The sequence below is a fragment of the Atractosteus spatula genome, chromosome 10, assembly GCF_055471065.1.
Source record: "Atractosteus spatula isolate fAtrSpa1 chromosome 10, fAtrSpa1.hap1, whole genome shotgun sequence".
NCBI lineage: Eukaryota > Metazoa > Chordata > Actinopteri > Semionotiformes > Lepisosteidae > Atractosteus > Atractosteus spatula.
In genome coordinates, this window is record NC_142715.1 from 7349073 (window position 1) to 7411776 (window position 62704).

The window sequence follows — 62704 nt, forward strand, 5'->3', positions numbered from 1 at the left end:
ATCTATAGTTGAAATCTGAGCCTACTTTAAAAATAAAGGAAAAGCATTTTCAGAGAGCAATCACGCTGTGTTTATGTAGAAAAAGCGATTAGGTTTATGAGCAATCTAATTACCTATTCGCTTAAAACGCTATATAAAATAAAGTTTATTTAGAGATGAATGATCAGTGTCGCAGTTTAAATAATGGGAGTCAGGAAACTAACACACAATTAAATTTGCCTGTGGAGTGTATCTTATTAAGCTATAAATTGTATTTTGAGCGCGTTTTTTGACTTTTTTTTTAATTGCATTTTCGGCGCGGACAGCACATACAAGGGTTAATGAACTGCGCTAAGAAATTTAAAATAGTATTCTTTAGGTGTGAGGGTAGGAGTGGACCGCAGCAGGCATAATCAGCAAACCAGGAAAACAAAGAACAGGACAGGTGAGATGTGCATCCAGAAAGCGAGTGAATAGGAAAAGGAAATGGAAAACGCAGAAAAAGGAAACGCTTTACAGGATTAAAACAATAACAACAGTAGTGGCTGGGCAAATGATTTTTTTTAATCGAAATACAAATTGAGATACTGTACTGTATAATGATGTGCATGAACAAAGGTATACTGCAATTTTCCTTAGATACGCGATTAATGCTTCGTAGGAGGAGGCGGTCTTTTCCTCTTGTCTAACAGTCTGTCCACAAACAAAACATTCCTGTTAGACAAGAGGAATTGAAAAAAAACAATTTTGTCAATGAAAACCGGTGTGTGTGTCTCTCCCTGCTGGATGTCCCTCTCACAAACTGCTGAATGAATAAAATAATTTTATTGAAAACGCGTTTGCGATTGTCTGGTATTTAATTTGGTCCCTTTTAACTGTTTTTCGATCTACTGTATTGCTTTGAGATGCCACTTTTAAAGGCGATATGTAAAATAAAGTTTTTTATTATTGTTATAGAGAAACATGATCAGATTTTCCCTGGTTCAGAAAAAAGTTCTAAAGTGCTACACATAACTTTCTTAATTCGATGTATTTAAAGCAGTGAACTACTGTAGGTGTCACATAACATTCAGAAATACAATCACGTATTTGACAAATAAAAACGATTATAATCTAATCCTTCCACATTTGATCCCAAAATCCCAAGAAATATAAATCTTGACGGGTAGAAAGCTATGCTAAAAGTTTATTAAGATACTTAGAAGACAAAGATACTGTATCAATTTATGTTGCATTAGCCTGATTATGATTAAAAAACACATATAATTAAACACGCGTTTGCGATTTAAATCAGAACACGATTTAAATCAATATAAATGTTTATATTGTAACGCATACTGTCCAGCCTCCATTTCTCTATAAAAATTTACTCTGTTGCACACACACACACAATAGAAGCAGGAACCACTGTCAGAAGGGAAGATATGTTCAAAATATCGCAAATATCGATCATGTTGCGATATTTTGAAATATAAAAGTCAATTGATTGTCCATAATATCGCTATTCTATTTTTTCGAAGAAATGTTTGTTAAAAGAAAAGTCTAGCACCAGCTGGATTCGAACACACAACCTGCCCGCTGGTAGTCATGCACCTAGACCAGTCGGCTACAAGACAGCTCGCATGAACAGGCAGGCGAAACAGCCTTACACAGCCCTGTCGCAGCACACGAATACCGTTATTAAATTCTTTAGATACGCGATTCCATATTATATTAGCAGAAAAGCTTAAAACTACCACTTCTTCACACGCTATTTCACATGCTAGTTAAATACTTCGATGCTTAAAATCGTTAGGGAGAAATGGAATACTGGTGTGTATTTTTTTCTTTAAAGTACCAAGACCAGCTATATACTGTATGTTTATGTTCCAAAATTAATATCGTTTATGGCCTTCACACGCGTTACAGTATGCTCCTATTGTTTTTATGCTCAGCTACTAAGATTTCCCTTCAGTGGTAAAATTCAATATCTACAACGGGCACAGCAAAGACGTTTACTGTACTGTAAGTCTTTCTACGACAGACCAACGGACCACGAGTACCCCTGTTGGTCAACCAATCACGTACTGCGGTGCCACGCGTCATCTTGCGTCACACTGAGCGACGCCACCTGCGGTACGTGTCTGTAACGCGCACTTTGAATGGCTGCATCTGTAACTGCATGAGTACGGCTCATGCCGTAAGTGATAAGCCTATCACTTTTCCCTGCCTTCATTATTTTAGTTCTCCTCTTCCCCCTGTTCCTCGCTCACTATTGTGGTAGTCTCTCTGAGCTCCTGTAGTGCGTGTACTTCTCCAACTCCTTTCTTTTTTGGATTATTACTGACATTTACCTGTTTCCTGGTTTCTCACTCTCGCGTCTCATCTTTGGATTTGTTTCCCTCGTTCTACTGCCCTCTATCGTGTTTTGGACTTATTGCTTGTTTATTTGATTAAGAATTTTTGCATAGCGTTTTTGGACTTTACTACTTCCCTTTTAGACCTGTACAGGGTCTTTTTACTCTTCCATTTCTGATACCAGACTTGTCAAGTACTGAAAGCCTGAACTTCAGAGGAGTGAAACACAGGGGAGAACCCACCTCTCCAGTCCCAAAGGCCTTTCGCTATGTGTGCCCTGTGCAGAAGATAAAAAGCACAAGAAATAGAGAGCAGACCAGCTCCAGTGTGGTAAGCTCAGTGTCACGGACGTCCAAAGGGACTAACCATGGGGAGCAGGAGAGCGGAAAAAGACCCATATGCGTAGCGGCGAGACGGGAAAAAGGCCCGGACTCATTAGTGCAAAGAGTTCAGGAATGCCGTATAGAAACCTATGCCCTCAGGGAGCGGACGTGGGGCGCCCTGGTGCTAGGCGGGTCTCAGGACATCCGAACGTCAATGCTGAGCGAGGACAGAGTGCAAGACCCGGAAATATATAGCCCAAGGGAAAGAGAGGGACAGGAAGGACAGCAGACCGGACACTAGGGACAGGACAGAGAAGGAGCGCCCTCTGGCTGCAGAGGGCGTGACACTCAGCACCTCAGTCTCAACATCCAATGGTCTCATGAATAAGATGCTGGCCTCTTATGCTAGAGTGCCATTTGGAGTGTTTTCTTTCTAGTACTCTGTTCTGAGTGTTCATCTTCACCACCTTCCTTTAGGGGTTGCTGTGTGTCTCCTCATGAACCAGCAAAGTAGTGTTAATATACTGTAGGGTCCAGTCATTGTGTCTGTATTAACTCCCCTCTCTCTCTCCAGAGGGAAGAAGAAGGATGGACTCTGTTTGGGTTTGAGAGTGACACAGAGGAGTCCCAGCCTGCTCAAGTATTGACTTGCTTCTCACTCTGTGTTCATCTCTGAAGTGCTCCCGTACCGCTGTGTCTGACTGCCTGCTCATCTCTGAACCTGGCTATGTTGTACTCCTGTTTGAACAGGAGGTTCCCTAGAGCTTGTTCTCCCTCAGAAACTGTCCACTGACTGAGAGTAGAGGACAGACAGACTAGATGGGCTAAACTTGCTTCTCTTATCTATCTTTTCGGCAGCTACCTGATCCAGCAATCTGCTGTGAGCTGAATTAGCTATTGGATATTATAATGAGACTCACACTGGCACTGACAGAGCAGTCTGCAGCTCTCCAGACTGGACTGTTATCTTTAGAACATGTGGTCATACTGGTCATAATGTATTGGTGGACTAATCAGAGATATGTATGTGATATAATTCAGGAAGAATTTTCATTCCATAGCCAGCTCTGGGGGCTCTAATCCTCCAGACTTCTCATTTGAGAAGCTTACGTGGCACCATGGTGTGAAAATTTCCCCTGTGGAGTTCTGTCCACTGGAGAGGTAAGTATGTACAGTTGGGGAGGTCGTGGGCTGCAACATCAAGTCCGCTTCCTGCATGAGTGGAGGGATAGTTATTTTCCTACAGTCTACTGATCTGGCAAACACCCTGGTGTAGAAGGGGGTTGTCTTGGACGGCATCTTCTCCCTGGTGCTGTCCTCTCCACCGTGCCTCCGTTTATATGGAATGAGCTGCTGGAGAGGAAGCTGTCCCGGTACAGACAGGTGGTCTCTCTGATCAGGAGGGTCCCTCTGGGCTGCAGGGCACCACAGCTAAAGCAAATCGTCTCTTTCTGAAGACAAGTGTACGTGATCTTTGGGGAAAAAAACCCTGGAAGAGATCAATGTGGCGCTTAAATTTCGAACAACTGTGATTATGTGGTATTCGTTACTTCGGAATCGATGAAGTGCTTCAGGTGCGGGAGTGAGGGGAACATGGTGACGAACTGCCATGGAGGATGAAACGAGCAGGTAGCCTCAGTCCCAGGGCGCACTGGAGGTCAGGCAGGCAGAGGGGAGCGGAGCAGTGCAGGGAGGCAGCGAGGAGACAGCCCACAGGCGGTTTGAGGAGAAGAGATTGCTGGAGGTGTCCCACACAGGAGAACATGTAGGAGAGATTGGACTGCCACAGCCCACTGAAGAACAGGGAACCCCCCACCCCACACCGGGGAGTAAAACACGAGTGCTAGCGGAGCAGGGGAGCTGCAGAGCCCCGCTGCTCAGGAGAGTCAGGGTGAGAGGGATCAGGCAGTGACATCAACTGAGGAAAACTCATCTCATGTGCCAGTGAAAACCCAGTCAACGCAGTGTGGGGAGGAACAGAGTTAACATCTGAAAAAATAGACTATGGTTTCAAGACACCACAGAGAAAGAGTTAACAGAGGTTAATTTATGACAGTCGGTGCTTGAGGAAAGCTCTAAGCATCATCAAAGACCCCACACACTCCAGCTACAGACTGTATGATCCTCTACCATTTGGAAAACGGTACTGGAGCATTCGGGCCCGGACTACCAGACTCGGAGGGTTTTTACCCCCGCACTATTAAACTATTCAACTCCCAGCCTCTCTCACTCTCACCTCACCTCTCACCTATTATCTAAACCTCACAGTGCCTTCTTTCTTACCAAAAACTCAAGCTCACATTGAAATCTACCTTACATGTCAAAAAGCTAACTCCCCATAATTTCTATCCTTTAATTTCATTCTGTTGATGCATGTTTTTGCACATCTGATGTTGTTTTTGCACACTGCCTGTTGTCTCTGTCTATTATACAATTGTATTGTTTTTATGATCTGAGAGCTAGCTAAATAGCATTTCGTTATACCATATACCTGTATATGAGTATAATGACATTAAACTTGAAAGCACACGAAAACATCTGTCCCGAGTGCAGAGCAGAAAAAACAGGATGGAGGGCTTGCTGGAGAGCGGCTCTGTCGAGTGACTCTGACACTGAGAGAGTGTGGATGCCCGGAAGTGATGACAAGGAAGGCTTCACAGACTCCTCTCTCGCCTCGGGATCCACAGCCCAGCAGAGCTACAGAGGAGGCTGCAGTTTCCAAAGCATCACACAGTTTTTAGAGAAGATTAAGAGAGGAACTGTGGTCGAGAACTTTTTTGTCGACACCAAGCTCTTTGTTCTCTCCGTGACACACCACCTAAGAAAGGCTCGGGTGCAAATTACTTCAGCGATCAAGAGAGATGGCATCTGAAGAGCTTAATGGGTAAGAGCATGGCAGGACCGTGGAATGCACCTCAATATTAGTGAGTACTGTCTCTCATCCGTCTGCGTACTGTGTGTCTGTTCATGTTTTATTTTGTTCTTTTTTTCTTTTCTACAAACATGGGCGACATTAAAGTAGATAGTTTGAACATTAATGGATGCCAAAGGGTTTGAAGCAAGCGGCGGTGTTGGAGGTCATTAAAGAAAAGAGCCTGCAGGTGACGTTCCTCCAAGAGACCCACACTGACAGCTCCAACATCATTGCCTGGCAGCGGGAGTGGCAGGGGGACATCGTGTACAGTCACGGGTCCCCTGTGAGCGCATGGGTCGCGGTGCTGTTCTCTGTGGGGTTCAAGCCCCTCTCTATTGCTGTCCGTGAGGTGGTGAAAGGTCGCCTGTTACTAATGCAAGTAGTTTACGGCAGTGGTTCTCAAACTTTTTGGACCAAGTACCACCCCTAATCCAACCAAAGCATCCAAGTACCACCTACAAGTCATCATCTCATAGGAACCCCAGAAATTCTGACCAACATGAGCGCGCGTGCACACACACTCACACATACATATAATAAATATTATAATAATAAACTTTATTTGATATAGCGCCTTTAAAGGTGTGTAGCGGCAATGCTTGTTAATAAGACAGAATTAAGCAAAGGAGGCCCCATCTCACCCTCCATCTCTGTGGTGCAGCCACAGAGAAAGAATTCATGCAGGCTGATTTAAGATGTTTTCTTTTGATAAGAAACAAGCTCCCAGACGGGGATGCAATTAGCTAAGCCTGGCTATCATGATCAATGGTCATCCATTGGCGCCTATCAGTCTAGGGAGTGCCGAATGGACATCTGGACTGCATTCCTAAGTGTCAAGAGTAAGTGACTTATATCTCACCTTGACCAACCAATCAGGGACTGGCAGGGCGTGGTAATACCACGTGGGTCTCCAATGCCCGCCAAACTCTCAACCAATCAGCACACATCTGGGTCTTGATCAAAAAGGGAGCGCAAGCTCAGTTCTGAGCTCTCCTTGGCCATTTTCACGCATCCTCAGAGACAATCACGTGACAACTGCTGTTGTCTGCAAAAGGACTTGGACTTTGTTCTAAGCGCGAGGCCGAGGATCCCGTATGTACTCAGAATTCTACCAACGTGAATGCTCCGCTTGATCAACGGCAGCCTACAGTTGGACCCTCGTCGACAACCTGAATAGCTTATTCAGAAGCAGCGCTGGACCGGGAACGAACCAGTTTCTTCCCAGGCAAAAGAGTGACTTGTGAGGACTCGCGGTCACACTCTGTGCATAGAGACTTTCTACTAGCCAGCCGGACTGCTGGTAGATCCCCTCGGAGCAACGACTGCCCTGCGCGCCGCTGTTAGATTCCTCCGCCCGTCCTACTCCGAGCTGCACCTCGACTGGTTGGCCGGTAGCCAGAGGACACCGGGACAGCGCTCATTGGACAACTGCTGGAACAGAGGCTGCAACAGAGCCTGTCAGCTGGTTTGGTGTTCGTGCCGGGAAATTCCAAATCCAAACACAGTGGATAAATAAACCCCATGTTCTACATTGCGTCTCAAGAATTCAATTGTACCTCAACACAAGTTGTTATCAATTTAATTCATGAGTAATGTATTTACTTCCGAGTTTAGAGTAACAGTGGGTAATAACACTGATTAGCGATTTGGTAACCGAACGATATATATTGACATATATTCTCTGTTGTGTATCTCTTTGTGTTTGCATCTCTTCGAGATTATATACCTTGTATATTGATAACCCTCACAGTAAGGTCTGCCGCTCGTATCCAGGCAGACTAGTATATGTTTGGTGCACAGTTTATATTAATAAATGTATCTCGTGTATTGAACCCGTGTGTGTGCGTTGTTAGTTGTTCTGACGATTGATTTTCTAAAAGCCCCAACGAACAACCTCGTGATTACTGCTACAATTAATAATTGTCTCAGTAACCCATCAAACCACTACATTTAATGGCGTCCCTGGGTGGGCGAGTTTAGAATGAAATGAGAATCAATCGCACAGAATAACTGATATTGCTGTGAGTTCAAGTTCAGCACAGCACCGCGGCTTCTATACGCGAAAACCGGGTGTGCTGATAACTGCGTAAAGAAATCCCCCTGTTTTCTAGCGTTTAGTGTAACGCGTGCTGATTGGAAATCCATCTGCTCGGGTGTTTAGATTCCATACTGTATTTTGGTAAAAGGAAAAAAAAGTAATACTCTTAAAGTTTCTCTGACGTAATGACAATGGCTGCTAAAATGTCTGAAGTGGAGTCGCTTATAAGTACTATTTCGAGCGACGACAATCCTGGTTACTGGAGCCGTATCGAAAAGTTGAACTTTGATGACATTGAGAAGCTGCAAGTAGATTTAGTAGCTAAGGTAGCGAACCAGCTTAACACAGGAGGGTCCGTGAACGCAGTTCAGGTCCTATCTAGTTTCGCCTTAAATCTAGCTAAACAGCTGGAACTGTCTTTGTCCGAGCTGACAAAGTTTCAAAAGCTTCAGGGAAAGCTAGAAAGATATAAGGCGGAGCGAGTTGAGTTGTTGGATATAATCAGAGAAAAGAGAGTGAAAAATGAGGAAAGTGAAGACAGGCTCAGGGAAGTTATGGGTAAATTAGATGACCTGTCTGCTAGAGAAACTGCGGCTGAGGTAGCTAGGAGAGACCTGGAAGCGAGCTTGAAAGAAAAAGAAAAGGAAATTGAGAGTTTAAATGAGCTCAGCCAGAAAAGGCAAAAGGAGTTAGATGCTGCCGTACTGGAAGCAAAACAGGCTAGATTCCACTTGCAGGCCAGCCCACCTAGCAGCCCGGAGCGCTCACCCAGCGCGCCGGGAGGAGGTTTCTCCCAGCCAGGGTCTGTGGTCGGATCGGCATGGGGGAGATCGCCGAGTCCTGCGCGAGACGCAAGGGCAATGCAATTCAGGCATAGACCCCTTGCTCCTGATCACGGCCGTCCCCCTGCCCGCGGAGGAACCGTAAAAATTAACCTCCACTCCCTGAGGCAGTTAGCCAAAGATGTAGAAAGGTTTGACCCGTCAGTGTCAGGGAATAATGTGGAAACCTACATCGATGAGCTGAGATATACTTTGCAGTTTATGCCCAGAGCGTCCGAACAGGAAAAAGCTATGTTAGTAAGGAAAACTACCAGAAGAGTGGTCCACGAGTGGATGTCTAGACAAGGACCGGAGGTCTGTAATAGCTTTGAGGAGCTGTGTCAGGCAATGATCGGAGAATTTTCAGCTTTTATCGATCCCATAGCTGCCGTGGCCGCTGCGCACCATATTAAGCACAAAAAAGCTGAAGCCCCTCGCGACTATTATGAGAGGCTTAGGCGCACTTATTTTGCAGGGCGGAATGAAGAGGGTTGCGAACAGAACGTGAATTTCAAAGGTTTATTCATTGCTAATCTGCATCCCTCAGTCAGGAAAATGATTGTGATGCACACTGATGCAAAAGCGATGAAAATGGCTGACATTAGAAGGTTGGCTCAAAAAGCCTGGGGAGCTGAAGTCTCTGCTTCCTCAGAGCGAAAACCTGCTAAAACGGCCGTGTTCGCCACTAAAGCCAGCAGGGTTGACGACTCGCCTCAGCTCGAGGGAGCTGAGGTTCCTGAGCCCGCTAAGCCCCGGCGCAAAATAGGCAGGCAGGACCGCACTAAGCGTCAGAGCCGCCGTGAGCGCTACGGGGAAGGCAAGGGCACAGGCAGAGCCTATCATAAGGCTGGACGAAGGGAGTCAACTGCAACCCGCCTGGCCAGGCTTGAACATGCCCTGCTTGAGAGATCAGGACAGGGTAAACCTTCCGCACCGACTGCCGGAAGCGTGAATGAGCTGAGGGGGACCACGCCCCTCCTCACAGGAGGAGGCGGGGATCTGCCCCAAGCCCCTCCCTCAGTCTATCTGATTGGGTGGGAGGGTTCCTGCCTGGAAGAAGGCTGTGACTCTGAGTTGGGCGCTGACCCCGCCCCTGAAGTCAAAGAAAAGGCAGGCTTCCAACAATTCTTAGGGAATCTCAGCCAGAAAGGCAAAGCAAGGCGTATTTATATCAAGGTTTCTCTTGAAAGCGTCTTAGATAGAGAAGCACTGATTGACACTGGGGCTGAAATTAGTTTGATATCAGCCGATCTACTCAGCGAGCTCAAACGAGTAGCGAAAGGAAAAGGCATCAGACTTAAGGTAGAACCGTGTAAGATAGATATTTCCAGCTATACCCAGGATCATGCCAGGATCACACACCGAGTGTGGGTGGCACTTAGGTTCGGGCCAATGAACGTGGTGCATCCTGTTTACATCTCTAGGTTTAAAACAGAGCCACTACTCATTGGCCAAGACCTGCTTGACAGGCTGGAGCCTCTGGTGGACTGCCAGCGTGGAAAATTGTGGGCTCAGGTCAAAAACCCTAAGCCTGTCGCACAGCAAAAAGGGGGGTTCAGTGGTTATGCTGTGATCACACAGTGCCCACTGAACACTATAGCTGAGTTGGAGGTTCCTCCTGGTTCCTCTGGATGAGAAATAAATGTCTCTTCTTGCTTTCCAAAACTACAGGGAAGTCCTGCCCAGGCCAGCACTCCCACGGTCTCCCAACTACAGGAGCAGTCTTCCGAGCAGCTGCTTGACCCGCCAGGTAAAGCACACCCCTTTTTCATCCCTGAAGAAGAGTGGATCTCCCTGTCCGGTAATGAATGGGAGTCCTTTCTGTGCGCCCTGGTACCTCAGGGGGACCAGGACTACCACCCCATGGTGGTGGGAGGGGTCCAGGTGGCAGAAGTGCAGGTTGATGATGTAATTCTCAGCCTCAGCTCTGAGAAGTCCATAATCAGTGAAGGTCTGTTCAAGGACCTGTCGCGAAGCCGTCAGGTGACCCTGGTGACGCAGTCACAGGTTCTGTGGTGGGCACTCCCACCTCATAGGTCCATTTGGAGCAAAGGAAGCTTTGTAGCTTCCATCTCCATCGGAAAAAGGAAGTTTGCTCACTACTTCCAGGTAGCACCTCAGCTGACCCACTCGGTCTGTATTGGTGCAGACCTGTTGGTTCGACTGGGTGCCCAGCTGGACACAGTAAACAGTGTGCTGTGGACACGGGTGAACCCAGATGCCCACTCTCTAAGCGGCGACGCCGAGAACATTAGGTCAGGTCAGACGATTCCTCAGGCCTGCCAGGTAGTAAACGAATCGGAACTGATCGTTCCTGCGTCAACAGCAGGGTTTCTGGTACGCCTTGTCCTAAAGAAGGGACAGAGAATGGACGCTGAGATGGTTTTCTTCCAACCATCAGCTCAGTTTATCAGACTGAACCTAGCAGTCTGTGGTACCCCCAGACTGGAACGGAATGGCCGAGCTACCTGCCTGTTGGTGCAGAACATAGCAAAACAAGATGTCAAAATCCCTGCTCGCACTGACATGGGACTGGTAATTGACAATGGTTTCTATGATTTCGAACTGGCCATCCCAGTACTGGGGCAGCTCCCTGGTCCCTTGGCCAGGGAGGGGGGAACCAAGCAGGTATACTACACCTACCCCCGGCGGATGATTGCAATTATGCCAATAGAGGGATTCTGCAACCAGGAGGTGTGCAGGGTGGACCTTAGCGATAAGGATGAGATGGTTGTGTACACAGTACACGCAGGTGTTCCGACGGACCACTCAGCCGAGAGTGCGACCCGGGATACCGCCATGCCGTCAAAAGCGGGGTTCCTAGAGCAGGTACAGGAACAGGTTGGTAAGGCAGATGCCCTGGAAACGGAAAGCCAGCGTCAGCAGCTGCGTCAGATCTTCCAGGATTTCCAGGAAGTGTTTGCACGGGATGCCTATGACTGCAGGGTGACGGATTTGCACACAGTGCGCATTCCTACGGCCCAACCTATGTCAGGCAGTATCGCATTCCCCTCACGGCATATGAGTCCATAAAGCAGACGTTGGATGCTCTACTAGAGCGTCAGATCATAAGGGAGTGTAACTCCACTTATAACTCCCCACTGTGGCCGGTGCTGAAACCCAATGGTAAGTGGCGTCTGACCATTGACTACCGGCAGCTGAATAAACAGGTTCCTTTGTCACGATGGCCAATGATCTACCTAGATCAGGAGTTAGCCAAGGTGACAACAGCGAAATATTTCACCACAGTGGATGTGGCCAATGGGTTCTGGACCCTTAAGGTAGAACCGACAGACCAGTACAAACTGGCCTTTTCCTTTGGAAATAGGCAGTTCACCTGGAATCGATGCCCCTTTGGGTATTCCAACTCCCCAGCGGAGTTCAACATATTTCTGCACAAAGCCATGAGTGATGCAGCCGCCAGGGGCAACCTGGTCTATGTGGACGATATTCTGATGCGGAGTCAGACCTGGGTAGAACACATGGCCGAGATCAGGCATGTGTTGACCCAGCTCTCCAGTGCAGGGGCCAAACTGTCCCTGGCTAAGGGACAGTGGTGTAGGACCCAAGTGGAGTACGTGGGACTGTTGGGTGGAGCCCAAGGCATACAGCCACAGTCCAGCTGAGTCCAAGCTATCCAGAATATGAAGTCGCCCACTAACCTGTCTGAACTGTGCAGCTTTCTGTGAGCATGTAATTATTCCTGGCAGTTCATTGAGGATTACGCTGAAATAGCAAGGCCCCTCCACAAGCTGTTGCAGAAAGACGTGCCCTTTGAGTGGGGGCCTTCCCCAGAACAGGCTGTGATGGAGCTGAAGCGCAAACTCGGTAGTGCGCCGTGCTTGGCCTACCCTGACAAAAATAAGGTCTTCTACCTTGAAGCAGGGTTCTCAGAGCACTGCTCTGAGTCAGGAATATGACCAAGAGCGAAGGGTGGTGGCGTATGCCAGTCGAGCCCTGCGAGAAGGCCCTATTGTCTACGGTCTGGTCGGTAGAACACTTCCGTAGTTATGTTGGGGGACAAAAGATCATCATCGAAACCTGCCACCAACCTGTGACATTCCTGCATAGCCAGAGACTGAAAGCGGGCAGGGTGTCAAATAGCAGGATTGTGGCATGGATGATGGCCCTACAAGGCTATGAGATAGAGGTACGTTATGCACAGAGCAAGAAAATGTACCTGGGACAGGGCCTGGCTTTGGGCCAAGTGTGTCACGGCTGTGACACTGACATGGAAGCTCCAGAAATGATTCCCGCTGCTGAGCTACCGAACAATCATCGCTACTACGATGAGAACGTGGGCCAGGGCTTACCCATGGCCTATGTTGACGGTTGCTCTTTTCGCCACGAACAGCAGGTGCTAGCAGGGGTAGGAGTAGTCTGGCAAGACAATACTCCCTGTGGGCCGACCCGCTATAAGCTAGGACCAAAGACTAGTCAGTATGCGGAAGTAGCTGGGGTGCTGATCACCCTCCAGCAGGCCCTGACAAATGGCCTTAAACAATTTGTCATCTGTAGTGACTCGAACTACGCCCGACATAGCTTCGTGTCCCATCTTCCGTATTGGAAGGGTAACGGCATGAAAAATGCCCGGGGCAAGGAAGTAAAGAACAAAGAGTTGTTCCTGGCCAGTGACAAGCTCACGACCGAGGCTGGAATGATGGTTTACTGGAGGAAGGTGAAGGGACACTCCCAGGTGAAGGGACCCGACAAAGACGGGAATGATGAGGCCGACCGGCTGGCCAAATCTGGCGCCTTAGAGGGTGAACCCTGGCAGTTCCAGCAGGAATGGCTACCCCCAGAAACCGTGGCTGAGGTCAAGGCGGTCAACCGAAGCAGGGCTAGACAGGATGTCGGAGCTGACCCTCAATCTGTAGTGCTTGGGTCACAGGGTTTTAACACCGATCTTGCGGAAATGCAGAAACAGGACCCAGCAATTGGGCAAATGTATCAGCATATCGCTGACCCAGTGCGTCAACCTCTTTCGGAGCAGGTGCTGAGCCAGTCTTCGGAGCTGAAGGAGCTGGTAGAGGTGAAAGACAACCTAAAAATTATAAAGGGGTTGTTGGTTTGTGTACCAGTTGCACAAGGTGTCCCAAAGTGGGTAGTTCCCCGCTGTCATCGGGGGGTCATGAACCAACACGCTCATGACGAACCCTGTGGGGGTCACCGGGGAATCAAGGCCACGTATGACACTATCCAGCAGGTGGCATTCTAGCCTCACATGGGCCAAGACATCGCCGCGTATGTAAAGGGGTGTCTGACGTGTAGCCAGTTCCAACCATCACGGCCCTTGCACCGTGCACCACTCCAGAAAAAGGGCATGACATTCCCCTGATCCGATCTACAAATGGATTGGGTGGGGCCGCTGGTGAGGTCATCCAGAGGGAACAAATATTTCCTCACTGTTACGTGTGCATTCACAAAATGGATTGAGTGCCTCCCAGCACCCAACGACACGGCAGAGACAACTGCAGTGCTGTTGGTGAACCATGTGTTCAGTCGATGGGGACTCCCCCTGACTGTGGACTCGGATCGGGGAACCCATTTCACAGCTACAGTAATGGCAACCCTGTGGAATATGCTTGGGGTCAAGGCCCAGTTGCATATCTCCTACCACCCTCAATCCTCGGGCCAGGCAGAAAGGGCAAACCGAACGGTGGTTAGTATGCTCAAAAAGTTTGTCTCCACCAGCAGTAGGGACTGGGACATTAAGCTGCCCCTGGTTCTGATGGCCATCCGAGCAACGCCCCATTGCTCTACGGGGGTCCCACCTTTTGAGATGATGACAGGTCGGAAGATGACTCTTCCCCTACACTGTCTTTATGGGGTAGAGGACCTGAGCACGACGGGGGCTGCTACGGCCCATCAGTATGTGTCAGACCTGCGAGCACATCTGCAGGCAACCTTTGCTTTTGCCCAGAACAATCTGGGAAGGAGTGCAGAGGGTAGGAAAGCATACTATGACCGAAAGGCAGTTAACCAGGAACTCCAAGTAGGAGACAAGGTCCTGTACTTCCAATTTGCCAAACCCACAGGGGTGGCCCGGAAGTTCTTACCCAGTTGGACAGGACCCCACGAGATTGTCGATAAGGTATCACCGGTAGCTTATCGAATTCGGATTGAAAAGGGAAGGCAATCTCTGGTCTACAAGTGGGTGCATCGCAACCACCTCCGGTTGTATCGCCCACCTCAAATGGTGCCGGAAGACACAGAATAGGGTTAAGAGTCCAAACCCGATCAAAGAGGGGGGTGCCCCTTTGTAGCTGCAGGTAGTTAGGTACTGTAGTGTAGGTCCTGCTAGGAAAATATATTCAAAATTATAGTGGAACTGTACCATGTGCCTCATCTGTGTTCCAGAATGGGAATCCTAAAACTGCCACGGCTGGTCCTGACAGTACTGTGGATCGCCTCGACACAGCCCCTTGAAGTTGTGGAACCCGGTCCTCCTACCGGCATAGTCCTGCAGGACGCTCCCGGATTGTTGTTAACAAATTGCAGAACATATACTCAGCGAGTGTATGCACGGCTGGACCCATATGATGTGTTTCGGAAGCACATCAACATGAACAGTAGGGTGTCCTATCATGGTAGGCAGTGGGCTGGGGATACTATATGGCATGCCCAGCTAGACACTATACACATGCTCCGCCAGCTGAGGAAGGCAACAGTCACCCAGGAGGAGATGACAGGCCTCAGCCGCCCCGAAAGGTTCTTGGGGGGTCTGATTGCTGTGGCCTCCGCCGTAGGTACGCTATATTCAGCTGGTCTGTTGGCTGCTAACACTGTCACCCTGACCACCCTGAGAAGGCAGGTGTCTGGGTTACGTAAGGAAATGCCAGAAATGTATGACAGGCTGTATCAACAGCAGCAGCGGCTGGAAAGCCTAGGGAAAACCTTACAGGGCACAATTTTAGATAGATAGATAGATAGATAGATAGATAGATAGATACTTTATTAATCCCGTGAGGGAAATTGCAGTGCAACAGCAGCTTAACACACACAACACAGCCACAGTGTAACGAATTATATAATAATAGTACAATACATACAATACAATACAAGAGTTACTCACAGTCCGGACGCACAAGAACAAACTAGAACAGAACAGTACACAGAAAATCGTATCACACTCATATCACACATATGAATATAAATATAGATGTAACTATAGATATAAATATAAATGTATTGCACATGTCCCTGGCATATATTGCACAAAAAGTGGTTGTAAACGAGAAAAAGAAAAAGAAAGAGAACAGATGTAGCAGTAGATGTGTAGATGCGTTTAGTCCAGAAACAGGTCACTGTCGATGTTGCCTCTGCCAAGACGCAAGGTGGATGCGTTGTACAGTCTTATGGCAGACGGCAAGAATGACCTCCTGTAGCGCTCCCTGTCGCACCGTGGATGAATCAGTCTATTGCTGAACGTGCTCTTCATTCCTGCCAGCCTGTCAAAGAGGGGATGGGAGAAGTTGTCCATGATGGCCTCTAGTTTGGACCTCATTCTCCTCTCAGCCACTACCTCCAAGGAGTCCAGGTCAAACCCAATGACAGAGCTTGCTCTCCTGATGAGCTTGTTCAGCCTTTTGGAATCTAGGGTAAGGTTTGCAGGAATCTGCATGAAGGTTTAGCAGTAAACCTTCATGCAGCAGTGTTAAATAACACCCTCCACACCGTGGGCAGGATTGTCGACGTGTTACAGTGGGACTATGCTTATGTGCAACAGGTCAGAATGCTGATGCAGGATCTGCTTAGGGAGCTTAGTGCCACGGTAACTAGCCTAGCCATGGGACAGATTCCAACCTACTTGGTTCCACTGTCCTTAGTAGAAGAAGTACTGAGGACAACCACTTCCGAGATGGTCCAGCCATTGCAAGTACATCTTGCATACAGTCTAGGCAGTGCCATTCCCATACATGTCAACCCCGAAGCCAAGGAAATAGGTTTCCTGTTGAACCTTCCCATCGTGAGTAGCAAGGATATCTATAGACTCAAGTCTATATCGAACGTTGGCTTCTGGAGGGGGGACATACATGTGAAGTTGACCACCCCACCGCTCGTAGCTTACCAGGAGGATGATCCGAATTTGTACCTTGTTCCAAACCTGGAACTGTGTATATCAACCAAGGATATCCACTGGGTATGCCCAAGTAAGCCATTCCTTACTCAGAGGTTGTGTGGTATCAGAAAGGGGGCTGCCACTGAAAAGTGTAAAGCCACAGTGACGAGCAAAAGTGAGGTTAACGAACCCCAGGTTGAGCAGGTGGGAAAGAAATGGCTGGTCAGCACACCACAGTTAACTGTTACAATAACCTATGACAGACATGATACAGCTACCGAAGTGCAGCTACCCAACCAAACAGTTTTTCTACACGTTCCTGAAGGAGCTATAGTGCATCTCAACGATTTAGCACTATATCACCTGGAGTCAGAACTGTATGAAACGGAACTCGAGATTGTGGACGCTTTCAGAGGACACAGCGTTGACTTGGATGAGAGAATCCAAGGGACAGTAAGTCTTGAGGGTGTACAGGTAGTCGAATTTGTTCTCAACGACACAAACTTAAAAACTACACTGGTAGGTCCCAAGCACAGTCGTTGTGGATCCTCTGGGGCGCTAGGAACAGTAAACGTGGTCATCTTGACACTGCTGCTGGGTAGCTGGATCATGGCTGGGGTAATGTGTTGGATGCTGTTCTCTTGTATCAAAGCCTTGCGGGGTAGTTTGAATGAGACAAAGGGAGCAATGGTGTATCACCGAAATCAGGTAACCACTCCCAAACGTCTGCCTGCTGCAGAGCTATCCGATACTGATAGTGAACTGCCGGAAGTTTAAGGTCTAGGGCTAATGATGATGCCTGATGCCTCATTTCTATGTACCTTATAACTGAGAGCAGGTATACGCAATGTTCTTTCCAACACTATTTCCTGTACAAATTCTCAAGAGGTAATGTGAATATTGAGTGGTAGAATCCACCGTGGTACAACAGACATCACTTAACTCTGTTTTTGTTTTGAAGACAACAACTCCTCAGGACCTCGTGACCTTCAAAAAGGGGGGATATGTAGCGGCAATGCTTGTTAATAAGACAGAATTAAGCGTTGGAATGCTTTCCTAAATGAGGCCCCATCTCACCCTCCATCTCTGTGGTGCAGCCACAGAGAAAGTATTCATGCAGGCTGATTTAAGATGTTTTCTTTTGATAAGGGACAGCTCCCAGACGGGGATGCACTTAGCTAAGCCTGGCTATCATGATCAATGGTCATCCATTGGCGCCTATCAGTCTAGGGAGTGCCGAATGGACATCTGGACTGCATTCCTAAGTGTCAAGAGTAAGTGACTTATATCTCACCTTGACCAACCAATCAGGGACTGGCAGGGCGTGGTAATACCACGTGGGTCTCCAATGCCCACCAAACTCTCAACCAATCAGCACACATCTGTGTCTTGGTCAAAAAGGGAGCGCAAGCTCAGATCGGGGCTCTCCTTGGCCATTTTCGCGCATCCTCAGAGACAATCACGTGACAACTGCTGTTGTCTGCAAAGGGACTTGGACTTTGTTCTAAGTGCGAGGACGAGGATCCCGTACGTACTCAGAATTCTACCAACGTGAACGCTCCGCTTGATCAATGGCAGCCTACAGTTGGACCATCGTCGACAACCTGAATAGCTTATTCAGAAGCAGCGCTGGACTGGGAACGAACCAGTTTCTTCCCAGGCAAAAGAGTGACTTGTGAGGACTCGCGGTCACACTCTGTGCATAGAGACTTTCTACTAGCCAGCCGGACTGCTGGTAGATCCCCTCGGAGCAACGACTGCCCTGCGCGCCGCAATCAGATTCCTCCACCCGTCCAACTCCGAGCTGAACCTCGACTGGTTGGCCAGTAGCGAGGACGCAGGGACAATGCCCATTGGACAACCGCTGGAACAGAGGCTGCAACAGAGCCTGTCAGCTGGTTTGGTGTTCGTGCCGGGAAATTCCAAATCCATACACAGTGGATAAGAAAACCCCATGTTTTACATTGCGTCTCGAGAATTCAATTGTACCTCAACACAAGTTGTTATCAATTTAATTCATGAGTAATGTATTTACTTCCGAGTTTAGAGTAACAGTGGGTAATAACACTGATTAGCGATTTGGTAACCGAACGATATATATTGACATATATTCTCTGTTGTGTATCTCTTTGTGTTGGCATCTCTTCGAGATTATATACCTTGTATATTGATAACCCTCACAGTAAGGTCTGCCGCTCGTATCCAGGCAGACTAGTATATGTTTGGTGCACAATTTATATTAATAAATGTATCTCGTGTATTGAACCCGTGTGTGTGCGTTGTTAGTTGTTCTGACGATTGATTTTCTAAAAGCCCCAACGAACAACCTCGTGATTACTGCTACAATTAATAATTGTCTCAGTAAACCCATCAAACCACTACAATTCACAGAGATTTAGCCTGGAATGTTGTCCACCAGTGCTTACCGGTACGAACTTTCTTGTACCGTAGGGGCCTCACCCCCAGCCCTCGCTGCATTAGGGTGAGCTGCGGCGAGGAGGAGACTGTGACCCATCTCCTGTGGTCCTGCTTTTTTGCTAAGGCCTTCTGGGCACAGTTTGAAGATTGGTTGCAAGCTCTCTCGCCCCAATTTACCCTGACCGCTGCTTTCGTCATATACGGCATCTCTCCTGTCAAACTTCCTCCTGACGTGTTTGACAGGATCTGGGCCGTGGTGAACAGTGGGAAAGACGCCCTGTGGAGAGTGAGGAACATGGGGCTGTTCAAAGGCATCGAGGTCCCAGTCAAGGCACCTGAGAGAACTATTACCTCAGAGATCTGTGGAGAGAAGGGAGGGAGGAAGCAGAAAATCTGAGGGAAATAGAGAGCATAGGTCAATATCTCAAGAAACTGTGAAAAACATTATCATGTTTAAGTAAAGAATGTGATTTGCACCAGAAAAAAAGAAATTGTTGCTATGTAACTGGTACCTTGTCAAAATGTAATGAAATGTGATCATATATAATGTTTTAAGTATGTATATTAATGTAAAGCTTTCTAATTTGTGATGTCCTGTATTTTTTTGTGAAAAGAAAATAAAGTTCTTAAAAAATCGGTTCACCCAGGGCGAGGCTCGGCCATTGCACTCCGGCTGTGCTGACCCCTGCGAATTCCCCAAATGTGGGAATCTCGACTGCATAATTTCTGGTAGTGGGGGACTGCATTCGCGCTTTCCCCTGATGTGCTTGGTCCAATATCAGATACAGAAGAGTTACGACACCACGAGCTGCGATAGGATCCCAGTTCGAAAGGAGTCGATGCCACTGCTGGTTCCCGGTTTCTTTTAGTTAGAGGTCCGGAGAAGCATTTCAAGCTGGTTACACTACTCCTTCCGGACATTCATTCCCTTTTCAAAGTCAGTCGTTTTGCTGTTGTAATGTTGCCATAGCCAAAATGTAATGTAGTGTGCTCTCTGAAAGCACCAGTTCTGTAGGGTTTGGGCATTTACTGGGACAATTATTAATTGTAGCAGTAAATCACAAAATTGATTCTTTTGATGGCTTTAGAATCCAACCATGCGATATAACTCAAACAATGCACACACACAGGTACTAATACACGAGGATACATTTATTAATACATACAATATGCATATAAACCTAACAGATCTTATCGCGAGGGTTATCAGAATACAAAATATATATTCAGTCAATTACAAAGAGTTACATATATCAAGAGGACATACGTTCAGTATATCATTCATTAAGACCGTTTCGTAAATGAACTTGGTTATAACTTCTACATTAGATACTCAAAACAAGTACATAACTCTTAGGAATTAAATTGATATCAACTGGTTGGGATAACAATTGAATTCTCGAGCTGTAATGCATTGAAGTTGAATACTCATCCAATCTCTGGGGATTCAGATCTCCTGCGGGGACAAAGAAACAGTTGCAGGCTGTTGCTGTCCAATCCGCGCTCTCTGGCTCGGTGCCAGGCTGTGCTGTGCGGCTTGCGACGGTGCGCTGCTGATGTTCACTGACCAGATAGTTAGTGTTGGCTTTAACTAGCAAAGTTTGTGCACAGGAGAAAAGATGACTGTGGGTCCCAGCAAGTCAGGAAGAGGACCGGTTCGTTCCTGATGAAGAGCTAGTTCTGAATAGTGATTAAGCTGTCCACAGTTCCGACCTGTTCACGAGGCCTGCTGCTGGTGCTAACCTCGGGTGGATCCTCTGGTTATTCTCTGGCAACCTCCGCTCTAGACTCTAAGAACAAAGGAAAGTTCCGTGGTTGTCCGGGCTGAGTCTCAGGATGGTCAGGAGGCGCGCTGCGAGAATGTCCTACCCTTGGGAGCCTTCTGCTCCTGGGCCGTCCTGCCCTGGAATTCTCCTTTGAATTCCCTTTAGAAAAGTCCACAGAATTCTCCTGAATCCCTTCTGAATCTCACAGGCTCTCTGTGTTGCCTGTTTTTACCTGGAGGAACTTCAGCTCGTTGATTGGCTGAAAGTTCCATGGGCATCAGAGTCCCACGTGGGTTACTCGGCCCTACCAGTCCCTGATTGGTTGAGCAAGGTGAGATATGAGTCACTTACTCCTGACACTTAGGAATGCAGTCCAGATGTCCATCTGGCACTCCCTAGACAGATAGGCGCCAATGGATGACCATTGATCATGATAGCCAGGCTTAGCTAAGTGCATCCCCCTTTGGGAGCTGTCCTAGGAAACCTTATCAAAGGAAACCTTAAATCAGCCTGCATGAATAGTTTCTCTGTGGCTGCACCACAGAGATGAACAGAGAGATGAGGCCTAATTTGGGAAAGCTCAGAAACACTTAATTCTGCCTTATTAATAAGCCTCGCCGCTACATATCCCCCCTTTTTGAAGGTCACGAGGTCCTGAGGCGTTGTTGCCTTCAAAACAAAACAGAGTTAAGTGATGTCCCTTGCTATTAGAACATTAATCTTAAATGTCCACATTACTCCTCGAGAATTCATACCGGAACCAGCATTGGGAACAAACATGATGAATAACATCTGGAGTATGTATAAACACGGTAGGAGACATTATCTAAGTCTAGGAATTACACATCAGGAAGTTCACTGTCAATATCTGATACCTCTGTAGTAGATATTTGGGGAGAAGTCACTTCCTTTCTTTTGACATGCTACCTTTGACTCATTCATGCTACCCGGAGTACATCTTGATGTGAGAGTACAGCATTCAGAGTACACTGTCAGTCATGATCCAGCTACCCAGCAGCAGTGTTACAATAACACCAGTTCCTGTTCCCAGCCCCCCGATAAACCACAACACCTGTGTTGGGTATCTGCTAGGGTGGTTTGGAGGTTTGTTCCATTAAAGCAAACTAACTACCTGTACTTCTTCAGGGCTTGCTGTTTCTTGGATTTCTATCCAATTCAATAGTGTGGCACCTGAAGGCATCCACGACCTCAAGTTTGGTCTTATGTTGTCTGGTTCTAGACAGTACAGTGTTAAGTTCAAGCTGTACTATGGCCTCCTCGGGAACTTGCAGGAAAACTGTTTGATTAGGTAGCTGCATTGCGGTAGCTGTATCATGCCTGTCACAAGTCATGGTGACAGTTAAATGTGGTGTGTTGACCAGCCATTTACGTCCCACCTGCTCTTCATGGGGTTCACTAACCTCCCTCTGCTCGTTAGTAGCTTTACACCCTTCATTGGTGAATCGTTTAGACACAGCCAATGGATAGCTTTGGTAGCCATACCCATCTCAAGATTTGGAACCGAATTCAATCTTGGATTGCCTTCTGGGTGAGCTATGAGCGATGGGGTTAATGTCACATACTCCTCTACTGAGAAGAGTGGAATCAAGTGGTATGGGAATTGTGCCATGGCTAGACTGGCTACAGTGGCACTAAGCTCCCTTAACAGGTCTTGTGTCAACATTCTGGCCTGTTGCACACAAGCATAAACCCACTGTATAACACCAACAATCATGTCCACTGGTTGGGGAATAAGGTTTAACCCTGTTGCATAGGAAGTTGCCTGTAGGGTTTTCCCTAAGCTTTCCAACTTTTGCTGCTGTTGATACAGTCTGTCACTCCCCTCTGGCATCTCGGACACCTGCCTTCTTGGGGCAGTCAGGGGGAGAGTGCCAGTAGCACACAAACCTACCAGAAAAAGCAAACATGCAACAGTGGCGGCAGCAATCAGTCCTCCCAAAAGTCTTTTCGGGTGGCTGATCCCAGTCATCTCCTTCTGAGTGACTGTTGCCTTTCTAAGCTGGCGCAGCGTGTACATGGTGTCTTTCTCAGTATTCCCTGTGGCATCTTGGGCACCAACATCCTGGAGATCTGGGGAAATCTGACGCAGCTGCTGATGCTGCTCCTCCTTTTCCAGGGCATCTGCTTTTTCAATTTGTTCATGCCTGTGCTCTAGGAACCCTGCAGGGGGTGGTGCAGCGGTGGAGCATGCCTGACCCTCGGCTGAGTGGTCATCTGGAGCACCTGAGTGATCTGGGATTGTTATCCCATTCTCACTGTTCAGGTCCACCCTGCACACCTCCTGATTGAGGAATCCCTCTATCGGCATGTTTACAATCGTTCGCTGGGCGTGGGTGTAGGACACCTGCTCGCTCCCCCCTTCCCTCGCTAGGGGTTCAGGGAGCTGCCCCAGCACTGGGATAGCTAGTTCACTGTCTTTGAACTTACTATTACTCACCAGGCCCATGTCAGTGCAGGCGGGGATTCTGACACCCCTCTTTGCGATGTCCTGCACTGGCAGGCGGGTGACTTGACCATCCAGCTCCAGTCTGGCTGAACCACTGTTGGTCAGACTCAGACTGACAGACTGAGCTGGTGGCTGTAAGAAAACCGGCTCGGCTTTCATTCCCTGTCCCTTCTGGGGGACTGGGTGTGTTGGCAACCCTGCCGTTGAGGCAGGAGCACTCAGGTCAGTCTCACTCACTACCTGGTAGTTGTGAGAAATAATGTTACCTGACTGCAGGTTCCCTGGGTCACAGCAGAGGGAATCGGCATCTGGGATCAGGTGTGTCCACAGCGCAGTAGTCTCAGTGTCCAGCTGGACCTCCTGTCTAACCTGTGAATGTTGCACCAGGGGCACCTGGTGGTGGCCCTGTGACAGCTGCTCAAGCAGATCCTCACTAATAGAGGACCTCTCAGGGCTAAGGGTGAGGGCTACATCACCAACCTGCTCTCCTGCCATCTGGATCCCTTCCACCACTGCGGGGTGGTGTTCCTGACCCCTCTTGGGTGCCAGGGTGCACAGGGAAAGCTCCTTTTCATCACCAGGTGGGGAGATCTGCTCCTCTTTAGGGATGTAAAAGGGGTGTGCTTTACCTGGTGGATCAGGCGGCTGCTTGGAGCACCGCTCCTGTGGCATGGAGGCTGTTGGGACCTTGGCCGGGACACGACTTCCCTGTATATCCGGGGAACAAGGAAATATTTTTATTTCTTGTCCAGAGGGAACAGAAGGAATCTCCACATAGGCTTCTGTGTTCGGTGGGCACTGTGTGAGCACAGTCTGCCTCTTGGCCCCCTTTCCTTCTGTACAGAAGGCTTAGGAGCCTTGACCTGTTTCCACACTTTGCCTTTTTGGTGATCCACCAAAGGTTCCTCTCTGAGTCGCATGCCCTTTTCTTTTTCAACCCGTTTGAGCTTGCCGTGTGACATCAAACACCTTTCAACCTCAGTGTCAATCAGTGTCTCACTGTGTAAGACATCTCCCATGGCAGCCTTGAGGTAAAAGCTTCTTGCTTTTCCTCTGTGTTTTACTGCCTGCTCTGTGACTTCAGGGGTGGAGTCAGAACTCGCTTGGGAGTGGCTGAATTCATCCAGGCAGGAACCCTTCCGCTCAATCAGATAGACTGAGGGAGGGAGAGGGGGCGGGTCTCCGCCTCCTCCAGTAGAGAGTATCAGCTCATTCACGCTTCCGGCAGCCTTGGGGAGCGGTTGTCCCTGTCCTAATAAAGCTTGTTCAAGCCTGGCCAGGCGGGCGGCTACTGAATCCTTTTGTTCAGCTTTATCTAGCCCTTTCCCTCCCCCGGTGTTCTCATGGCACTTAGGACGCTGGGTGCGGTCCTGTGTGCCTGCTTTGGAACGGGGCTTAGCCAGCTCAGGAGCCTGTGCTCCTTCGAGCAGGAGGGAATTAACCCTGCTGGCTCTGACGGCGAACACAGTCGCTTTAACAGCTTTTTGCTCAGAGCGACTTTGGACATCATACTCCCAGGCTTTCTGCACGAATCTCTTAATATCAGTCATTTTCATGGTCTGTGCATCTGTATGCATTAAGATCATCTTTCTGACTGACGGGTGGAGATTCGCAATGAATAAACCCTTGAAATGTGTGTTCTCTTCGCAACCCTCATCATTTCGCCCTGCAAAATAAGTTTGTCTAAGTCTCTCGTAATATTCGCGAGGGGACTCTGCTCTCTCGTGCTTAATGTTAAGGGCGGCGGCTATCGCGGCAGTCGGGTCAATAAACGCACTGTATTCTTCGATAAGTGCTTGACACAGCTGCTCAAAGTCATTACAGACTTCTTTCATCTGCCTAGCCTTCCACTCATGTACAGCTCTGCTGGTAGTTTTCCTGACCAGAAACTTTCTCCTGTTCTGTGGCGTTTGGCAGGTACTGCAGGTTATACCTGAGGTCCTGAATATAACTCTCGATATTATTCTCTGACACTGCAGGGTCAAATCTCTCTATGTCCTTCGCTAGCTCTCTCAGAGAATGGAGGTTTATTCTCCTAGCTTCTCCGCTGACGGAGATATGACGGAGATCGTGGTCAGACTTGTCGCTGCTAGAGAGAGTGCTTAATAGCGACTCGAATTCAGACCTTTTAGCAACCATCGTTAAACTTAAAGAGTATTACTTTTAAGTACGAAATCACAGTTTTACCACAGAAAACCACAAGATCAAGTATGCAATCAACCCGGTAGATCGGAAAAAATCACAAAACAATCAAGCACTGCTTAAAGAGCAAGGGGAACTTTTTTCCTTTCGGCTTTCAGCACACTGTATTGTCGTGTATGAAACCCGCGGCGTTTTATATGAATTATTCCGCTTGGTTGACTCATTTCAGTCTTGCCACGCCCGTCCAGGGACGCCAAAAATGTAATGTTGCCATAACCAAAATGTAATGTAGTGTGCTCTCTGAAGGCACCAGTTCTGTAGGGTTTGGGTATTTACTGGGACAATTATTAATTGTAGCAGTAAATCACAAAATTGATTCTTTTGATGGCTTTAGAATCCAACCATGCGATATAACTCAAACAACACACACACACAGGTACTAATACACGAGGATACATTTATTAATACATAGAATATGCATATAAACCTAACAGATCTTATCGCGAGGGTTATCAGAATACAAAAGATATATATTCAGTCAATTACAAAGAGTTACATATATCAAGAGGACATACGTTCAGTATATCATTCATTAAGACCGTTTCGTAAATGAACTTGGTTATAACTTCTACATTAGATACTCAAAACAAGTACATAACTCTTAGGAATTAAATTGATATCAACTGGTTGGGATAACAATTGAATTCTCGAGCTGTAATGCATTGAAGTTGAATACTCATCCAATCTCTGGGGATTCAGATCTCCTGCGGGCACAAAGAAACAGTTGCAGGCTGTTGCTGTCCAATCCGCACTCTCTGGCTCGGTGCCAGGCTGTGCTGTGCGGCTTGCGACGGTGCGCTGCTGATGTTCACTGACCAGATAGTTAGTGTTGGCTTTAACTAGCAAAGTTTGTGCACAGGAGAAAAGATGACTGTGGGTCCCAGCAAGTCAGGAAGAGGACCGGTTCGTTCCTGATGAAGAGCTAGTTCTGAATAGTGATTAAGCTGTCCACAGTTCCGACCTGTTCACGAGGCCTGCTGCTGGTGCTAACCTCGGGTGGATCCTCTGGTTATTCTCTGGCAACCTCCGCTCTAGACTCTAAGAACAAAGGAAAGTTCCGTGGTTGTCCGGGCTGAGTCTCAGGATGGTCAGGAGGCGCGCTGCGAGAATGTCCTACCCTTGGGAGCCTTCTGCTCCTGGGCCGTCCTGCCCTGGAATTCTCCTTTGAATTCCCTTTAGAAAAGTCCACAGAATTCTCCTGAATCCCTTCTGAATCTCACAGGCTCTCTGTGTTGCCTGTTTTTACCTGGAGGAACTTCAGCTCGTTGATTGGCTGAAAGTTCCATGGGCATCAGAGTCCCACGTGGGTTACTCGGCCCTACCAGTCCCTGATTGGTTGAGCAAGGTGAGATATGAGTCACTTACTCCTGACACTTAGGAATGCAGTCCAGATGTCCATCTGGCACTCCCTAGACAGATAGGCGCCAATGGATGACCATTGATCATGATAGCCAGGCTTAGCTAAGTGCATCCCCCTTTGGGAGCTGTCCTAGGAAACCTTATCAAAGGAAACCTTAAATCAGCCTGCATGAATAGTTTCTCTGTGGCTGCACCACAGAGATGAACAGAGAGATGAGGCCTAATTTGGGAAAGCTCAGAAACACTTAATTCTGCCTTATTAATAAGCCTCGCCGCTACATATCCCCCCTTTTTGAAGGTCACGAGGTCCTGAGGCGTTGTTGCCTTCAAAACAAAACAGAGTTAAGTGATGTCCCTTGCTATTAGAACATTAATCTTAAATGTCCACATTACTCCTCGAGAATTCATACCGGAACCAGCATTGGGAACAAACATGATGAATAACATCTGGAGTATGTATAAACACGGTAGGAGACATTATCTAAGTCTAGGAATTACACATCAGGAAGTTCACTGTCAATATCTGATACCTCTGTAGTAGATATTTGGGGAGAAGTCACTTCCTTTCTTTTGACATGCTACCTTTGACTCATTCATGCTACCCGGAGTACATCTTGATGTGAGAGTACAGCATTCAGAGTACACTGTCAGTCATGATCCAGCTACCCAGCAGCAGTGTTACAATAACACCAGTTCCTGTTCCCAGCCCCCCGATAAACCACAACACCTGTGTTGGGTATCTGCTAGGGTGGTTTGGAGGTTTGTTCCATTAAAGCAAACTAACTACTTGTACTTCTTCAGGGCTTGCTGTTTCTTGGATTTCTATCCAATTCAATAGTGTGGCACCTGAAGGCATCCACGACCTCAAGTTTGGTCTTATGTTGTCTGGTTCTAGACAGTACAGTGTTAAGTTCAAGCTGTACTATGGCCTCCTCGGGAACTTGCAGGAAAACTGTTTGATTAGGTAGCTGCATTGCGGTAGCTGTATCATGCCTGTCACAAGTCATGGTGACAGTTAAATGTGGTGTGTTGACCAGCCATTTACGTCCCACCTGCTCTTCATGGGGTTCACTAACCTCCCTCTGCTCGTTAGTAGCTTTACACCCTTCATTGGTGAATCGTTTAGACACAGCCAATGGATAGCTTTGGTAGCCATACCCATCTCAAGATTTGGAACCGAATTCAATCTTGGATTGCCTTCTGGGTGAGCTATGAGCGATGGGGTTAATGTCACATACTCCTCTACTGAGAAGAGTGGAATCAAGTGGTATGGGAATTGTGCCATGGCTAGACTGGCTACAGTGGCACTAAGCTCCCTTAACAGGTCTTGTGTCAACATTCTGGCCTGTTGCACACAAGCATAAACCCACTGTATAACACCAACAATCATGTCCACTGGTTGGGGAATAAGGTTTAACCCTGTTGCATAGGAAGTTGCCTGTAGGGTTTTCCCTAAGCTTTCCAACTTTTGCTGCTGTTGATACAGTCTGTCACTCCCCTCTGGCATCTCGGACACCTGCCTTCTTGGGGCAGTCAGGGGGAGAGTGCCAGTAGCACACAAACCTACCAGAAAAAGCAAACATGCAACAGTGGCGGCAGCAATCAGTCCTCCCAAAAGTCTTTTCGGGTGGCTGATCCCAGTCATCTCCTTCTGAGTGACTGTTGCCTTTCTAAGCTGGCGCAGCGTGTACATGGTGTCTTTCTCAGTATTCCCTGTGGCATCTTGGGCACCAACATCCTGGAGATCTGGGGAAATCTGACGCAGCTGCTGATGCTGCTCCTCCTTTTCCAGGGCATCTGCTTTTTCAATTTGTTCATGCCTGTGCTCTAGGAACCCTGCAGGGGGTGGTGCAGCGGTGGAGCATGCCTGACCCTCGGCTGAGTGGTCATCTGGAGCACCTGAGTGATCTGGGATTGTTATCCCATTCTCACTGTTCAGGTCCACCCTGCACACCTCCTGATTGAGGAATCCCTCTATCGGCATGTTTACAATCGTTCGCTGGGCGTGGGTGTAGGACACCTGCTCGCTCCCCCCTTCCCTCGCTAGGGGTTCAGGGAGCTGCCCCAGCACTGGGATAGCTAGTTCACTGTCTTTGAACTTACTATTACTCACCAGGCCCATGTCAGTGCAGGCGGGGATTCTGACACCCCTCTTTGCGATGTCCTGCACTGGCAGGCGGGTGACTTGACCATCCAGCTCCAGTCTGGCTGAACCACTGTTGGTCAGACTCAGACTGACAGACTGAGCTGGTGGCTGTAAGAAAACCGGCTCGGCTTTCATTCCCTGTCCCTTCTGGGGGACTGGGTGTGTTGGCAACCCTGCCGTTGAGGCAGGAGCACTCAGGTCAGTCTCACTCACTACCTGGTAGTTGTGAGAAATAATGTTACCTGACTGCAGGTTCCCTGGGTCACAGCAGAGGGAATCGGCATCTGGGATCAGGTGTGTCCACAGCGCAGTAGTCTCAGTGTCCAGCTGGACCTCCTGTCTAACCTGTGAATGTTGCACCAGGGGCACCTGGTGGTGGCCCTGTGACAGCTGCTCAAGCAGATCCTCACTAATAGAGGACCTCTCAGGGCTAAGGGTGAGGGCTACATCACCAACCTGCTCTCCTGCCATCTGGATCCCTTCCACCACTGCGGGGTGGTGTTCCTGACCCCTCTTGGGTGCCAGGGTGCACAGGGAAAGCTCCTTTTCATCACCAGGTGGGGAGATCTGCTCCTCTTTAGGGATGTAAAAGGGGTGTGCTTTACCTGGTGGATCAGGCGGCTGCTTGGAGCACCGCTCCTGTGGCATGGAGGCTGTTGGGACCTTGGCCGGGACACGACTTCCCTGTATATCCGGGGAACAAGGAAATATTTTTATTTCTTGTCCAGAGGGAACAGAAGGAATCTCCACATAGGCTTCTGTGTTCGGTGGGCACTGTGTGAGCACAGTCTGCCTCTTGGCCCCCTTTCCTTCTGTACAGAAGGCTTAGGAGCCTTGACCTGTTTCCACACTTTGCCTTTTTGGTGATCCACCAAAGGTTCCTCTCTGAGTCGCATGCCCTTTTCTTTTTCAACCCGTTTGAGCTTGCCGTGTGACATCAAACACCTTTCAACCTCAGTGTCAATCAGTGTCTCACTGTGTAAGACATCTCCCATGGCAGCCTTGAGGTAAAAGCTTCTTGCTTTTCCTCTGTGTTTTACTGCCTGCTCTGTGACTTCAGGGGTGGAGTCAGAACTCGCTTGGGAGTGGCTGAATTCATCCAGGCAGGAACCCTTCCGCTCAATCAGATAGACTGAGGGAGGGAGAGGGGGCGGGTCTCCGCCTCCTCCAGTAGAGAGTATCAGCTCATTCACGCTTCCGGCAGCCTTGGGGAGCGGTTGTCCCTGTCCTAATAAAGCTTGTTCAAGCCTGGCCAGGCGGGCGGCTACTGAATCCTTTTGTTCAGCTTTATCTAGCCCTTTCCCTCCCCCGGTGTTCTCATGGCACTTAGGACGCTGGGTGCGGTCCTGTGTGCCTGCTTTGGAACGGGGCTTAGCCAGCTCAGGAGCCTGTGCTCCTTCGAGCAGGAGGGAATTAACCCTGCTGGCTCTGACGGCGAACACAGTCGCTTTAACAGCTTTTTGCTCAGAGCGACTTTGGACATCATACTCCCAGGCTTTCTGCACGAATCTCTTAATATCAGTCATTTTCATGGTCTGTGCATCTGTATGCATTAAGATCATCTTTCTGACTGACGGGTGGAGATTCGCAATGAATAAACCCTTGAAATGTGTGTTCTCTTCGCAACCCTCATCATTTCGCCCTGCAAAATAAGTTTGTCTAAGTCTCTCGTAATATTCGCGAGGGGACTCTGCTCTCTCGTGCTTAATGTTAAGGGCGGCGGCTATCGCGGCAGTCGGGTCAATAAACGCACTGTATTCTTCGATAAGTGCTTGACACAGCTGCTCAAAGTCATTACAGACTTCTTTCATCTGCCTAGCCTTCCACTCATGTACAGCTCTGCTGGTAGTTTTCCTGACCAGAAACTTTCTCCTGTTCTGTGGCGTTTGGCAGGTACTGCAGGTTATACCTGAGGTCCTGAATATAACTCTCGATATTATTCTCTGACACTGCAGGGTCAAATCTCTCTATGTCCTTCGCTAGCTCTCTCAGAGAATGGAGGTTTATTCTCCTAGCTTCTCCGCTGACGGAGATATGACGGAGATCGTGGTCAGACTTGTCGCTGCTAGAGAGAGTGCTTAATAGCGACTCGAATTCAGACCTTTTAGCAACCATCGTTAAACTTAAAGAGTATTACTTTTAAGTACGAAATCACAGTTTTACCACAGAAAACCACAAGATCAAGTATGCAATCAACCCGGTAGATCGGAAAAAATCACAAAACAATCAAGCACTGCTTAAAGAGCAAGGGGAACTTTTTTCCTTTCGGCTTTCAGCACACTGTATTGTCGTGTATGAAACCCGCGGCGTTTTATATGAATTATTCCGCTTGGTTGACTCATTTCAGTCTTGCCACGCCCGTCCAGGGACGCCAAAAATGTAATGTTGCCATAACCAAAATGTAATGTAGTGTGCTCTCTGAAGGCACCAGTTCTGTAGGGTTTGGGTATTTACTGGGACAATTATTAATTGTAGCAGTAAATCACAAAATTGATTCTTTTGATGGCTTTAGAATCCAACCATGCGATATAACTCAAACAACACACACACACAGGTACTAATACACGAGGATACATTTATTAATACATAGAATATGCATATAAACCTAACAGATCTTATCGCGAGGGTTATCAGAATACAAAAGATATATATTCAGTCAATTACAAAGAGTTACATATATCAAGAGGACATACGTTCAGTATATCATTCATTAAGACCGTTTCGTAAATGAACTTGGTTATAACTTCTACATTAGATACTCAAAACAAGTACATAACTCTTAGGAATTAAATTGATATCAACTGGTTGGGATAACAATTGAATTCTCGAGCTGTAATGCATTGAAGTTGAATACTCATCCAATCTCTGGGGATTCAGATCTCCTGCGGGCACAAAGAAACAGTTGCAGGCTGTTGCTGTCCAATCCGCACTCTCTGGCTCGGTGCCAGGCTGTGCTGTGCGGCTTGCGACGGTGCGCTGCTGATGTTCACTGACCAGATAGTTAGTGTTGGCTTTAACTAGCAAAGTTTGTGCACAGGAGAAAAGATGACTGTGGGTCCCAGCAAGTCAGGAAGAGGACCGGTTCGTTCCTGATGAAGAGCTAGTTCTGAATAGTGATTAAGCTGTCCACAGTTCCGACCTGTTCACGAGGCCTGCTGCTGGTGCTAACCTCGGGTGGATCCTCTGGTTATTCTCTGGCAACCTCCGCTCTAGACTCTAAGAACAAAGGAAAGTTCCGTGGTTGTCCGGGCTGAGTCTCAGGATGGTCAGGAGGCGCGCTGCGAGAATGTCCTACCCTTGGGAGCCTTCTGCTCCTGGGCCGTCCTGCCCTGGAATTCTCCTTTGAATTCCCTTTAGAAAAGTCCACAGAATTCTCCTGAATCCCTTCTGAATCTCACAGGCTCTCTGTGTTGCCTGTTTTTACCTGGAGGAACTTCAGCTCGTTGATTGGCTGAAAGTTCCATGGGCATCAGAGTCCCACGTGGGTTACTCGGCCCTACCAGTCCCTGATTGGTTGAGCAAGGTGAGATATGAGTCACTTACTCCTGACACTTAGGAATGCAGTCCAGATGTCCATCTGGCACTCCCTAGACAGATAGGCGCCAATGGATGACCATTGATCATGATAGCCAGGCTTAGCTAAGTGCATCCCCCTTTGGGAGCTGTCCTAGGAAACCTTATCAAAGGAAACCTTAAATCAGCCTGCATGAATAGTTTCTCTGTGGCTGCACCACAGAGATGAACAGAGAGATGAGGCCTAATTTGGGAAAGCTCAGAAACACTTAATTCTGCCTTATTAATAAGCCTCGCCGCTACATATCCCCCCTTTTTGAAGGTCACGAGGTCCTGAGGCGTTGTTGCCTTCAAAACAAAACAGAGTTAAGTGATGTCCCTTGCTATTAGAACATTAATCTTAAATGTCCACATTACTCCTCGAGAATTCATACCGGAACCAGCATTGGGAACAAACATGATGAATAACATCTGGAGTATGTATAAACACGGTAGGAGACATTATCTAAGTCTAGGAATTACACATCAGGAAGTTCACTGTCAATATCTGATACCTCTGTAGTAGATATTTGGGGAGAAGTCACTTCCTTTCTTTTGACATGCTACCTTTGACTCATTCATGCTACCCGGAGTACATCTTGATGTGAGAGTACAGCATTCAGAGTACACTGTCAGTCATGATCCAGCTACCCAGCAGCAGTGTTACAATAACACCAGTTCCTGTTCCCAGCCCCCCGATAAACCACAACACCTGTGTTGGGTATCTGCTAGGGTGGTTTGGAGGTTTGTTCCATTAAAGCAAACTAACTACTTGTACTTCTTCAGGGCTTGCTGTTTCTTGGATTTCTATCCAATTCAATAGTGTGGCACCTGAAGGCATCCACGACCTCAAGTTTGGTCTTATGTTGTCTGGTTCTAGACAGTACAGTGTTAAGTTCAAGCTGTACTATGGCCTCCTCGGGAACTTGCAGGAAAACTGTTTGATTAGGTAGCTGCATTGCGGTAGCTGTATCATGCCTGTCACAAGTCATGGTGACAGTTAAATGTGGTGTGTTGACCAGCCATTTACGTCCCACCTGCTCTTCATGGGGTTCACTAACCTCCCTCTGCTCGTTAGTAGCTTTACACCCTTCATTGGTGAATCGTTTAGACACAGCCAATGGATAGCTTTGGTAGCCATACCCATCTCAAGATTTGGAACCGAATTCAATCTTGGATTGCCTTCTGGGTGAGCTATGAGCGATGGGGTTAATGTCACATACTCCTCTACTGAGAAGAGTGGAATCAAGTGGTATGGGAATTGTGCCATGGCTAGACTGGCTACAGTGGCACTAAGCTCCCTTAACAGGTCTTGTGTCAACATTCTGGCCTGTTGCACACAAGCATAAACCCACTGTATAACACCAACAATCATGTCCACTGGTTGGGGAATAAGGTTTAACCCTGTTGCATAGGAAGTTGCCTGTAGGGTTTTCCCTAAGCTTTCCAACTTTTGCTGCTGTTGATACAGTCTGTCACTCCCCTCTGGCATCTCGGACACCTGCCTTCTTGGGGCAGTCAGGGGGAGAGTGCCAGTAGCACACAAACCTACCAGAAAAAGCAAACATGCAACAGTGGCGGCAGCAATCAGTCCTCCCAAAAGTCTTTTCGGGTGGCTGATCCCAGTCATCTCCTTCTGAGTGACTGTTGCCTTTCTAAGCTGGCGCAGCGTGTACATGGTGTCTTTCTCAGTATTCCCTGTGGCATCTTGGGCACCAACATCCTGGAGATCTGGGGAAATCTGACGCAGCTGCTGATGCTGCTCCTCCTTTTCCAGGGCATCTGCTTTTTCAATTTGTTCATGCCTGTGCTCTAGGAACCCTGCAGGGGGTGGTGCAGCGGTGGAGCATGCCTGACCCTCGGCTGAGTGGTCATCTGGAGCACCTGAGTGATCTGGGATTGTTATCCCATTCTCACTGTTCAGGTCCACCCTGCACACCTCCTGATTGAGGAATCCCTCTATCGGCATGTTTACAATCGTTCGCTGGGCGTGGGTGTAGGACACCTGCTCGCTCCCCCCTTCCCTCGCTAGGGGTTCAGGGAGCTGCCCCAGCACTGGGATAGCTAGTTCACTGTCTTTGAACTTACTATTACTCACCAGGCCCATGTCAGTGCAGGCGGGGATTCTGACACCCCTCTTTGCGATGTCCTGCACTGGCAGGCGGGTGACTTGACCATCCAGCTCCAGTCTGGCTGAACCACTGTTGGTCAGACTCAGACTGACAGACTGAGCTGGTGGCTGTAAGAAAACCGGCTCGGCTTTCATTCCCTGTCCCTTCTGGGGGACTGGGTGTGTTGGCAACCCTGCCGTTGAGGCAGGAGCACTCAGGTCAGTCTCACTCACTACCTGGTAGTTGTGAGAAATAATGTTACCTGACTGCAGGTTCCCTGGGTCACAGCAGAGGGAATCGGCATCTGGGATCAGGTGTGTCCACAGCGCAGTAGTCTCAGTGTCCAGCTGGACCTCCTGTCTAACCTGTGAATGTTGCACCAGGGGCACCTGGTGGTGGCCCTGTGACAGCTGCTCAAGCAGATCCTCACTAATAGAGGACCTCTCAGGGCTAAGGGTGAGGGCTACATCACCAACCTGCTCTCCTGCCATCTGGATCCCTTCCACCACTGCGGGGTGGTGTTCCTGACCCCTCTTGGGTGCCAGGGTGCACAGGGAAAGCTCCTTTTCATCACCAGGTGGGGAGATCTGCTCCTCTTTAGGGATGTAAAAGGGGTGTGCTTTACCTGGTGGATCAGGCGGCTGCTTGGAGCACCGCTCCTGTGGCATGGAGGCTGTTGGGACCTTGGCCGGGACACGACTTCCCTGTATATCCGGGGAACAAGGAAATATTTTTATTTCTTGTCCAGAGGGAACAGAAGGAATCTCCACATAGGCTTCTGTGTTCGGTGGGCACTGTGTGAGCACAGTCTGCCTCTTGGCCCCCTTTCCTTCTGTACAGAAGGCTTAGGAGCCTTGACCTGTTTCCACACTTTGCCTTTTTGGTGATCCACCAAAGGTTCCTCTCTGAGTCGCATGCCCTTTTCTTTTTCAACCCGTTTGAGCTTGCCGTGTGACATCAAACACCTTTCAACCTCAGTGTCAATCAGTGTCTCACTGTGTAAGACATCTCCCATGGCAGCCTTGAGGTAAAAGCTTCTTGCTTTTCCTCTGTGTTTTACTGCCTGCTCTGTGACTTCAGGGGTGGAGTCAGAACTCGCTTGGGAGTGGCTGAATTCATCCAGGCAGGAACCCTTCCGCTCAATCAGATAGACTGAGGGAGGGAGAGGGGGCGGGTCTCCGCCTCCTCCAGTAGAGAGTATCAGCTCATTCACGCTTCCGGCAGCCTTGGGGAGCGGTTGTCCCTGTCCTAATAAAGCTTGTTCAAGCCTGGCCAGGCGGGCGGCTACTGAATCCTTTTGTTCAGCTTTATCTAGCCCTTTCCCTCCCCCGGTGTTCTCATGGCACTTAGGACGCTGGGTGCGGTCCTGTGTGCCTGCTTTGGAACGGGGCTTAGCCAGCTCAGGAGCCTGTGCTCCTTCGAGCAGGAGGGAATTAACCCTGCTGGCTCTGACGGCGAACACAGTCGCTTTAACAGCTTTTTGCTCAGAGCGACTTTGGACATCATACTCCCAGGCTTTCTGCACGAATCTCTTAATATCAGTCATTTTCATGGTCTGTGCATCTGTATGCATTAAGATCATCTTTCTGACTGACGGGTGGAGATTCGCAATGAATAAACCCTTGAAATGTGTGTTCTCTTCGCAACCCTCATCATTTCGCCCTGCAAAATAAGTTTGTCTAAGTCTCTCGTAATATTCGCGAGGGGACTCTGCTCTCTCGTGCTTAATGTTAAGGGCGGCGGCTATCGCGGCAGTCGGGTCAATAAACGCACTGTATTCTTCGATAAGTGCTTGACACAGCTGCTCAAAGTCATTACAGACTTCTTTCATCTGCCTAGCCTTCCACTCATGTACAGCTCTGCTGGTAGTTTTCCTGACCAGAAACTTTCTCCTGTTCTGTGGCGTTTGGCAGGTACTGCAGGTTATACCTGAGGTCCTGAATATAACTCTCGATATTATTCTCTGACACTGCAGGGTCAAATCTCTCTATGTCCTTCGCTAGCTCTCTCAGAGAATGGAGGTTTATTCTCCTAGCTTCTCCGCTGACGGAGATATGACGGAGATCGTGGTCAGACTTGTCGCTGCTAGAGAGAGTGCTTAATAGCGACTCGAATTCAGACCTTTTAGCAACCATCGTTAAACTTAAAGAGTATTACTTTTAAGTACGAAATCACAGTTTTACCACAGAAAACCACAAGATCAAGTATGCAATCAACCCGGTAGATCGGAAAAAATCACAAAACAATCAAGCACTGCTTAAAGAGCAAGGGGAACTTTTTTCCTTTCGGCTTTCAGCACACTGTATTGTCGTGTATGAAACCCGCGACGTTTTATATGAATTATTCCGCTTGGTTGACTCATTTCAGTCTTGCCACGCCCGTCCAGGGACGCCAAAAATGTAATGTTGCCATAACCAAAATGTAATGTAGTGTGCTCTCTGAAGGCACCAGTTCTGTAGGGTTTGGGTATTTACTGGGACAATTATTAATTGTAGCAGTAAATCACAAAATTGATTCTTTTGATGGCTTTAGAATCCAACCATGCGATATAACTCAAACAACACACACACAGGTACTAATACACGAGGATACATTTATTAATACATAGAATATGCATATAAACCTAACAGATCTTATCGCAAGGGTTATCAGAATACAAAAGATATATATTCAGTCAATTACAAAGAGTTACATATATCAAGAGGACATACGTTCAGTATATCATTCATTAAGACCGTTTCGTAAATGAACTTGGTTATAACTTCTACATTAGATACTCAAAACAAGTACATAACTCTTAGGAATTAAATTGATATCAACTGGTTGGGATAACAATTGAATTCTCGAGCTGTAATGCATTGAAGTTGAATACTCATCCAATCTCTGGGGATTCAGATCTCCTGCGGGCACAAAGAAACAGTTGCAGGCTGTTGCTGTCCAATCCGCACTCTCTGGCTCGGTGCCAGGCTGTGCTGTGCGGCTTGCGACGGTGCGCTGCTGATGTTCACTGACCAGATAGTTAGTGTTGGCTTTAACTAGCAAAGTTTGTGCACAGGAGAAAAGATGACTGTGGGTCCCAGCAAGTCAGGAAGAGGACCGGTTCGTTCCTGATGAAGAGCTAGTTCTGAATAGTGATTCAGCTGTCCACAGTTCCGACCTGTTCACGAGGCCTGCTGCTGGTGCTAACCTCGGGTGGATCCTCTGGTTACTCTCTGGCAACCTCCGCTCTAGACTCTTAGAACAAAGGAAAGTTCTGGCACTTGGACACACTGGCCGTTCCGTGGTTGTCCGGGCTGAGTCTGAGGATGGTCAGGAGGCACGCTGCGAGAATGTCCTACCCTTGGGAGCCTTCTTCTCCTGGGCCGTCCTGCCCTGGAATTCTCCTTTGAATTCCCTTTAGAAAAGTCCACAGAATTCTCCTGAATCCCTTCTGAATCTCACAGGCTCTCTGTGTTGCCTGTTTTTACCTGGAGGAACTTCAGCTCGTTGATTGGCTTAAAGTTCCGTGGGCATCAGAGTCCACATGGGTTACTCGGCCCTACCAGTCCCTGATTGGTTGATCAAGGTGAGATATGAGTCACTTACTCCTGACACTTAGGAATGCAGTCCAGATGTCCATCTGGCACTCCCTAGACAAATAGGCGCCAATGGATGACCATTGATCATGATAGCCAGGCTTAGCTAAGTGCATCCCCCTTTGGGAGCTGTCCTAGGAAACCTTATCAAAGGAAATCTTAAATCAGCCTGCATGAATAGTTTCTCTGTGGCTGCACCACAGAGATGAACAGAGAGATGAGGCCTAATTTGGGAAAGCTCAGAAACACTTAATTCTGCCTTATTAATAAGCCTCGCCGCTACACTGTAGTCTGCATTATTTAGGCTGATTATCGAGGTTAGCCTTTATTTGGTCATGGGGGCCTCGGTACTGTATACTAATTCTCAAGACAGTTTCACCCGTTTTCTGATTGCTAGGTTCTGTACCAGTGCAGACATGTCAAACAGTGAATGGCTGTACCTCTATTGTATCCGTGCTCAATGAATGAAATCAGTAATAAATGAATATATGTATAGTTATACGAAAAACAAGTGGTTTATCGACTCATCTTCATTTGCAGATTTAGAGGCAGCTTCGATATTCGTTTTACAAATGTTTTTTTTTTTTATATGGGTCACACACACACCCTGCGACTCTCGACTGTGCTCACCCACGGCAGCCCAGCAGGTGTGAGCCTAGCCAGCACCCGGATGGGAGATTCCCCCCGGAAAAGCTCAGGTTGCTGCTGCTCCTGCGAGAAGTGTGACTGGGACCAGTAGGGAGCGCTTACCCTGTGGTCTGTGTGGCTTTCTTATGCCCCAGCATCCTGATGGCGACACTCTGCTGCACAAACAGGCGCCGTCCTTCGGGGGAGGCGTAAAACCGAGGTCCCGACCCTCCTTGGCCATTAAGAAATCCCAGGGCGTCTCTCAAAAAGAGACGCCGGGGGTGTCACTCTGGTGTTAGTGTTCCCCTTTACCAATCAGTCGGGGTCTCCTCCTAATCCCCGTCTCATATGTAACAATCAATGACGAGGCCCCCCTGTCCCGCGATATTGTACTTGTCTCCTGGCCGCTGGCTGGCGCCGTGAGATTTAGTACTCGTGCAAGAGACCGGGGGCAGAGCGCGAACGCGGTCCCCCGCCCCCACAAAGTGTGCGCTGCAGGTTCCCTCTCGGGGCTCTGCAACACAGCGGAAAGGCAGCGAGAAGGAGCCTCTTGCTCTGACACCGCAAGGCCACAAGAGGGCGGAGGCACCGCGTGCCCGGCCGACGTGTTGGACTGGTGCGCTTTATGTGCTGAAATAAACATGCGACAGCCCAGAAATGTTTTGAGTGCTCTGCACTGGAGGTTTTTGTCTTGTGAAGACTTGCCTTGTGCTCCTCCGAGCAGTTTGTTTGTTCTCCTCCAGTGCGGGACAAGCCAACACAAGGGAGCACATTCGCCAACATCCAGGCACGCAACGCGATTTGGAAAGAGGCTCCATTCCAAAGAGTTGCACACGAACGATCCTTCAGTCCCGCTCGGGGGGCACGGAGCCCCAGCCACACTCAGCTTCAAGTAGCGAGTCAGGCGGCATGGCTTTTGCTTGCGGCCACACCACCCTGAATGTGCCCGATCTCGTCTGATCTCGGAAGCTAACCAGGGTTGGGCCTGGTTAGTACTTGGATGGGAGCCTGCCTGGGAATACCAGGTGCTGCAAGCTTTTGCTCTCTCGGCCAGCAGGGGTCGCCGTTGGTACCGTAGGCTTTGGGAGGAAAACCTGGAGGATGGAAAGGTGATCTATATGCTCATCTCTAGAGATGTTTTGTTGCTATGGCATGTGTGTGACCCATATAAAAAAAAAGCAGTTTGTAAAACGAATATCGAAGCTGCCTCTAAATCTGCAAATGAAGATGAGTCGATAAACCACTTGTTTTTCGTATAACTATACATATATTCATTTATTACTGATTTCATTCATTGAGCACGGATACAATAGAGGTACAGCCATTCACTGTTTGACATGTCTAAACTGGTACAGAACCTAGCAATCAGAAAACGGGTGAAACTGTCTTGAGAATTAGCATACAGTACCGAGGCCCCCATGACCAAATAAAGTCTAACCTTGATAATCAGCCTAAATAATGGAGACTACAGCAAAACGACTGACTTTGAAAAGGGAATGAATGTCCGGAAGGAGTAGTGTAACCAGCTTGAAATGCTTCTCCGGACCTCTAACTAAAAGAAACCGGTAACCAGCAGTGGCATCGACTCCTTTCGAACTGGGATCCTATCGCAGCTCGTGGTGTCGTAACTCTTCCGTATCTGATATTGGACCAAGCACATCAGGGGAGAGCGCGAACGCAGTCCCCCACTACCAGAAATGATGCAGTCGAGATTCCCACATTTGGGGAATTCGCAGGGGTCAACACAGCCGGAGTGCAATGGCCGAGCCTCGCTCTGGGTGAACCGATTTTTAAGAACTTTTATTTCCTTTTCACAATAAAATACAGGGCATCACAAATGCTTTACATTAATATACATACTTAAAACAGTATTTATGATCACATCTTATTACATTTTGAAACGGTACCAGTTACATAGCAACAATTTCTTTTTTCTGAAGCAAATCACATTCTTTACTTAAACATGATAATGTTTTTCACAGTTTCTTGAGATATTGACCTATGCCCTCTATTTCCCACAGATTTTCTGCTTCCTCCTTCCCTTCTCTCCACAGATCTCTGAGGTAATAGTTCTCTCGGGTGATGAACAGGGCCAGGCTACCTGCTGCCTTGACTGGGACCTCGATGCCTTTGAACAGCCCCATGTTCCTCACTCTCCACAGGGCGTCTTTCCCACTGTTCACCACGGCCCAGATCCTGTCAAACACGTCAGGAGGAAGTTTGACCGGAGAGATGCCGTATATGACGAAAGCAGCGGTCAGGGTAAATTGGGGCGAGAGAGCTTGCAACCAATCTTCAAACTGTGCCCAGAAGGCCTTAGCAAAAAAGCAGGACCACAGGAGATGGGTCACAGTCTCCTCCTCGCCGCAGCCCACCCTAACGCAGTGAGGGCTGGGGGTGAGGCCCCTACGGTACAAGAAAGTTCGTACCGGTAAGCACTGGTGGACGACACTTCAGGCTAAATCTCTGTGAATGTTGCACAGAAACTTAGAGGATGTGTGTTTCCACACCTTCCTTGTTTGGGCTGATGTTAAAATGCCCACAGGGGTCTGCCTATTGTTCTGGGGTGCAACGAAATCTTCCAGTTTTTGGGCGCTGACATCTCGGAGGGGAATATGGCCAATTGGGTGAGATCTTAGAAAACTTTTAACTGTCCCATAAATTGCAGGGCATGTGTCAGAGAGTGGGACATCCAGCTTGGGTCTGACACCCCACACTCTGAACACCTCCCTACCTACCCAGAGCCTGGAAAAATAAGTCCAGGTACGCGCTGCAGGTGCTGTTGCAAAGCCTCTCAGCACAGAGGCCAGGAAAATGCACAACAGCTTCGTAGCAATATCTGGGACAGACTTCCCCCCTGAGGGTAGCGGCCTGTACATTATTTCCCTTCTGAGTCTTTCCTGCTTCCCACCCCATAGAAATTGAAACATCAATCTCCTCAGCACCGCCGCAACACGGTGTGGGATTGGGAAGGTAGAAGCCAGAAAATTCAAGACAGGCAAGAGCTCGGCTTTGATGACCAGCACCTTCCCTGTCATGGTGAGGTCTCGGTCTTTCCATTGCATCAGTTTTTTGTTTAAGATTTGCAATTTGTTCTGCCAATTTACTGTTCCTATCTCTTCTCCAAAATACACCCCCAGGACCTTAATTCTCTTCTCTTGCAGCCTGAGATCATGTCCTTCTTTTGGCTCCCTCCAGTTCTGATAAAAAATCTCACTCTTAGATTTGTTAATTTTTGCAGAGGAAGCCAAAGAGAAACGATCACAGCACTGCAGAGCTCTGCTAATTGAGGCATTGTCAGAGAGGAGCAGGGTGACGTCATCCATGTATAGAGATGTCTTTACCTCTCCTCCCCCACTTCCAGGCACTGGTATCCCATTAATGGCCTGATCCTGGCGCAAGGCACAGGCTAAGGGCTCCATAGCCAAAACGAATAACAAGGGGGATAATGGGCAGCCCTGCCTCACCCCTGAACAGACTTCAAAGGGGCGTGATCTATTGCCATTAACCATTACTCTGCTGTTGCTACCTGTGTACAGCAGGTTAATCCACTTTCTCATGATGGGGCCAAACTTCATGTGCTCAAGTACCGATGTTAAGTACTGCCGGTTTAGGCGGTCAAAGGCCTTTTCTAGGTCTACACCTAAAATGCACAGAGGGAGGGAGCGATCCTCTGAGTACAGGCAGACATCCCTCAACAAGGCCAGGTTGTCGCTCATCAGGCGTCCTGCTATCCCACAAGTCTGTTCTTTCCCTACCAGTGAGGCCACTACATTTTGTAGGCGCAGGAAAAGGGCTTTGGACAGGATCTTAGTGTCCACGCCTAACAGGCTGAGGGGTCTCCAGTTCTTTATGTCATTCTTTGCTCCTTTCTTAAACAAGAGAGAGATAGTGCCTTCTCTTAAGGAGTCAGGCAGCAATTCTGTCTTATAGCTTTCCTCGAATAGGAGCAGTAGCGGATCCTGAAGCAGATCCCAAAAGGTGCAATAAAATTCTTTAGGGAGCCCGTCAGCACCTGGAGTTTTCCCCTTCTGTAAGCTCTCCATAGCCTGTCTCAGCTCTTCTACTGTCAAATCCCTCTCAAGTACTTCCCTATCTTCTTCACTCAAAACGTTTTCTAGCTTTGAGGTAAAAAAATGAATTTCTTCATCCTTTACCTCTGTAGAGCTGTACAGTCTTGAGTAGAAGGCCTCGGTGCAGGAGAGGATAGCACTCGGCCCTGTTCTCTCTCGTCCCTCCTCATCAACTACACTTTCCATGACAGACTTGGAGCCTACCACTTTCCTGAAAAAGAAGCAAGTACACTTCTCATTTTCTTCCAAGAACTGCACTCTGCTTCTTAACAGCACTCCTCGACTACTTTCTTCGGCTATGCTCCGGATGTCCTTTTTTAAAAGGGTGATATCCTCGAGCACATCGAAGCCACTGTGCAGCATCGTGTAGAGACGCTGCAGCTGCCTCTGTTTCCTGGCTAGCACTCCTCTCCGTCTGGCAGCAGCCTTCCTTCCCTCAGCCATGAAAAAGGCCCTTGTCCTCACCTTCACCTCCTCCCACCACTCTCCTACTGACCCGTACAGACACTGCAAGGACAGCCACTGTGATAGTTTCTCCTTGTAGCGGGATACTACCCCCTCGTTCTCTAGCAGCTTTGTGTTGAGTTTCCAGAGGCCTGGGCCAAAGACAGTCCCGCCCTGGAGTTCCACTCTACACCCTAAAGCCTGATGATCTGAGAAGAAGACAGGCTAAAGAGTGACCCCAACAACTTTCACTCTCTCTGAGACAAAGCAATAGTCAATTCTGGAGCTGCTATTCCTCCCTGACCATGTATATCCTGCTGTTGTGGGATATATACATCTATATGTGTCTGAGAGTTTAAAGTCTTGAACTAAGTTTTGCAGGGCCAGTGAGCTGGAATCCAATTTTATCGGAGAGCTAGACTGCCTGTCTGTGTGCTCTAAGATACAATTAAAATCCCCTCCCACTATCACGTCTGTGCTACATAACAATAGGGGAGAGAGTGCCTTGAGTAGCTCCACCCTTCCTCCCACGTCAGTAGGACAATACACATTGATTAGCTGCAGGTTAACGGTCCCCCATTCCACATCCACACACAGCAACCTGCCATCTATGACCCTCTGAATACTTTTCAATTTGAATGCCCATCCTTTAAAAAGAATGGCCACGCCAGAGGCTCTGTTGTTATTGTCCTTTGACCAAACAGAAGGCCCTTTATCCCACCTATCTTCAAAGCTTTTATACCTCTCTTGATAGGCTAAAGCACACTCCTGCAACATCAACACATCTCCCTCTCTCTGCTGGAGGTCATCAAAGACAGACTGGCATTTAACTCTGTCATTGATACCTCTGGTGTTAAGAGAAATTATGTTTAGAGCCATATTACATAAGAAAGTGGAACCAGTCTTTACAAAACACATTTCTCTTCTGTCTCACCTGTTACCTTCTTCTTTTTCTTTTTCTTCTTACCAATTTCCTGCCAGCCATCCTCTGAATGAGCCTTCATCAGGGTGGCAGCAGTAAAAGCGTTCACGGAGTCCATTTCAAGGAAGGGGGTAGAGGGAGGGGTGGAGGGGTTCCAGTTGTCCCCATCACCATGCTCTCCTTCCTCCTCGCTCGGGGAGAAAACAGAGTCATTTTTCCTTTTCCTCAAGTCCAGCTCCTGGGAGCACTGAGGGGAAAGGGGTGCAGCCGATGCACCAGTCTCCTCTTCCCCCTCACCCACCAGCTGCTGCAGATCCTCCGTGATGGACTGGATGGAGGAGAGGAGGACATCTGTAGCACTTGCAGAGTCTGAGAAAAGCAGCTCCGCTGAATCCTGGGTATCCTCGCTGGACCCGCTCCACCGGGGGGGCCCACACTGGCCCTCGTTCTGAGGAGCAGGAGTGGGGGAGGGGTCCTCGCTGTTCTCGGGGGTTTTCAAACCCTCGTGCTTGTCTGGTGCAGTCTGCGGTTGTGGGGGCGTAGTGGATTTCTCTTCCACCGGCCCCGGAGCCACAGCAGGACTGATCCTGGCTGGAGGCTGAGAGTCTTTGTCCAACAAGGGTTCTTTGTTTGACTTGTTGTTTGCTTTGGATTTTCGGGCCGGTTTGGCTGAAACAAGCACTGCCTCATCCTTTCTCATTTTGAGTTTATTGGCGTAGGCGTGAGGGCAGTTCTTAAAGACGTGTCCTTCCGAGCCACATAAATTGCACTTTGGCAGCATTGAACAGTCAGAGGCTAAATGTCCCTGTTTGCCACAGGTCTTGCAGTATTTCACAGTGCAGGACGATGCCAGGTGTCCCACAGCACCACAGCGCCGACACGCCTTTGGTTGTCCCACATAAAAAACATAGGCATTGCAGGCGCCCAGCCGGATTGTAGAGGGCAGGTGCCTTAAGCCTCCATTTACATTGTCCGGTAGCAAGCGAACCTCGAATTTTCTTGCTCCTGTTTTTATACCGTCAACATCTCTAACCTCAGTTCCATGGTGGACGGTGCAGTACTGGTTAAGCCAGGTGTGAATGTCCTCCGTCTTTGCCAGTTCCGAGAACATAACAACATGCACCGTTTTCCTCTCTCTCTGTGTCAGAGGCTGCAAGTTGATCTTCTCAAGGGCAGGAACTTTCCCTCTTTTTGCCTCAAACACATCCACACATTGTTCAAACAGAGAATAGGTAGCAAAAACAACCTCAAATGCTTTCTGACCTGGGAGAGCGAAGATAAAATCCAAGTGCCGAGGTTCAAAGCCAAGTTCCTTCTGCAACACTTTTCTGCTGAACTGCATACGATCCATGAAGAGGTCATCCAAAAGCTCAGAACGCACAGCATTCTTGCGGGATCCAAAAGTTGCCATTTCGTAAACTGCAAAACAAACACTGCTTCCACAAAACAAGAAAACAATCCAACTACTCCACCTACAGGCTGATCAAGGTATCACCCCTGCCAGGTAAGTATGAGTTGTACAAGCCCCTGCAAGCGGCCCGCACCCACAGCACAAAGCGCGCAGCCTGGGCCAGCTCCTCGCCCCGCACGCCACCGCCTCCTGCTGGGCCCACTCTTTCGCACACTCACACGCCACACTAACACTCAAAAGGGTGGGCAAAACGAGAAAACGAGCACGCCGTTTCCTACACATCTGCAGTCGCCATTGCGCATTCGCAGCATGTCCCGGGACGCAATTTGGCCTCATTTGCATAACACCAGACCGGCAGATCGCTACGCAAGCTCGCGTCGTGCGCCTGCCACTTACCGAACAAACACCGGAGCCTTTTCAGCAATTTCCAAAAAACGGGCCTGCTCGCCTGCCCACAAGGCTCCGTCTCTTACCCGCTCTCCACAGCCTGCTGCCTTCTGTGCTGTTCTCTCGGCACCGCTGCAGCGCACCCAACTCCTGCAGCGCAGGGAGAAAGTTTCCCACGCTCCGCCGCAGGGAAGGCTCGCTCCGTGCGCACACGTCCTTTCAATGCCAGTTCAACAAGTGCTCCGCATTAGCAGCGTCGGGGCTTCGGCGTGTCGCACCTCACCTCACCTCGCACAGCCCCCTCCTTGAATGTCTGGCGCTGGTGTAGCGTGCTCTCTGAAGGCACCAGTTCTGTAGGGTTTGGGCATTTACTGGGACAATTATTAATTGTAGCAGTAAATCACAAAATTGATTCTTTTGATGGCTTTAGAATCCAACCATGCGATATAACTCAAACAACGCACACACACACGTACTAATACACGAGGATACATTTATTAATATATAGAATATGCATGCAAACCTAACAGATCTTATCGAGAGGGTTATCAGAATACAAAAGATAAATATTCCGTCAGTTACAAAGAGTTACATATATCAAGAGGACATACGTTCAGTATATCATTCATTTAGACCGTTTCGTAAATGAACTTGGTTATAACTTCTATATTAGATAGTCAAAACAAGTACATAACTCTTAGGAATTAAATTGATATCAACTGGTTGGGATAACAATTGAATTCTCAAGCAGTAATGCATTGAAGTTGAATACTCATCCAATCTTTGGGGATTAAGATCTCCTGCGGGCACAAAGAAACAGTTGCAGGCTTGTTGCTGTCCAATCCGCGCTCTCTGGCTCGGTGCCAGGCTGTGCTGTGCGGCTTGCGACGGTGCGCTGATGATGCTCACTGACCGGCTAGTTAGTGTTGGCTTTAACTAGCAAAGTTTGCGCACAGGAGAAAAAATGACTATGGGTCTCAGCAAGTCAGGAAGAGGACCGGTTCGTTCCTGATGAAGAGCTAGTTCTGAATAGTGATTCAGCTGTCCACAGTTCCGACCTGTTCACGAGGCCTGCTGCTGGTGCTAACCTCAGGTGGATCCTCTGGTTACTCTCTGGCAACCTCCGCTCTAGACTCTTAGAACAAAGGAAAGTTCTGGCACTCGGACACACTGGCCGTTCCGTGGTTGTCCGGGCTGAGTCTTAGGATGGTCAGGAGGCGCGCTGAGAGAATGTCCTGCCCTTGGGAGCCTTCTGCTCCTGGGCCGTCCTGCCCTGGAATTCTCCTTTGAATTCCCTTTAGAATTGTCCACAGAATTCTCTCCCAGGCCCTCTGTGTTGCCTGTTTTTACCTGGAGGAACTTCAGCTCGTTGATTGGCTGAAAGTTCCATGGGCATCAGAGTCCCAGGTGGGTTACTCGGCCCTACCAGTCCCTGATTGGTTGATCAAGGTGAGATATGAGTCACTTACTCCTGACACTTAGTAATGCAGTCCAGATGTCCATCTGGCACTCCCTAGACAGATAGGCGCCAATGGATGACCATTGATCATGATAGCCAGGCTTAGCTAAGAGCATCCCCCGTTGGGAGCTGTCCCTTATCAAAAGAAAACATCTTTAAATCAGCCTGCATGAATAGTTTCTCTGTGGCTGCACCACAGAGATGAACAGAGAGATGGGGCCTCATTTGGGAAAGCACAGAAACACTTAATTCTGTCTTATTAACAAGCATTGCCGCTACACTGGGCATGCCCCGCTCTCCTCCACCTTATCTTATCGCGTGTGACCACCGACAATGGCCACAATGCCGGGGAATGGCATCTGTAAAGTGTTAATTGGGGCACAGGAACAGCCCGTCTCGTCTCGGGGGCCGGCTTCAAAGACAATACAGCAAACACAGCGGGGCGGGGGAAGAAGACGACACGACATATGCAGGTACATTCAGCTCCGGCGGGAACGAGTCATTTGTCGGTCTTTTCGAGTGCTGGGAGCCGAGTAATCCTTCGCTTGTATCGTTTCTCCCCGGTGACTAGATCTCACCCTGCGACTCTCGACTGGGCTCACCCACGGCAGCCTAGCAGGTGTGAGCCGAGCCGGCACCCGGACGAGAGATTCCCCCCAGAAAAGCTCAGGTTGCTGCTGCTCCTGCAAGAGGTGTTACTGGGACCAGTAAGGAGCACTCACCCTGCGGTCCGTGTGGCTTTCTTATGCCCCAGCATCCTGATGGCAACACTCTGCTGCACAAACAGGCGCCGTCCTTCAGGGGAGGCGGAAAACTGAGGTCCCGACCCTCCTTGTGTCAGTGTCTCTGGGAGAGGATGGGCACTGTGAGACTGACAGGGCTGTCTGGGAGAAGCTCCTCCTACAGGTCTAGGCACAGAAGAGCTTCACCAACAGAGTCACACAGCGAACGTGATAACCGCTACACTACGGAAACCTGCAGGGGCTGCTGCTGGTGTCTTGCTTGCGTTTCGGGCTGAGAAAGGGAACGATGGGAACTCGTGCCCAGTGGCTCAGCGCTGAGCTTCGCCAGTGCTATTCAGCTGCTTCCAGTATCTTTGTTGGAGTGCGCTGATTGACCGTGCTCTCACACCAGAGCCCAGCATGCCTGTCATGGATGGAGCAGGAAAGGCGGCCGCACATTCTACAGCCCTCTCCACACAATCGACAAAATCGGGCTACTGAACTGGAGAAAATCTCCTCTCCAGAAAGTGCAAATATCATCTTGGAGAGTATAAATCCTATTGCTGAAGGTCAACACTGTCTACCAGAGTCACCCCTCCCACCTCCGGCAGGTTTCTGAGCTGCAGCGATGATCAGTTCGGCTCACACGCGAGAAGTCCTCGGTTGAAAACATGCACCCCCTCTTCTCGTACGTTTTGCACATGATCGAGTGGTTTAAATACGGCTCCTTCGTACATGGTGCTGATCTTTTGGAAAGCAGGAGGAAAAACTGACACCTTCCCATACCAGAAGTTGAACCCTGGCCACCTGGGCGAAAATCAGGAATCATAACCACTAGACCATATGGGAGGATACAGCCGTGCTGTTCCGTGCGTCATGTAAGATAAACTGTAATTGCTGCCTTCATGACCTGCTTGGTGGAGAAAACACACAAGAGAGTTGGCACTCAGAGTGTCGAAGGGTCGATGTATACTAGGGCTCAGTTGAAATACAACGTCAGGACTTTTCCGACTAGTGTCACACGAAGAGAGTACATCCTTCCCACCTCTCTGCGTCTGTCTTGGTAACTCGCTGTGATCGTATAGTGGTCTGTATTTTGTGTTGTGGCTGCAACAACCCCGGTTCGATTCCGGGTCCTGGCAGAATAGGAGGAGTACTGCCTGCCTGGATGGTTGATGAACGACAGAGGCCACTCCGACCTCTTCTCGGTTTTCTTCAATGACTTACTAAGGATCTTCTTCACATTCGCCCATGCAGGGGAAGCCAGTTACACCAAAGCAAACGCAGGAAAGTGCATTTCAAGCAGAGACCAGGAGGGACTTGTTTACACCGAGAGTGGTCGGAGAATGGAACAATGCGCCCAGCCCTGATGCTGGAGCTGATTCTTTATGAGATTTTCGGCTCACTAAGAGGCCCCCGCTGGATGCTAATTGTTCTGTTGTTCTCGCAGGTGGTGCGCTGCTTTTGAGCCGACAGAGCTCGTCTTGCTTAGCCCAATTGCAAATGATCGGCTCCGCTTACAGAAGGAACGTGCGTTTGGTACAAGAGTGCATGAAGGCACCGGAAATACATTGGGAACAAATGACCGGTGGCTCAAGTGCTCTGTGAAGTACAGGAGCGTGCAAAAAGAGGCTGTTCCCGCCCAGTCTTGAACCGGGGACCTATCGCATGTGAGGCAAACATAATAACCGCTACACTATGGAAACCTGCAGGGCCTGCTGCTGCTGGTGTCTCGCTTGCGTTTCGGGCTGAGAAAGGGAAGCGTCACTTTAGGTAGGGGTCGCTGGAGAGAGGAACAAAGGGCACGATGAAACAAAACACCGAAACCCAGGATCGAACCAGGGACCTTTACATCTTCAGTCTAATGCTCTCCCAACTGAACTATTTCGGCGGTGCACACAGCCCACAGCCACCTGCTCCAGCCTTCCTGTGTTGCGGCATGAGCGCACCAAGAGGAGCGGCAGAGTGTTGCAGGAATGTCACTCAGAAGGAAAGCCACCCAGCTGCACCCTCTGAGCTCTGTCCAGCGCATCTTGCTTGCGTGTACTCCTACCTGCGACAGGCAGGAAACAATTAGCAAGAACAGAACAACACCCCACGGGTGTCTCATGACCACACCTTAGGTTGTGACACGTGGAGGTGTGAGGGGTTGCCGGGCCACATTGGACCAGAACTTGGGCGGAGGGGGGGCGGGAAAGCAGACAAAGAGGTGACACTTCAAAGTCTGCACGATCACAGCTCTCCGACGCCCCAGGCTTCCGCTCGATAAGCTACTGGATACACCTGCCCCTCCTCGCACAGACCGTGGAAAACCTCCGAGTGGCAGGGCACTCTCTTCCTCCCAGGAGCCCTTGGACACAACGCACAGACAGAGCGATGGGAGCCACCGCCTGCGACACGGCTCCAGGCAGGACTCCACTCCACTCCGTAGGAGCCGTAGAGCAGAGCGGAGCAGAGGAGATGGGGGCTGCTTAGCTCCTATGCAGAGACTCGAGCTGTTGTTGCTGCGGACGCTGTCTTTTCTTTTCTCGGGGTAAGAGTGAATGTTGAGTAGCCCTTAGAAATGAAGCAGAACACTTCAACGGTACTGGTGTGTGTGTGTGCGCACGCCCTGGTGATTCTGGGAGACAGATCAAACCTGGGCTAAAAGAGAGGGGGCTTAGCCGTCTTACATTTGCTAGTTCAAAGTTGTACAACCCATTTGTATCTGCTAGGCAGCGCAGTCGTCGTGCACCAAGAACACTTTGAAAAGCGTCAAAAGCAAGTCATTCCGAGTTGGTCGTTTGTGTTTTCGAAATGCTGAATTGCTGCGAAATGCTGAAATGATCTCACGGCTCCTCGGTTGTCATTTCTGCTCCGTAAAGGAATCACAGCACGCGTAGGCTTCCAGCACGGTGGGTCGGGACACGATGCCGGGGGACGACACGAGTGATGTCTTCCTTGTTAGTATAGTGGTGAGTATCCCTGCCTATCACACGGGAGACTGGGGTTCGATTCCCCGACGGGGAGTCTCTCTGCTTCTACCTCCTTAGAGGATAGGACTGCTTTTCACTTCTCTGTGTCTTCTTTCACAGCGCCGTGCACCTTTTCATTGCTCTTGCTTTCAGAGCCTCTGCACGGCACACGACTCAACATAAGGACGCGCATTGAAGTGAAAGCAGGAAGCGCTCACAAGTGACTCTTGACCTCAACACCTGTTGATGGGTCACCTTTGTCAGACACAGCAGTGGAGCCCAAGCCCACCTATACACATACTCACACACACTGACAGATATATGCACACACACTCACACATTATCACACACTGAAAGACCCACATCCAAATATTCACACACAGACACTACACACACTCACAGACACACACATAGACACTACGAATACTTATAGACACACATCCACAAACTCACAAACACACACTCACACACTGACAGACACCACACACTCCTCACAAACACCACACACAAACAGACACATACACTCATAACTACAAATACACTATAAATAACACTAATACAAATACCACTAATATTGCAACAGTAACACTATCACCAAGACTTACACTATCATCCTCTCTAACACTGACACAAAATACTACTACACTAATAATACTAATAATAACAGTAATGCTATCACTAAAACTAACATGACTACTAGTGTAAATAATCTAACCTTATCTCTGTAATTATCACTAATATTAACAGGAATACTAGCATTAAAACAATCAATAGCACTATCATCATTAATACTCACATGAAAACTATCATTAATATTAAAACTACCGATTGTACTCACACTAATTTTAACATGAAGACACTAATATTAGTATTAGTTGCAGTCCGTGACGTCACACCGCTCTTTGTGACGAAGGCGAGACACCTAGCCGTGGCCAGTGACGTGGCGCCTGTTGCTGTGGTTACCATACTGATGATTTGTAAACAGTGGAAAAATGCATTTAAACTGTTACCTACACAAATTTATCAACTTGGAACATAATTTTTAAGCTCTAGCATACAATTCCTAAACAATCATTTGAATAATAATTCTTTCATTTCGGATTGAACATTATTAACACTAAAGGCACTATGGTAATTGATCGATACAGACTGTATTGACTGTATTCTAGATATTAAAAACAGGGTCAAAATGGGAAAAGAATTAGTACTCACCAATCCGTGAAGTTAATCGATTATTCAACGGTTCTTCAGTTGAATTAATTGGTTGTAGATAGATAAGTGATCAATAACTCTCCTCCGTGCGCTCCACTCGCCTCCCGCGGTCTCGCTCTCTGATCCTGGTGCTCTGGCTGGTGTCCGTGACGTCACAGCGCTCTTTCTGACAGAGCAGACATGTCTCGGCTGGAGGAGACTGCTGTCCGGAGCCCAGGGGGCTTTTCTTACAGATATAACATCTCCAATAATAAAGGCGATTCGTAACAGCTGGCAATGGAGAGCGACAAACCAAGGAATACAATTCATTAAACCAAAAAAATAATTTACTTCACAGACTAATATAATTGTATAGCATACTCCCGTAGAGCAGAAGAGAAAGGGCACAAGTCCCTGTAATGAGCTCTTTTAAGCATTTTAAACGAATCTCCACAGAATAGAAGCCAGGAGGATCAGACACCTGATCCTGAAGGTTGAAGAGTATCTCCTGGTTTTATTTCCACCCGAGCTCTCAGCTCCTTAACCGGTTTGATGATTTAATTAACTGTATAACTGTTTGTTTGTCTCACACGCAAGAAGTCTTCGGTTGGAAACAAGCTCCCCCTCTTCTCGCACGTTTTGCACGTTCGAGTGGTTTTAACGCGGCTCCTTCGTACACGGTGCTGATCTTTTGGAAAGCAGGAGGCAAAACTGACACGTGCCCATACCGGGAGTCGAACCCGGGCCACCTGGGTGAAAACCAGGAATCCTAACCGCTAGACCATATGGGAGCGCACAACCACGCTGTTCCGGGCATCATGCAAGCAAACTACATAAATATGAGAAAACATGCAAGAGAGTTGTCACTCAGAGTGTCGAAGGGTCGATGTATACTGGGGCTCAGTTGAAATGCAACGTCAGGACTTTTCTTAATTATGTCACACGAAGAGAGCACAGCCTTTTCCGGCCAGCCACGTGTGTCTCGGTAACTCGCCGTGATCGTATAGGGATCAGTACTTTGCGCTGTGGCCGCAACAACCCCGGTTCGAATCCGGGTCACGGCAGAATTCCCGAGCTTACAGTCTGAGTAATTGGAGACTGCGCTATTCTGTTGCCTATGGTCATATATGGGTTTTTCGCATGAAGCCGTATTGAAAAGTATTTCTCGCGTTGTGAACTTGTGTATACAGCGGTCCCCTGGTTTCCAGTTAGTGCGTAATTACGCATCGATGAAAAACCGGAGGTTTAAAAAATGATAATTAGCTCACTGATACTTTGATGTAGAGGCTGTGGAAATATCCACATGTTGTGGTCTTTAAAATGCATTTGGTTTGAAGGCGTTCTGTGCTTCCGTTGCAAAGATATGGACAAAAGAATATTCGTGCTTGGTCAAAAAAATGTCATATAAACGAAAAAGTAAAGGCTGAGAAAGCATTCACAATGTATTTTATACACAAAGCAAGTATTCTCGCGATTCTAAGAGGTTTCGTGTAAATGCTACAGGCGTGCCAAAATCGTTTTCGAACTTCAAGTTAACTTTACCCCAATAGGACGGCACCTGTTTACAGTTTAGTGTCCCTGTCATTGTACTGGGGTATTAGGACCCGCATGGACCGCAGGGTGTGCGTCCAGAGACAGAAACCAGACGTGTGTCGGGCTCGGCTGCGAGCAGGACAATGATGTCACGGGGACAAAGTAGAGGAAATCAAAACGGTCCTATAGAAGACCTGTGTCAGCTGTCGGTTTGCAGTTTGGACTCTAAATCCTCCGATCCGATTTTAAATCTCTCTAATACCTGAGCTGCAGCTTCTTCCGAGTACTTATTCGTATACTTATTATGCGTAAGTGTATAGATGAAACCTATACACCTATACACTTAGGTGTGTTCAGTTTAAATCAAAATGCTTTACTAATACAAGAGAGAAGTATAGTATGAAGGATGTGAAAAATGTATGATTTCTTGGAACAAAACGGTTTTTATTTGCATTCGAAATGAAGCGGAATTTTAGCGTGACACACAAACCCTTTGTCTTTTTTAGAGTGATTTTTAAACAGACAAAAATGTAGAAAACGTGTTTTTTTGGCCCTCCAATAGCAGGGTCAGTGGCGTAATGAATAACGCGTCAGGCCTCGCGTCAGAAGATTATAGGTTCGACTGCCGTCTGGCTCGTTGCGTTTATACCACTTACATTCTTTTATATAAATGAACTGCACCTGAAAGCTATAGAAAACACTTTGGGAGAAGTTGTCGAAATTCGCATGAGGCTGCAGACAACTTAACACTGTACTGTCTGGAGATCAGCTCCTGCTCTGAACTTAATTGCAATGAAAAACTATGCGTAACAAAGCTGGAGAACAGCTGAACTTGTGCTCAGTTCGGTGATGAGGGTTCAGAACTGGCGTTGTTGTAATTAGCACGAACTGCACAGGCTCTGAATCAGACCATTTCAATTAGTCTGATCAGTGTAGGACACGTTAATGTAGAATTATTAATAGGTTTATTAGCTAGTTAGTTCAGGTTTACCCACCTGAACTAATGTAGAATTACTACTCGGTCTGTCTCTTGTTTGTATATAAATGAATGTCTCTGACAACTTAATGTTAGTTTTTAATTTAGTTTTATGATGTAGGTCTGGCGTTGACATATGCACAAGTATACGAAATGTCTCACTCCTGATTCAACTCATGTTCTATAGGAGATTGGCGATTCCTCCTGTTTCTCGTACAACCATATCAGAACAGAAGCCCGTGTCACCCAGCTCTGATTCAAGATTGACTCGCATCTTTATCCCTTTTTTGTTCGTGATCATTATTTGAACTTTTTCGAAATGAAATGACAATAATCAAACATGCAGGCAGATTTTTGAAAAGTATTCGGAATTGACAGGGTGCCCCTTTGGAACAGTCGTCAGAAAATGTGAGAAAAGGAAAGTTATGTAAGCTCTCACACAAAGCACTGAAGATTGGAATCTGAGTGTAAAAAAGCTACCCGTCTCCCAATGATAGGCAAGGATACACATCATGACACTAACTAGGAGCACTTGTCAGCTGTTAGGACAACACTACTATTGTTTCGGGTTTCGGCTTTTACAACAGAATAACAAAACAGCTTCAATTACGTCGATTAGACTCAGCGAAACTTTAACACCTATGATATTACGAGTGCTTTGCACGAGTCGAACTTCAAGAAGGAACTACTACAACAGTTGTGGACATACAGTAATTCAATACCACCGGCAAAGTCCAATGCTGGCAACGTCTGAGAAAATAATGTTCACTCATGGAATTTGGTCTTTGAATGGCTGGCGGGAAAATTCATTTATACTCCCGTTGCACCCTCAGCTGAAACATGTTAAAATTACAACGCAGATTTGTTGGAGAACCTCACAAGAATTATTGGGTTAGCACTGTATGTATTCTGGTATATTTACTTTAATTTTAATATAAATGTAAACATGCATGCTGTATAATATATTGTAATTTTAAAATATGTTAGCTGAGGATGCGAGGGGGGCTATAACACCTTGTGAAACACGCAAGGTACTGTAAAAAAGGCTGGTATTTGAATAAAATTGGCAATCACAAGAAAACCACAATTTATGTGGTATTATCATCAATATCCTTCAAAATTGACGTTCAAATGAAGGATTTGAAGAAACTATGAAAAAAGCAACAGTAATAGCAGAGGATTTTGATTTTTGCTCTTCAATTCAGTAGATCCCAGTGGAGTTGCGCCCCTACAAACAGCACAAAGGATGAAACCCACCTCTTTCATTATTGCTACGTTTGTGCTGGTGAAAGTAGCGTTTGTGCTATTGAAAGCAGCTTGGAAGATGAAGGTGCAGTCACTTCCACATGTCATGATACCATTAGATCCGACGACAAGAGCTGAAGCCCCCCCAGTCCAAGCCAGCAACGTGAAGAAGATGGGCATGGTGGAAGGTAGTGTGGCCGAGCAGTCTAAGGCCCTGGATTTAGGCTCCAGTCTCTCTGGGGGCGTGGGTTTGAATCCCACCACTGCCAAATGTTAGTGTTTTAAGACATGCAATACGATCAGTAAAAGCTCTTTTTGTTAGTCTGTTGAGAGGCTGCGTGAGGTGTTTAGAGATTAGACATTCTAAAAGACAGGCTGTCAGCTTAACATCAAGGAAGAAAAAATATTTTGTTTTCTCAACAGAAATTCTCTTTGGCACTTTCAGCTTTATGTAGGGAACAACGTCTGCCGAGATCACTTTTGAGCCAGTGCACATGGTAGTGTGGCAGCAAGTACATTTAATATTGGTGGGTAGCTGCGTCAGCATGCGTAGGCTGCAAAGGAACAAGTAATAGGTTTATTCCATGCTGAAAAAAAGAAGAAAGAGAACACAATGTTTCAGCCATGGAGCCTTCTTCAGGTGTGAGAGAGACAGGGCAGTAGGTAAAGGTAAAGTAGCGGGAGAACAAAGGCTTGGAGGGAGGAGGGGTTAGAGGCGGGAGCAGGGGACAGAAAGAGAGGCCAATCAAGAGGTGTGAAGTCAGAATGGGTGCAGAGAGGTGTGAAATGAAACTTACAACGAATGGAGAAAATTTAAAAGAACAGTAGTCTGTCGTTAAGAGAAGGGAGAATGTGTGATCCTAGCTGCAGAATAATTTTGGTTTCGGTGGTCTTTCTGATGTATGAGTTCGGAAAACCGTCTTTGAGAACACAGACGGAGAGATTAGAGTGGTCGTGGCCGTCAGAGGTGAAATGAGAAACAATGGGCTTGGAAAGATCTTTAATCTTCACAGCCCTGACGTGTTCTCTGAAGCGGTCTCCGAGTCTCCTTCCTGTTTCTCCAATGTAGATTGCAAGAGATACAGTAAATAAGGTTGCTGGAGGTACAAGATGCCATCTGGGTGATCTGGAATTGTCCTGAGGGGCCTTGAATGCGTGTGGTGGTGTCTGTGTACTTGCAGGTGATACAGCGAGCTCTGTTGCAAGGGAAAATGCCTGGTGTGGATGGTTGTTGGGGGCGGTCAAGGGAGCTGTGAACAAGGAGGTTACGCAGATTAGGTGGTCGGCGATATGAGATGATAGGGCGATCAGAAAAGAGGGCCCCAATGGAGGGATCATCCTGTTGGATGGAAAAGTTGTGGTTAATGGTCCTGGGGATAGGAAGTGTGTTAGGGTGGTAAGGAAGCACCAAAGGAATGCGGTTGTTACGGCGGGAGTTCCTGATTGGGTTGATGGTCCTGGGGGTGTTTTTGGCTCGGGCAAGGGCCCTGTCAATCACACTGCTGGGGTATCCTCTGTTGATGAAAAAGGAGTACATTTCGAGGGCTTGGTTCTCGAAGTCGATGTCGTCGCTGCATAATCGTCGTAGCCTAAGGAACTGTGAAAAAGGAAGAGAGTTTTTAGTGTGGTTGGGGTGAAATGAGCTGTACAGGAGGTAGCTGTGTGAATCCGTGGGTTTGTAATAAACTGAAGTGGACAGTCGGGGGTAGTTGATGGAGAAGTTGATGTCTAGAAACGGAAGAGTAGTGGAAGATATGTTAACCGTATATTTGAGGGACAGGTGGAAGTTGGTGAAATGGTGCAGGAAGAACTCAAGCTGATCGTTGGAGCATGTGGCGGCACCGACGCAGTCATCAATATATCGTTTGTTGAGGTCAGGGACATAGCCAGTGTGCAAATAAATATTTATAATAGAATGTATAATTTAACACAGCAAAAATATATTGTATTTTGCACTATAATCAGATATTTCAAATGAAGCCCTCTGGATTTGATTACCCTTCTCACTTTACAAGCCGGAGCAGCTGATGCACTATGTGTCTTCCCATAAAAAGTCTTTGACTCCATACTATGGCTGTTGCAGTGCAGGCTCATATATGAGTAGAACAGGTGAACCTTCCAATGAACGAGGGGTTCCTTTTCACACAAGACTGATAGGAAACAGTCAAAACTTGCCACACCCGGACTGTTAAATTGATCAACCATTTTTAATAGCTGTGGAAATGCACTCACACTGTAGGATACGCACTCGGTGCGCCACAGGCGTCACATTCACATGTCAAACACTTGTTTTCAGTAGCAGGTGATTTGGGATCCTCCAGTCTTCGCTTTATCATCCACGCAGTATGCCTGTTCCAGAGACATTTTCATTGTTGATAACTATGGGGGGAGAGCATGTAGATTCCAAAACACTACGGCAGCAGAAGTGAGCAATTACCTGCTAGAAAAACAAATGTGTTCCCAGAAGCATATACTGCACAATTACCACAATATTTGTAAACATTTCCGATACATAACCACGTTATGTGCTCTACATTGTTCTATTTTGTACCGGGTGAGGAGAATACACACTCTATTACTGTTGTTGCTGAGCTTCGAGTCTCCTACTTATTTCTTCTACTAGCTTGCATAGAAAGTCATCGCCTTGCTTTTTGTCTATCACTCTATCACAAGGTCAACGTAGAAAACGTTATTTATTACTGTGTGTTTATTTTGGGGCTTAATATTTACGTTTATAATTACCCCCCCAGGGGTCAAGAAAACATTTTCATACTATTTTTTTAAATTAAAATTGGAAAGGCATGTTTAATTCAATGATTTTATTGATTCACAATCTGACAAAGCAAGACAGAACAAAAGCCTTCATGAAATCACATTCTCGAATGTATCCCCTTGCACTCAACAATCTAAGGAAGAACACGAAACCGCCTGTTATTAAAATTGTCGCAGTTTTTTTATCGCTCTGAGGAGTTCTTGCTTCTCCCCCCCCCCGCCAAATATAGTCTTTCAGGGAATGCCATACCATTTCTATTGGATTTAAATCTGGGGATTCTGCTGGAGTTTTCACCCAGTTTATTTCCTCTGCTTTAAGTCTTCCCTTTGCTGCTGTGCGTTGTTTCAGATCGTTGTCCTGACAGAAATGATGCCTGGATCCAAAGTGCTCCCTGATGTATGGGGCAGTAGATTGTTTGATCATGACTTCCTCGAAGAATTTCCGATCCATTATTCCTTTGAAATTAAGAAGTTGTCCTGGGCCTCTTCTAGATATTCCACCCCCAGCCATGGACCTTGAAAACTGTTCCAAAGCCACTGTTGTTTCATCAGTGAAAAGTGCATCATGAAATGCATCTCTCAGTTCAATCCATTGAAGTGCTTGCTTGAGCATTTCTTCAGTTTTTACCTTTATCTCCATCCCCAGCACTGGCTGGAGATGCTGTGTGTGTCCGAGCTCAGCGGTTATATAGGACAGGACTCGGCGCGCAGCAGGTGCGACTCATTGCTCTGCACTGCCCGTGCGGAATGCGCGTCTCCTCCCTCCACACACCACCGCCTCACTAAACCGCCTTCATACTCCCCAGCGGCAATAACATCTCCATTTATTACATTTATTCTTCCCTCTTAACCCAGAAAACTCCCGGTACGTTTTTGTGAACCGGTAAAGCGTCTCTCTATTGGTGGTCACAAGTAGAAACAATGCACGCGCTGAAAGCAGGAAGTCAAAACACTCCTCCTCACTGTACGAGCACATCTGGGTCCAGACTTCCGAAGACTCCTAAAAGTGAATTTCCAGATTCCTGAAAGTCATGTTAAAGTCCCCCATCCGATCGTTTCAAATGCATAAATTGGATGAGTTCAGGTACTTTTCTGATGTATTTTAATAGTTTGGCACTGTAACGTGTTAAATATTTTACAAGTAAAATTTATCAACTTCACTTTCATGCGAGGTTTTGCGTGGATACAAAAACACCCCAGTGGGCAAAATATGTATAATATACGTCTATTAAATGCATACCTTAGACGTCTAAATGTGGTCCGCAATTTGTCTAGAATGAAATTCTAATATACGTCTATTGTTATACGTCAATTATACGTCTATGATTAGATGTTCATTATACGTAAATGTTTGGAGTTCTATTATACGGATAACTTTAGAGGACTATTATACGTATATGGTTAGAGGTCTAATATACGGATAACTTTAGAGGTCTATTATACGTATATGGTTAGAGGTCTATTATACGGATAACTTTAGATGTCTATTATATGTATATGGTTAGAGGTCTATTATACGGATAACTTTAGAGGTCTATTATACGTATATGGTTAGAGGTCTATTATACGGATAACTTTAGAGGTCTATTATACGTATATGGTTAGAGGTCTATTATACGGATAACTTTAGAGGACTATTATACGTATATGGGTAGAGGTCTATTATACATCAGATAGGTTTTACAGGTGTAGAAACTAGTAAATCAAGCCAATGATTTGCTTTAGAAATTTATTCTGAAAATACACATTCACACCTGAAAAATATGTATTTCAAATTATACATTGTATACAATCAATCAACAATCAACATATGGGCAATAATCATAAAAAACACAACTAGTCTTAAACTTCAGCTACAAATTCTGGTAACATGGCAATATACAGTATAGTAATGACAAACACAAACTAATTACATTAACACACTAACTCAAAACCTCATTTTGATTCAAATATAAATTTTAAAATGTACAACTTCTATATTTCCAAGAAAAAAAATATTACAATGGAAGTTAAGACGATTTTTGTCCACTATTTGCAAACCCTGTCTAATTGTCCTAACAGAACCAGAAACCTATTATTTTCAGTGTCCAGATCTCCTGGCCCCCTGCCTTGCATATGCATTCTTCAAGTAACGTATTGCGTGCTCCTTTATTTCTTTTTCTGTTGATGTAGGGTGGGACTTCAGCACCGCAGCTAGGAGAAACTTATATAATATTACTTCCCAAATAAATGATGATTAATATCTTCTTTAGTATAATCTAAAAAATGAACGGTTTACTAAGCTCAAAGCTGAAATAAATGTATAAAATTTGGCTTGCATCATAGCAGTTGAGCAATAAAGTCTGTCCTAATTAAAGAGTACCCAAAGTTTGAAAGTACAACATAGAATAAGAATAATTAGAGAAACGGCAAAACGATTTTGTGTCATCTTCCCCATTCACACTATTTTTATGTGCCATTTTTTGCTTATTCACGTACTATTTTAATCAAAATAATATTAAGAAAGATCTGTATGTATTCAGATAGTATTATTATTATTCATACTTACTCGTCAAAAGAGGATTGCTGAGATATTTGCGAATACTTCAATCTTCTACGTTTGAAAAACGTGTCCAAAATGGTGACCAACGAATACTAGCAATGCATTGTGGTATATAACCGGAAAATATGCTGGGTTAGATATTTTCTCAACGTATGCATTTATTAATGTTGTCGATATTATGGTTGAAATTTAACATTGATAATACATCGCGGTTATGTGCCCCCCTGATGTGCAATTTTAACGCATGCAGTTAGTAAGGATCGGTCACTGTTGTATGGTATTATATATAATGACATTATGGAATAGGATGGGGACAGGCCTGGCATCACGGGGGGGGGGGAGGAGTGTCGCCCCTTCAGTTTTGGGCAAAAGAATTTACTTAACTTGCGCCCTAATAAAATAGTTGTACTTTGTCAATGGTCAGACAACACTAATTGACACTAACAGTCACTCGGACTGTTTGATGTGCAGGAGGACTCTCCGTCCAGGAAGGGCACGTACTGTATCAGTGTCGTTAGTGTGTCAACATTACGATCCTGTTTGCTCAGGTGGACCAATTCCTTGCAGTAGTTTATCATCATACTTAAAATCGTTATATAACTAGGACTAGTTATAGCAGCAAAGGAACAAGTAATAGGTTTATTCCATGCTGAAAAAAAGAAGAAAGAGAACACAACGTTTCGGCCGTGGAGCCTTCTTCAGGTGTGAGAGAGACAGGGCAGTAGGCAAAGGTAAAGTAGCGGGAGAACAAAGGTTGGGAGGGAGGAGGAGTGAGAGGTGGGAGCAGGGGACAGAAAGAGAGGCCAATCAAGAGGTGTGAAGAGACTGCTAGTTATAGCAGTCTGTGCTTTCTGTTGGTTTTTACAACTATTTTTTCTTAACGATTCAGAACCTCCGTTGATGTAGCTGCAAAAATGAACGCTTGTGGTACTTTTCGCTCCAGGCAATAGAAACCACGAGAGTGCCGAAAAATGTGAAACTGAACTTCATCGCAAATACCACATTGTTAGTCGTTATCTTCAATCATGAAGCACTAATCAATGGCAAAGCTGCGAGATTTCATTTGGGTAGCTGCACCGTACAGTTCCATTTCAACCGAAATATCACCCCCCCTCAGAATTTCAGACGCCCCCCTACAGATTTTTCCCTGGGCACCGGCTCTGATGGGGGACGGGGTGTCCAGGATATGGTATCAACTTTTCTTAAGAAAATAAAAATAGAAAATCTATAGGCACTCAAACATTTTACTGTTTTTTTTTCAGGCAGGGGGATGACCCCTCCGCAAAACCCTTGTATGCAAAGCTGTGTAAATAAATTAATTACTACGAAAATAATTTACTTCGTACACTATGCAGATTGCCGTATACTCCTAGATG

General features: G+C 47.3%; 5 non-coding genes across 5 annotated transcripts; 3 read left to right on the forward strand and 2 right to left on the reverse strand.

The window, feature by feature from the left end:
- Window positions 1-19488: 19488 nt before the first annotated feature.
- Window positions 19489-19653, forward strand: LOC148824683 (U1 spliceosomal RNA). The gene has a single exon (XR_016092443.1). It is a non-coding gene; the product is annotated as a U1 spliceosomal RNA (small nuclear RNA).
- Window positions 19654-39615: 19962 nt separating this feature from the next.
- LOC148824684 (5S ribosomal RNA) lies at window positions 39616-39734 on the forward strand. The gene has a single exon (XR_016093076.1). It is a non-coding gene; the product is annotated as a 5S ribosomal RNA (ribosomal RNA).
- A 623-nt stretch (window positions 39735-40357) lies between these two features.
- Window positions 40358-40522, reverse strand: LOC148824685 (U1 spliceosomal RNA). The gene has a single exon (XR_016092865.1). It is a non-coding gene; the product is annotated as a U1 spliceosomal RNA (small nuclear RNA).
- A 12457-nt stretch (window positions 40523-52979) lies between these two features.
- Window positions 52980-53051, reverse strand: trnae-uuc (transfer RNA glutamic acid (anticodon UUC)). The gene has a single exon. It is a non-coding gene; the product is annotated as a tRNA-Glu (tRNA).
- A 3150-nt stretch (window positions 53052-56201) lies between these two features.
- Window positions 56202-56283, forward strand: trnal-uag (transfer RNA leucine (anticodon UAG)). Its single transcript has one exon. It is a non-coding gene; the product is annotated as a tRNA-Leu (tRNA).
- Window positions 56284-62704: the final 6421 nt, after the last annotated feature.